Source organism: Myxine glutinosa, chromosome 7, assembly GCF_964187855.1.
Source record: "Myxine glutinosa chromosome 7, kmMyxGlut1.1, whole genome shotgun sequence".
NCBI lineage: Eukaryota > Metazoa > Chordata > Myxini > Myxiniformes > Myxinidae > Myxine > Myxine glutinosa.
This window is the reverse complement of record NC_136267.1, coordinates 19,037,445-19,102,598: the sequence shown is the minus strand read 5'-3', so window position 1 is coordinate 19,102,598 and position 65,154 is coordinate 19,037,445. Positions and strand designations below refer to the sequence as shown.

General features: G+C 42.1%; 2 protein-coding genes across 2 annotated transcripts; both read left to right on the top strand.

The window, feature by feature from the left end:
• Nucleotides 1-23,123: 23,123 nt before the first annotated feature.
• Nucleotides 23,124-25,957, top strand: LOC144893042 (THAP domain-containing protein 1-like). Its single transcript, XM_078782649.1, has 4 exons — nucleotides 23,124-23,301; nucleotides 25,036-25,135; nucleotides 25,577-25,746; nucleotides 25,923-25,957. Exons 1-4 carry the CDS (start codon nucleotides 23,124-23,126, stop codon nucleotides 25,955-25,957), a joined length of 483 nt encoding a protein of 160 aa, XP_078638775.1.
• A 4,242-nt stretch (nucleotides 25,958-30,199) lies between these two features.
• On the top strand, nucleotides 30,200-31,614 carry LOC144892784 (uncharacterized). Its single transcript, XM_078781116.1, has 3 exons — nucleotides 30,200-30,480; nucleotides 30,567-30,772; nucleotides 30,865-31,614. Exons 1-3 carry the CDS (start codon nucleotides 30,475-30,477, stop codon nucleotides 31,004-31,006), a joined length of 354 nt encoding a protein of 117 aa, XP_078637242.1. The 5' UTR covers nucleotides 30,200-30,474; the 3' UTR covers nucleotides 31,007-31,614.
• Nucleotides 31,615-65,154: the final 33,540 nt, after the last annotated feature.

Genomic DNA, 65,154 nt, shown 5'->3' with positions numbered 1-65,154 from the left:
AATATAGTCACGAATAAACGATCAGCAGGATGTTGTCCTGATGAGCCAAAAACAAGGGCGAAATGTTGATCCACATCTCTGCTTTCGGCTATTCGTGACCATAGGCTTTAAATCTCAGTCTGTAAAGACTTGAGTGCCACAAGGATGCCTCCTAGTTTGTAGGTGGTGTTGGCATAATTTATGCACATGACGTCAGCATCATCTCATACGGTCAGTGTGTTTCTTTAGTTGATTGATATATACCCTGCAAAAAAAAGAAACGCAAAAGTAGCAAAATCGTAAATATCTGACAGGGTGTTGCCGATATCCATACAAAATTAATACCAAAAATGAATTGGTCATTTCTGCATGGATTGGGATTGATTTGTGTGGATAGAATGAGGTACTGCAGAAATTTGGCGAAAAGATGGAACAATCGCAAAAACATAACCACCTGAGAGCCTGGTGCCGAAACACACCAACATGACACGCACTTGCAACATCACTTGTTGGGCTATAAAAACGTTGGGTTTTCATTTGCATGCCATCACAATCTTACAGCAAGTGAACAGCGAAAACATGCCACGACTCACGGATGAGATTCTTCGGCCACACGTCCTTCCCATTATGCAACAAGCGAACGTCATTTTCCAACAAGACAACACCCGACCTCACATGGCAAGACTGACAACAGCCTTTTTGAGGAATCACAACATCCAGGTCCTGCCATGGCCCTCCAGGTCTCCAGATTTAAACCTAATCGAACATTTATGGGATGCACTGGATCAACAACTGCGAGCACGTCAGCAACAACCACAGAACCTCCAACAGTTGGCACAAGCACTGCAGGCAGAGTGGGTGAACATTCACCAGGCCACAATTCGGGATCTGATTGCTTCCATGGGACGACGATGCCAGTCAGTTTTGGACTCGAATGGTGGCCATACAAGATATTGAGCACAGATGACCTTCACCTTGAAAATCTACTGTTCCATGTGTGCCATATGGAACCTGGGTCAATTAGAATGATGTGTGCCAATTTTGAACAATCGATTACAATCTGTTGATAATTTATATGATATATAAAATATACATCTAAAATCACTTTTGCGTTTCTTTTTTTGCAGTTTTGCGTTTCTTTTTTTGCAGGGTTTTTGCAGGGTATATATATATATATACAGTCACGTGAAAAAGTAAGTACACCGCATGTAAAGTTTTGACTTTTTCAACATATTTCAACATACAGCTATTTGATCTTCATTTCAACAATATTGATAGATAAAGGTGATATAATATAACAAATATCATGAAACATTTACATTTTGTAGTCCATTGTATAATTTAAATAAACATAAATGCAAATTTCGCATGTGGAAAAAGTATGTACACCCCTACATTTATCCCTACTTTAAATACCTAAAATTAGAATCAGGTGCACCAGCTCAGGTGCAAATGATTAGAACATCGTTAGAGAGGATCTTGGAGGAACCTGTCTTATTTAAACCTCAGACATTTAGTTTTTTTGCTCTTTGTTGTTGAAGTGTGTGGTGTCACCATGCCTAGATCAAAAGAGCTCTCTGAGGCCTTCAGAAAGAAGGTTATAGATGCCTACGAGTCTGGGAAGGGATTTAAAAAGATCTCCAAACAATTTGAAATCAATCATTCGACTGTCCGGAAGATCATCTACAAGTGGAGAAGATTCCAAACAACTGCCAACTTGTTCAGGCCAGGCCGCCCCAGCAAGTTCAGCCCGAGAGCAGACTGCAAGATGCTGAAAGAAGTCTCGAAGAACTCCAGAATGTCATCACGGGACCTACAGGTAGCTCTTGCCACTGTTGATGTCAAAGTGCACGAGTCTACCATTAGAAAGAGGCTGCACAAATTTGATCAACATGGGAGGTGTGCCAGGAGGAAACCTTTGCTGTCCAGAAAGAACATCAGGGCAAGACTAAAGTTTGCCAATGAACACCTAGGCAAAGACCAGCACTTCTGGAACAATGTGCTCTGAACAGATGAGTCAAAGGTTGAGCTATTTGGCCACAGTACCAGAAGACATGTTTGGCGAAAACCAAAGACAGCATTTGACAACATGAACCTGATACCAACTGTAAAGCATGGTGGTGGAAATATTATGGTTCGGGGCAGCTTTGCTGCATCAGGACCTGGGCAGCTCACCATCATTGAATCCACTATGAATTCTTCATTGTACCAGAGGGTGCTTGAGGATAATGTGAGGCCATCTGTCGGAGTGTTGAAGCTCAACCGAAGGTGGACCTTGCAACATGACAATGACCCTAAACATACCAGTAAATCCACCAAGGAATGGCTGAAAAGAAAGAAATGGAGGGTTCTGGAATGGCCAAGTCAAAGCCCGGATCTAAATCCCATCGAGATGTTGTGGGGGGATTTGAATCAAGCTGTGCATGCAAGAAACCCCTCAAACATCGCACAGCTGAAAGAATTCTGCATGGAGGAGTGGGCAAAAATTTCTCCCAGTCGATGTCAGAGACTGGTAGACAGTTATAAGAAACGCCTACTTGAGGTTGTTTCTGCCAAAGGGGGCAATACCACCTATTAGAGCCAAGGGTGTACTTACTTTTTCCACATGCGAAATTTGCATTTATGTTTATTTAAATTATACAATGGACTACAAAATGTAAATGTTTCATGATATTTGTTATATTATATCACCTTTATCTAACAATATTGTTGAAATGAAGATCAAATATCTGTATGTTGAAATATGTTGAAAAAGTCAAAACTTTACATGGGGTGTACTTACTCTTTCACGTGACTGTATATACATATATATATATATATATATATTTATATATATATATATATATATATATATATATATATATATATATATATATATATATATATATATATATATCCAGTATACGTATATATATCTTAATGACAAAGAAAAAAAAATTGGAAGTGATCGAGGTAACTGTTTGTCGCCTATACACTGCCTGGGTTCAAAAAATTTTTTACATCTGATTGAGAAAAAAATATGATTTCCCCATAGGTTTGGATTAATTTGAATTAACTTTCACGTAATAATGTTTTCTCTCCAAGGTGCGTTTCCGTGCATCAGGGTGGGACAGACAGTATTACTACAGCCTCTTATATATAGATAGATCATATGAGTATGATAGAAGGCCAAGATCCACTTCCATTGTAAATTACATCTCTGAACTGGATGAAAAACCTGGAGTTACCAACACCATAATTTTTCTGGAATCCAATACATCATCGAACGAAAAGCTCATTTTTTTGTCTTTCGTTTATACATTCAAAATTATCACTGTTTGTTTCCTATTGAATATTCTTGCCACTGAGATGTCGGTATCTCCCATTTGTTTCCCTTTCTGGCTGCACACACCCAGCCAACATCCTCTGCATCTATCTATAATTCCATTAATCTCTGTGTGTATGTGTGTATGTGTGTATGTGTGTATGTGTGTATGTGTGTATGTGTGTATGTGTGTATGTGTGTATGTGTGTATGTTTGTCTGTGACCGCTGTTTCTCGACAACCACGGGTCCGATATACTTTAAACTTGCCAGGTATATTGCTGGGGACCCGAGGATGTGCCTTTTCAAGGTTTCATATTAATCGGACAAGTACTTACCGAGCTATGGCGATTTAGCCGTTCGCCGTTCGCTTTGGCGTTGCGAATGGACCAAACCATTCCATGTAAATAGAGGGGGGGGGGGTTCTGTGGTCGTTGCGAATGGACCAAACCATTTCATGTAAATAGAGGGGGGGATTGTCACTGTACTCGCAAGCCGTTCGCCGTTCGCTTTGGCGTTGCGAATGGACCAAAACATTTCATGGACCAAACCATTTCATGTAAATAGAGGGGGGGGGGGATTGTCACCGTACTCGCACCCACGTACCCACGTACCCACGTACGGGCATTGCACCCACGTACGGGCATGCCCTAGTCTATCTATAATTCCAGTAATCTCTGTGTGTGTGTGTGTGTGTGTGTGTGTGTGTGTGTGTGTGTGTGTATGTGTGTATGTGTGTATGTCTGTGTGTTTGTCTGTGACCGCTGTTTCTCGACAATCACGGGTCCGATATACTTGAAACTTGCCAGGTATATTGCTGGGGACCCGAGGATGTGCCTTTTCAAGGTTTCATATTAATCGGACAAGTAGTTACCGAGCTATGGCGATTTCTTTACCAAACTCCGCAAGCCGTTCGCTTTGGACCAAACCATTTCATGTAAATAGAGGGGGGGGTTCTGTGGTCGTTGCGAATGGACCAAACCATTTCATGTAAATAGAGGGGGGGGTTCTGTGGTCGTTACTGCCACGTGGTTAAGTGGTTTCAAAGTTTTTTTTTGTTGTTGTTGTTTGCACGCATGCTTTTTTGCACGCACGTACGGGCACCCACGTACGGGCACGTCCTAGTGCTCCTAATGGCAGTAGATGTCAATTCAAACTCCTGGGCGATAAAGGAAACCAATACGTCACATCCTACTTGGAAGTGCCACCACGAGCAGTAAATACATCATGGCGATTGTTTGCTCGAAATGAATATCCATGGAGACTTTTCTGAGCGTTTTAAAAGCGCTTCATTGGAGAGCTCCAGACTCCACAGTGACATTCATGTCCTTACGAGCAGCGGAACAGACGTTCATTGTACGATCGGTGTTGGCCCAGCCAACAGCTCCAGGTGGCATCGTGCCCTGTACTCCCACGCAGGTGGTCTTAGATCCCAAGTTCTGGGATCATCAATTTCTTCATTTCCTATATACTGCCTCTAAACTTATGGTTTTTTTTTGTTGTTTTTTTGTTTTTTTTGTACACAAGATCGAGGCTCGTGTAAGAGCTACCATTAATGACAAAAAAAAAAAAGGACAAATAAGACGAAATAAAGGGAGCGGGAGACAAGATGTGGAGAGAGGGAGAAGCACACAAGTACAACATTTGAGAGCAGGGACATCGGGAGATCTGTGGGAGGTAGAGGGCTTGGGGGAAGGAGGCGCGGGAAGGGGGGTAGGGGTGGGAGAGGTAAAAAAACAAAAACACATGGACACTGCTAGGTCTTCCAGGAGAGAAGGCGGTATTTCAGAAAAGTGGATCTGGGGTGAATTAACAGGGGTAGAAAAGATCAAGGTTTTGGATGGGGGAAGATAAGAGATGGTGGTACACAGCTGTTTTAAAGACCTGGAGGGAAGAGAGGGATTGAAGAGAGTGAGGGAGTTTGTTCCAGAGGTGGGAGTGAAGACGAGTGAAGGTGAGCAGAGAGTCTTCATTTTGGCAGTTTCACCAGAAGAGTTTTGCTGGCAGATCTTGTGCGACCTGTAGGAGTATTTGGGGGACAGAGCACAGATAGAGCTGGGGGAGCTAGGCCGGATAGGAGTTGGTAGAAGACAGAAAGACCACCAACCTGCCTGCGGTGAGTGAGTGAGTGAGTGAGTGAAAGGCCCTCACAATCGGTTTCATCACGGGAGATTCCAATGATTCTGAAAGCTTTGGTTTCAACAGCATGAAGCTGAGCGAGGTGTGATGCAGGAGCACCAGCCCAGAGGGGAGAGCAGTATTCCAATGAGCTGCGGATGAAAGCCTTGTATGTGGTGAGGAGCTCAGGTGTGCCAAGGAAGGACTTCGCACGACGGAGGATGCCCAGTCGGCGACTGGCTTTGGAGGCCAGCTTGGAAATGTGTTCTTCCCAGGAAAGATCATGGCAGATTGTGAGACGCAAGAGATTGAGTGACAGAACTTCTTGGAGAGGATTGTTCAGAAAGTAGATGGGAGGGTTGTCCAGTTGGTCTTTTCGAAGAGACAAAGTGAGAGTGTGAGATTTGTCAGGATTGAAAGACATGTTCCACTTGTTTGACCAGTCTGTGAATTTGGCCAGGTCTACAGAGAGTGAGGAGGCTGCGGACTGCCGCATGTTAACACCTGTCGGTCCTTTACATATCATAAAGCTGGAGATGGTAAATAAATGCCAACATATTAACAAAACAGGTCATCTGTCATATTAAATAATAGAGAAGAGTGGGGAAAAGATTTCCCTGGAAGTAAAGGAGGCGGATGATCTAGAGACCCACCCTATTGTTGGGTATACTAAACGAATTTATCCTAAATCCCCATCTGTACCATCAGCAGGAGAACCGTCTTGCACAGACAACATAACATAACCAGGATTTTTCACGAAAATCTTTGTCTACCTCTTTGCTTTTACTTCAAAGCTCCATTTCCCACTGTTTTCTTCCATTCTCCCTCCCTTTATCATTGGACTCCCCATGCGTACTCCACCCATCGACCTCTATCCTGGTAAGCGGGCTCCGTGGTGTTCACACACCCGTTGCCTCGTTGTAATAAACGTTTATCCTCTCGAGCTGTAGGTCACTGTCTCCACGGTAAGTGCCTGTGGGGTCGATGCCGTGTTCATCACTGATAACCTCCCAAAACTGCAGCAAAAGGGGTGGAAGAGAAGGAGGGGGAGGAACAATGGATGCCGTTAGCTGCTGCGACATCACACAAAATGATATTCTGAGATGCCATTGTGGTGCTGTGCACACACGACTCGATTGTTAAAAAGGTAGGCTACAATGCGTGGATACAAACGAAAGCACTTTATTACAAGCTCGCATATCAGCACTGGGCGGGCTCGACCTTAGAGCCCGCATATATGTCCCGAGGCCACGCCTTGCCCCCGGGCATGGCCGAACGGCCGAAAGGCGGGGCATGTATCTCAGTTCCACGCCCGGACGCTCGCGCCACCCACTGTTGCACGGAATTATTGACCATTGTGCCTGCCACACGCGCCCCCCCAGAATTCCCGCGCACCTGAAGGGTGAGCCTGCGGGGAAGCCGGATGACCCGGCCGAAACGCCCCCTGGCGATGCGTGCAGGGCTGGGGGGTAGCAGGACGGTGGGGCTGGGGGGTGCCGGGGGCCTGACCGCCGGGGGGCGGCCTCGACACGGAGGCAGAGCTGCTTGCGGGGGGTGGTCCAGATCGAGGTGGGCCGGCTTGAGGCGGTCCACGGAGATACGATCCGGGGCACCGCCGATGTCCACAGTGAAATGTTTGTCCCCTGTCTCCAGCACACGAAAGGGCCCGTCATACGGGGGCCGCAGCCGTGTTCTTCCGTGTTCTCCTTTTCCTGCTCTTCCTTTTTATAAGGGGTGTGAGGTCCAATAGCACCAATCGTCTGCCCTGCCTTGACTGCAATCCTCTCCACTCCCCTCGGTCCTCAGCCAACTCTCTCCACTCTCCAACCATCCCCACCTTACTTACTTCCCTCTTCACACAATCCTCCCATCTCAACTGTGGTCTACCTCTTGTCCTCCTGCATTGTTCCCACAACCTTTCCTTTGTCTTTGCCATTCTCTCTTCCCCCATCTGTACCAGATGTGCAGCCCATCTCAGCCAGCATTTCACCGGTCTCCCCATCAAGCTCATCTGCCTACCAATCTCCTCCCTCAGTTCATCCATCCACCTTCTATCCACACTCTTCACTTCCCGCAAATCCTCCTGACCCAGTTGTTCTCGCAAACCTGAAGCCTCTGTTGCTGTCTCTTTGTCAGTGTCACCGTCTCCAGAACATAAAGGTAGGCCGGCGTTACACAAGACACCAAAACTTTCCCTTTCAATCTGCTTGAAATCTTTGTCTGCCTTTACAATGTCCACCCTCCTACACACATTCGCACCCACCTGAATCCTCCTCCTCACCTCTGCCTCCAACTTACTATTCTACCATCCCCGGTCACTAGGATTGATCTCGACTGGAATTTCTCTCTCTCTCTCTCTCTCGCTCTCTCGTTCTCTCGCTCTCTCTCCAACTCTGTCGTGGCCCTGACTTTGTGAAGGTGGGGGTACACCATCCTGGACGTGGGGGATCTCTGGGTCCGGGGCTATACAACTAAAACAACAACAACAACAACAATCATATTGTCCGTATACAATATCCTCCACAGTATATCCTTCATGTTTACTTTTCCCTATCCCAGCTTTACTTTCCTCCTATCACCATGATAAACAGGAGTTTTTTTTTTGTTTTTTTTTGTTTTTTTTTGTATACAAGATCGAGGCTCGTGAAAGAGCGAACATTAATCAGACAGAAAGACAAACCGACACATAAAACATATAACATCGGGAGCGGTAGACAAGATGGGGAGAGAGGGGGAAGGACACAAACACAACATTTGAGAGCAGGGACCGAGAGACATGGAGACATCGAGAGATCTGAGAGAGGGCGAGGGCTTTGGGGGGGGGGGCATGGGAAGGGGGCGGTGGGAGAGGTATAAAACATATGGACACTGCCAGGACTTCCAGGAAAGAAGTTGGAATTTCAAACAAGGTGGATCTGGGGTGAATTAGCGGGGGTAGAAAAGATCAAGGTTTTGGATGGGGGAAGATAAGAGATGGTGGTGAACAGCTGTTTTAAAGACCTGGAGGGAGGAGTGGGATTGAAGGGAGTGAGGGAGTTTGTTCCAGAGGCGGGAGAAAAGAGGAATGAAAGAGTGAAGGTGAGCAGAGAGCCGAGATTTCGGCAGTTTAACCATCAGAGGGTTGCTGGCAGATCTTGTGCGACCTGTAGGAATATTTGGGGGACAGAGCACAGAGAGAGCTGGGGGTGCAAGGCGGGAGAGGAGTCGGTAGAAGACAGAAAGACCACCTACCTGCCTGCGGTGAGTGAGTGAAAGGCCCTCAGAGATAGCTTCATCGCGGGAGATTCCAATAATTCTGAAAGCTTTGGTTTCAACAGCATGAAGCCGAGCTAGGTGTGAGGCAGGAGCACCGGCCCATAGGGGAGAACAGTATTCCATTGAGCTGCGGATGAAAGCCTTGTATGTGGTGAGGAGCTCAGGTGTGCCGAGGAAGGACTTCGCACGACGGAGGATGCCCAGTCGGCGACTGGCTTTGGAGGCCAGCTTGGAAATGTGGTTTTCCCAAGAAAGATCATGGCAGATAGTGAGACCCAAAATCTTGAGCGACAGAACTTCTTGGAGAGGATTGTTGAGAAAGTAGATGGGAGGGTTGTCCAGTCGATCTTTTCGGAGAGACATAGTAAGAGTGTGAGATTTGTCAGGATTGAAAGACATGTTCCACTTGTTTGACCAGTCTGTGATTTTGTCCAGGTCTTCAGAGAGTGAGGAGGCAGCAGACTGCCGATCTGAGGGAAGAGGAATGGAGCGGCAGAGAGTGGAGTCATCAGCAAAGAGATAGAGAGGATTTTCGAGAGAGTCAGAGAGATCATTGATGAAGATCAGAAAAAGCACGGGGCCCAGAACACTGCCTTGGGGAACTCCAGCCTGAACAGGAAGAGGAGATGAGAGAAACCCATTCAGGGCCACACGTTGACGACGACTAGAGAGGAAGTCCGCCAGCCATGCGTGGAGATTTCCATGGATACCAAAGGAGGAGAGTTTGGTGAGCAGAGCGGGGTGCCAGACCGTGTCGAAGGCACGTGATATGTCGAGGGAGACAGCTCTAATTTCCTGTTTGGCATTGAGGACCTCCATCCATTGTTGAGACAGCAGAAGCAGCATGTCCAGAGTAGAGTGACCTGGTCTGAAACCAAATTGATGATCAGAGATCAAGCCATTGGAGAAGAGGAAAGATTTCATATCCGAAGCAATGATGGATTCCATGACTTTGCTGATAATTGGGAGAAGGCTGATTGGTCTGTAGTTGCTAGGATCTGTTTTTGCACCTTTTTTGTGCAAAGCGGTGATGTTGGCTGATTTCCAAGCAGATGGCAGTTGACCTTGAGCAAAAGAGAGGGTGAAGAGAACAGAGAGAGGGTGAGATAGAGCAGCAGAGCAGGATTTTAGGACCCGTGGGCTGATGCCGTCGGGTCCAGTTGCAGAATCAGAGTCGAGGGTTGACAGAAACTTTTCCACCTTGTCAGGAGGAAAGGACACGGAGTCCAGGAGCAGCAGGGTACGACTGGGTATGGTGGGTACAGAGAGGGATGTGTTTGGGACACAAGATTTAGAGGCAAAACCAAGTCGTTGAGACCAAAACCAACCATTCAGCTTTTTCATGTGCGGAGTCAGCTGTGTAGCCGTTTGAGGTAAGGGAGGGGATGGAGGGGGAACAAACACCAGAAACGGATTTGACCAGACGCCACCAGGATTTGGAAGAGGGAGACAGATAAGAGAGTTCGGTCTTGAGAACGGAGAGATATTGTTTCCTGGCTCTCCTGAGGGTGGACACACACTTGTTTCGGGCTTTGTGAAAGGAAATGAGATTTCCTTCCGTTGGATTTGCTTTCCAGGAGACGAAGGCAAGTTGTTTCTGGGCAACAGCCTCACCACAAGATTCCGTGTACCATGGACGGGAGGAAGGGTATGACAACTGAAGACGAGATGGGATAAATCTGTGCATGAGAGAGAGCAATTTACTTTGGAAGAATTCCCAGGATGAGTTGATGTCAGAGGTGGTAGAGATGGGAGACCAGTCCAGATGATTGATGGCTGCTTGAAGACCGTGCCAGTTGGCCTGAGTGAAATGCCAGACTCGTCGACGCTGAGCAGGCTCCCTGAGGATGGTCAGAGAGATGTCCACTTTAACAAGGACATGATCAGATGATCCGATCGGAGCAGAAGAAGAGCAGCAGACATTTTCAGGGAAGTTAGTCATAACCAAGTCCAGAAGAGAAGATGTTCCGTTGACTGAGATCCGGGTCGGGAAATTGACAGATTGTGTCAGTCCCAGTGAGTCACAGAAGTCCTTTGCTGAGGAGCCATGGCTGGTGAGAGAGGTACCCACACCCAGCCAACTGGCATGATGACAGTTGAAATCACCACATATGAGGAAGAGAGAGTTGGGATGAGTAGATAGAAGTTGGTCCATATCATCAGACAGCGATATGTAGATGGAGTCATCACTGTTTGGTGGACGGTACAACACACATATGAACAAGAGGTGGGAGCGAAGGGGAAGCCGTAGCCAGAGGTATTCCTGGGGGTGAGGTGGAGAGAGTGCAGTGCAGGGCGAGTGAGGAAGAGAGTTTTTGATAAAGATAGCAACCCCGCCTCCAGGACGAGGCTCCATACCGTTAATGAAGAGGAAGGGGGAGTATCAGATACAGAACAGGGGGGAGGAGGGGTAGGGTAAGATGTGGAAGAGGTGGAAGAGATAGGGAGAGTTTCTGTTAAGCAACCCCGCCTGTTAATGAAAGAGGAAGTTCTGTTAATGAAAGAGGAAGAGAGTTTTTGACCCCCGCCTGTTAATGCCCAACCCAACCCCGCCTGTTAATGAAAGAGGAAGTTCTGTTAATGAAAGAGGAAGAGAGTTTTTGATAAAGATAGCAACCCCGCCTCCAGGACGAAGCTCAGGTCTATCATACCGGAGGAGGGAGTAGCCCGGGAGAGATACTATGGAATCAGAGACATCATAAAGGAGGAAAGTTTCTGTTAAGCAGATCACGTCTGGTTTGACAGAAGCAACCTGTATGGAGAGATCAGTTAAGTTTGAACGAAGGCCCCGGATGTTTGAGGTCCATACCGTTAATGAAGAGGAAGGGGGAGTATCAGATACAGAACAGGGGGGAGGAGGGGTAGGGTAAGATGTGGAAGAGGTGGAAGAGATAGGGAGAGCTGTTGAAGGTGTGTCAGAGATTTCAGAATAGCTCGGAGAAAGGGAAGGATGGGGCGGACAAAAGGTTTGATGGTGATTGGGTGAGCCACAATGAGGTGTTATTTGAGGAGGGGGAAGAGCGAGGCAGAAGGTTGGGGGAGATGGAGGTGAGAGTTTGAAGGGGGAAGAAGCGGGGAGGACGCTTTGAGGAGGGGGAGTGAGAGGGGGGAAATTGAGAAGCAATAAGGGTGGGGAGATTTGAAGGGGAGGGGTGAGGGGGGAGTTTGGGAGGGAAGGGACAAGGGGAGGGATTTGAAAGGGATGGGATATGGGGGAGATTTGGAGGGGAGGGGTGAGGCAGGAGTCTAGGAGGGGAGGGGCGAGGGGGCGTCTTGGCGGGGAGGGATGAGGGGGTAGTTTAGGAGGGAGGGGGCAAGGGGGGAGATTTGAAAGGGATGGGTGATGGGGAAGATTTGGAGGGGAGGGGTGATGGGGAAGATTTGGAGGGGAGGGGTTATGGGGAAGATTTGGAGGGGAGGGGTGAGATTGGATTTTTGAAAGTGTACGATTTATGGGAAACGAACCTTTATTGCAAAATGAGTTTCTTGTGACCTTCGAGTTAAAAATACGTTTAAGGACGCTGGATGGAGGATGGAGTGCAGGAGAGTTTAGGGAATGTAGAAAAAAGGCACTATAGGAGATGGAATTTTTTTTTGGGATGAATAGATTTGGTGAGCAAGTCGAAATCAGCCTTTTAAAGAAGAAGAAGAAAAAGGTGTTATAATATATGACGGAATACAGAACTTGAGGGGAAAGTGTAAACATTGAAGGTTAATAACAGTGAAAACTATCTGGGGAAATGGGGGAGAAACACGTGGTCGAAGAACGAACGAACGAATAAGAATGAATAAACGAATGAGAACAGAGAAGGATTTTTTTTTTTTTTTTTTTTTTTTTTTTTTTTTCCCCCGAGTTGAGATTTACACAAGGAAGTAGGCTATGGGTGAAAAGACTGGGAATACAGAGAACGAAAGTTATTGGATCACAAAACGACGGACCGCTGAGAGAAAAACAAATCCTCAAGGTTGTACAGTGCACACTGTACAAGGCCTCAAGACACGACACGGCAAACAGACGATCAATTTATGAAAGATAAACACCGAGAAACAACCAAAGTTGCACACAATAACTTCACACCCCGAAAGATAAATACAGTTTCGACAAAATACAATTGTGAACAGACTTAACTTCGAAAAACGTGGAGACCGTGTGGAGCTTCGAAAATCCCTCCCACCGTCTCCGAGATCTCGCGAGATCTCCGTGGTGGCCTGAGAGCGGTTCCCTGCCTCAAACCGATGTTCACATTGAACTCATCCGACATCCAAGGACCAACCAAAACTCTTCCCTTGTTCCCTTGTACATTAGTAACCCATTTGCACCACTTGCTGAATTGTTTGAGGTTTTAAGTGTGATCTCGACATTGACAACAGCTGTGCCGCTCAAGAGGATACAAATGTTTCTATTGATTATCCCGTTTTCTCCAACGATAATAATGTAATCCAGTATTAGCAGAGGTGACTATTTGTGGTGAGAAAACAGACAAGTCAGAGGGGTCCTCAGAAGACGTTTTTAATCCTTCCCCAGTGGAACAAAATTAAAGGGACGACGAGAAGGAAGCTCCATGTGACAATGTGCAGCAAAAGGGGATTGTAAACAATGGAGATCCCTTCTGATCCTTGGGAGACCTTTCCCTCTGGAAGAAGTGTTGATCAGGAGGAGAATGACAAAATGAAGTGATTGATTTTGATGAAACCTCATCTACCCTGTCAGTTAGTGGCTTTCATTCTCAAGAGTATGATGATGGAGAGACTGTAATTTCTCAAGGAGTTATAATAAAGCTCCTGGATGAAAGTTTCAGGAAAAGACATGTTAGAATTCGGGATCATTTCCTGAATCGACATGATTTTCCTAAAACTGTGAAAGGTATGATTCACGAACCTCAGCAAGTAGATATCTCAGAACCTCAGTTGCAGATCTGTCATTGGCAAAACCAAGATCAGTCATTGGCAAAGCGAAGAACAGTTATTGGCAAAACCAAGATCAGTCATGGGCAAAACCAAGATCTGTCATTGGCAAAACCAAGACCTGTCGATGGCAAAGCCAAGATCAGTCATTGGCAACACCAAGATCTGTCGTTGGTAAAACCAAGATCAGTCATTGGCAAAACCAAGATCAGTCATGTGCAAAACCAAGATCAGTCATTGGCAAAACCAAGATCTGTCATTGGCAAAACCAAGACCTGTCGATGGCAAAGCCAAGATCAGTCATGGGCAACACCAAGATCTGGTGTTGGCAAAGCCAAGATCAGTCATTGGCAACACCAAGATCAGTCATTGGCAAAACCAAGATCAGTCATTGGCAAAACCAAGATCAGTCATTGGCAAAACAAAGATCAGTCATTGGCAAAACCAAGATCAGTCATTGGCAAAACCAAGATCAGTCATTGGCAAAACCAAGATCTGTCATTGGCAAAACCAAGATGAGTCGTTGGCAAAGCCAAGATCAGTCATTGGCAACACCAAGATCTGTCGTTGGCAACACCAAGATCTGTCATTGGCAAAGCCAAGATCTGACATTGGCAAAACCAAGATCTGTCATTAGCAAAACCAAGATCAGTCATTGGCAAAACCAAGATCTGTCGTTGGCAAAACCAAGATCTGTCGTTGGCAAAACCAAGATCGGTCATTGGCAAAGCCAAGATCTGTCGTTGGCAAAACCAAGATCTGTCGTTGGCAAAGCCAAGATCTGTCGTTGGCAAAACCAAGATCAGTCGTTGGCAAAACCAAGATCAGTCGTTGGCAAAACCAAGATCTGTCATTGGCAAAACCAAGATTTGTCGTTGGCAAAGCCAAGATCTGTCGTTGGCAAAGCCAAGATCTGTCGTTGGCAAAACCAAGATCAGTCATTGGCAAAGCCAAGATCAGTCGTTGGCAAAGCCAAGATCAGTCGTTGGCAAAGCCACGATCAGTCATTGGCAAAGCCAAGATCAGTCGTTGGCAAAACCAAGATCAGTCATTGGCAAAACCAAGATCAGTCATTGGCAAAGCCAAGATCAGTCGTTGGCAAAACCAAGATCAGTCATTGGCAAAACCAAGATCAGTCATTGGCAAAGCCAAGATCTGTCGTTGGCAAAACCAAGATTTGTCATTGGCAAAACCAAGATTTGTCGTTGGCAAAGCCAAGATCTGTCGTTGGCAAAGCCAAGATCTGACGTTGGCAAAACCAAGATCTGTCGTTGGCAAAGCCAAGATCTGACATTGGCAAAACCAAGATCTGTAGTTGGCAAAACCAAGATCTGTCGTTGGCAAAGCCAATATCTGTCTTTGGCAAAACCAAGATCTGTCGTTGGCAAAGCCAAGATCTGTCGTTGGCAAAACCAAGACCTGTCGTTGGCAAAACCAAGATCTGTCATTGGCAAAACAAAGATCTGTCATTGGCAAAACCAAGATTTGTCGTTGGCAAAGCCAAGACCTGTCATTGGCAAAGCCAAGATCTGACGTTGGCAAAACCAAGATCGGTCATTGGCAAAGCCAAGATCAGTCATTGGCAAAGCCAGGATCTGTCGTTGGCAAAACCAAGATCTGTCATTGGCAAAGCCAAGATCTGTCGTTGGCAAAGCCAAGATCTGTCATTGGTAAAACCAAGATCTGTCGTTGGCAAAACCAAGAACTGTCGTTGGCAAAACCAAGAACTGTCGTTGGCAAAACCAAGATCTGTCGTTGGCAAACCAAGAGCTGTCGTTGGCAAAACCAAGAGCTGTCGTTGGCAAAACCAAGATCTGTCTTTGGCAAAAACAAGATCTGTCGTTGGCAAAACCAAGAGCTGTCGTTGGCAAAACCAAGAGCTGTCGTTGGCAAAACCAAGAGCTGTCGTTGGCAAAACCAAGAGCTGTCGTTGGCAAAACCAAGAGCTGTCGTTGGCAAAACTAAGATCTGTCGTTGGCAAAACCAAGATCTGTCGTTGGCAAAACCAAGATCTGTCATTGGCAAAGCCAAGATCTGTCATTGGCGAAGCCAAGATCTGTCGTTGGCAAAACCAAGATCTGTCATTGGCAAAGCCAAGATCTGTCGTTGGCAAAGCCAAGATCTGTCATTGGTAAAACCAAGATCTGTTGTTGGCAAAACCAAGATCTGTCATTGGCAAAACCAAGATCTGTCGTTGGCAAAACCAAGAGCTGTCGTTGGCAAAACCAAGATCTGTTGTTGGCAAAACCAAAATCTATCGTTGGCAAAACCAAGATCTGTCGTTGGCAAAACCAAGATCTGTCGTTGGCAAAACCAAGATCTGTCGTTGGCAAAACCAAGGTCTGTCGTTGGCAAAACCAAGATCTGTCGTTGGTAAAACCAAGATCTGTCATTGGTAAAACCAATATCTGTCATTGGCAAAACCAAGATCTGTCATTGGTAAAACCAAGATCAGTCGTTGGAAAAACGAAGATCTGTCGTTGGCAAAACGAAGATCTGTCGTTGGCAAAACGAAGATCTGTCGTTGGCAAAACAAAGATCTGTCGTTGGCAAAACCAAGATATGTCGTTGGTAAAACCAAGATATGTCGTTGGTAAAACCAAGATATGTCGTTGGTAAAACCAAGATCTGTCATTGGCCAAACGAAGATCTGTCGTTGGCAAAACAAAGATCTGTCGTTGGCAAAACGAAGATCTGTCGTTGGCAAAACCAAGATCAGTCGTTGGCAAAACCAAGATCAGTCGTTGGCAAATCCCACCGTTGCTTCACTGATGGGAATACCAGGAGAGCGGGAGCGAGGAGGTGATGGGAGCCAGGAGGGGGGAGGGGCACCACAATCACTGAGTTTGAAGTTATATTACTTGAAACCTCGTCATCATTTCTCGTCGGTAAATGACTATCTTGTGGCGGACACGAAAGCTCACTGGCGTGAGGGCATCATTCCACACACCAAGTGGGCGGCGGCCACGCCCGAGGGGTAGGCGTGGCCGCGGGATATACACCGGGCGCGCAGCCCGGGGCGCGCCAGTGCTACAGTGAGCTCTTTTAATAAAGACTCTTAAACTCACCGCGTTGTCCGCTTCCTTCTTGTTGTGCAAGCAAGCGCGCGTAGCACCGCGCTTCATTTGGTGACCCTCCGACGTTCTGTTCAGCCGTCGCTGACCACCCGAATACGCCATCGCAATGGCAAACAACGCGGTCCAAATGAAACTCCCCGAGTTCTGGGAGACGCAAGCCGAAGTCTGGTTCCTGCAGGCAGAAGCCCAGTTCCGACTTCGAGGCATCACGGTGGACGAGACCAGGTACTGCCACGTGGTCGCTTCCCTCGGGCCCGGCATGGCCGGCCGCGTCGTGTCGGTCCTGAGGAACCCACCGGCCGACGGCAGGTACGAGGCGATCAAGCGTCTCCTCCTCGCCACGTTTGGCCTCACGGTGGACGCACGGGCCGACCGCCTCCTGGACCTCCCCGAGCTCGGTGACACGCGACCCTCGGTCCGCATGGACCATATGCTGTCGTTGTTGGGCGACGAAACCCCGGACGCTCTTTTCCGGGCGTTATTTCGACGCCAGCTGCCAGCACGAGTCCGCCTCGCCTTGGCCGGTTCGGCGACGACAGAACCCCGGGCTCTCGCTGCCGAGGCCGACAGGTTCTTTGCGGCTTTGGACGCGCAGGCGACTTTTGGCGCGGCCGCCGCGCATCACGAGGCTGACCCTGATGCTGATGCACCACACCTCGGGGATCCCGAGGCTGACGCACGCCGCGTGGCCGCCGCCACATGCGCCACACCCACCACCACCGTGAAAACCGCGGCCTCCGCCTTCGCCGCAAACCTGGTGCCATTTCCACACCAGGTTTGGCCACAAGGCGAGGAATTGTTGCCCGCCGTGCTGCTTCGGCAAGTCGGGAAACTACAAAGCCGGCGCTCGGTAGCGGCCCTGAGCATCGGCCATTCCGGCAGCCTTCTTTTTATAACGGACACCTTGTCCGGGTGCCGTTTCCTATGTGATACGGGGGCACAGGTGAGCGTTATCCCTGCCTCTACGTCCGACAAGCACACCGCGGGCCAGGGCCCCGCATTGCTTGCCGCGAACGGAACACCCATACGCACATTCAGGAAGCGCTGCCTCTCCCTGCGGTTCGGAAGGCAATGCTTCACGTGGACGTTCGTAACCGCTAGTGTCCCCATGGCACTGCTCGGTAAGGACTTCCTCTGTGCACACGGGTTGTTGGTAGATGTGAAGAACAGACGTCTCGTCCAGGCGGAAACGTTCAGCTCGCTTGCTTGCGCGTTGAGCAGCTCCTTGAGTGGCTCACTTCGCGACTCACCGAGCGGCTCGCCAAGCAGCTTGTTGAGCGGTTCGGTCCCGGCGAGGTTAGTTTGTACGCTTCCGGCAGCGGACGACTTCACCCGCCTCCTCGCCAGCTTCCCGGCCCTTACGCGGCCCCCCTTCTCGGCGGGGGCCGTCAAGCACGGGGTGGAACACCGGGTCTATGCCCGGGCACGCCACCTCGAGCCGACGAAGCTCGCGGTGGCTAAAGCGGGGTTCGCTACGCTGGAGCGGCTCGGCATCGTGCGGCGCTCCGAGAGTGCTTGGGCGTCGCCGCTTCACATCGTGCCAAATCCCGGCAGGGGATGGCGACTCTGCGGGGACTACTGGCGCCTCAACGACGCCACCACCCCCAACTGCTACCCTGTCCCCCCCATCCAGGACTTCTCCGCCCGGTTGGCGGGCATGTCCTTCTTTTCGAAGGTGGACCTCATACGCGGCTACCATCAGGTCCCCGTCAGGCCGGAGGACATCCCGAAGACGGCGGTCATCACGCCGTTCGGACTGTTCGAATTTCTTCGGATGCCCTTAGGTTTGAAGAATGCTGCTCAGGCGTTCCAGCGACTCATGGACAGCATATTGCGCGACTTGGATTTTGTGAACGTATACCTGGATGACATCCTCGTCGCCAGCGCGTCCCGCGAAGAGCACCTTCACCATCTCCGCACGCTCTTCGAACGTCTGGGCCGGCACGGCCTGATCGTGAACCCCGCCAAGTGCCGGTTCGGTGTCGCTGAAATCGACTTTTTGGGGCACCACATAACCAGGCACGGGGCCGTCCCCCTACCGGCCAAGGTGGAGGCGGTGAAGGGGTTTCCGCGCTCCCGCACGATCAAGGGGCTCCAGGAGTTCCTGGGCATGGTGAACTCTTACCATCGGTTCCTGCCCCGCATCGCCCAGCTCCTGCGCCCCTTGCACGAGGCCCTCCTAGGGAAGCCGGGCAAAGGTGACGTTACCTGGACCGTGCAGATGGACGCGGCGTTCGCAGGCGCGAAGCTCGCCTTGGCTAACGCCACCATGCTCGCGCACCCGGTGCCCGATGCACTGATCGCCCTCACCACCGATGCCTCGGACTACGCGGTGGGCAAGGTGCACGAGCAATGGGTGCGTGGTGCTTGGCAACCGCTGGCATTCTTCAGCCGGCAGCTTCACCCACCCGAACGCCGCTATAGTACCTTCGACCGCGAGTTGCTCGGGCTTCACCTGGCGGTCAGGCACTTCCGCCATCTGCTCGGGGGCCGTGCGTTCACGGCCTTCGTCGACCCCAAGCCACTGGTCTTCGCGATGGGCAAGGTCGCCGAGCCGTGGTCGGCCCGGCAGCAGCGTCACCTCTCGGCCGTGTCCGAGTACACGACGGACATCCGGCACGTCGCGGGGAAGGACAACCCGGTGGCGGATTGCCTTTCCCGGTCCGTCGCCAACGCCGTCCACCTTGGCATCGACTATGCCCGGATGGCGCGGACCAGGCCACCGACCCCGGCGTCCAGGCCTTTCGGACCGCCGTCACGGGCCTCCGCGTCACCGAGGTGCCGTTCGACGGTGCGGCCCTCTTGTGTGACGTCTCCCTCGGGCGGCCTCGCCCCATCGTGCCCGCGGGCTGGCAACGCCAGGTTTTTGACGCCATCCACGGCCTGTCCCACCCGGGCACGAAGGCCTCCCAGAGGTTGGTCGCCGACAAGTTTGTCTGGCATGGCCTCCGCAAGGCCGTCCGCGGCTGGACCAGGACGTGCCTCGCGTGCCAGCGTGCGAAAGTGCACCGGGACACCCAGGCCCCATTGGCCCCGTTCACGGTGCCGGAACGAAGGTTCGACCACGTACACGTGGACCTGGTGGGACCTCTGCCCCCCTCGCGGGGTTTTACCCATGTCCTGACGATGGTGGACCGCACCACCCGGTGGCCGGAGGCCGTGCCTTTGGCGGCGACGACAGCGGCGGACGTCGCACAGGCGTTCATCGCCACCTGGGTCGCCCGGTTCGGCGCCCCCTCGGACATATCATCCGACCGCGGCCCCCAGTTCACCTCGGAGCTCTGGGGGGCGGTCGCGCGGGGGCTCGGGCTCCAGCTGCACCGAACCACGGCCTACCACCCCCAGGCCAACGGCCTGTGCGAGCGGTTTGACCGCTCGTTGAAGGCCGCGCTCCGGGCCACCCTCCGTGATGGCGGCTGGGTCGACAGGCTCCCCTGGGTCCTGCTGGGCCTCCGGACGGCGCCCAAGGACGACCTGCGCGCATCCGTGGTGGAGTTGGTCTTCGGACAACCGCTGCGGGTGCCGGGCAAGTTCCTCCCCGACCCCACGGCACCATGGTCCGCGGCGCAGGAGCGCTCCGCGCTGCAGGAGACGGCCCGGAGGTTCGCCCCGGTGCCGACGGCGCACCACAGGCACCCGCCTGCCCACGTCGCCCCGGAGCTTCGCACCGCGGAGTACGTCTTCGTCCGGCACGACGCCCACCGGACACCACTGCGGCCCCAGTACGATGGGCCTTTCCACGTGCTGGAGACCGGGGTGAAACATTTCACCTTGGACATCGGCGGTACTCCCGACCGCGTCTCGGTGGATCGCCTCAAACCGGCCCACCTCGACGTGGACCACCCACCGCCGGTGGCTCGGCCCCCGCGTCGGGGCCGCCCCCTTGCGGGCGGACACCCGGCACCGCCCAGGCCCGCCGGCACGCCCCCCCCCCCCCGGTCCTGCACCCATCCCGGGTGCAGCCGGAGGCATCCCAGCTGGCATCCCTGCATCCTGGACGCCGCCGGTCGCCAGAGGGCGCTTCGGCCGGGTCATCCGTTTGCCCCGCAAACTGGCCCTCCAGGTGCGCGGGAATTCTGGGGGGGCGCGTGTGGCGGACACGAAAGCTCACTGGCGTGAGGGCATCATTCCACGCACCAAGTGGGCGGCGGCCACGCCCGAGGGGTAGGCGTGGCCGCGGGATATACACCGGGCGCGCAGCCCGGAGCGCGCCAGTGCTACAGTGAGCTCTTTTAATAAAGACTCTTAAACTCACCGCGTTGTCCGCTTCCTTCTTGTTGTGCAAGCAAGTGCGCGTAGCACCGCGCTTCAATCTCAGTATTCTGGGGTGTTTTGTGTGACAGTAAATAAAGCGTTTTTAACCACGTTTTGGAAAAATAAATAATTTTGCGTCACCTCTAACTTGCCACTTGTGATGTCGAAATCTGTCCCGTGACTCTGAAGGACTAATTCATCTATCTGGCCAAAATATGTCACGGTCTAGACTCTAGATGTTTATATCCTCATCGCTATGTTATGAATCTGGGGTGTATTTAGTTACCAAGTTTCTTGTGGAGCTCTCACCAAATGGCGAAACACACGTAACTACATAAGCAAGCACTCTCATTTGAAACTGTTAAGGAATGGTCAGCTTGGCAAGCGGTAGCTATCCGCTTGGTAAGTGAACCCACACTGTACATCTCGACAGTATACTGTACAGAAAACCCTCAAATATCGTGTGTTCTGACATCGCGGGTTTCATTAATCGCCTTCAACCTATTGTGTTCTGGTTTTGTTATCGCTAGATTTAATTTCGACCAATCGCGGTGAACCTATTGGGTTATTGCGAGATTTCATTTCGACCAATCGCGGTGAACGTATTGTGTTATCGCGAGATTTCATTTCGACCAATCGCGGTTTTTCTCGAGGTGAAAATGCAGGATCTGTGAGCCGCCATTACAGTCAGTGATTGCAAGTGGAAACTTCCTCATTGATCTTTTATTCATTCTCAAACCTTCATTATCCTACAAATATCATTCGCAAACCTTCATTTTTACTCCCGCCAGGGAGTAATGCATTCACTCGTGTCCGTGTGTGCGTGTGTTGGTGTGTTTGTGAACAGGATATCTGGAAAAGTTCTGAACGGATTTGGATGAAAGTTGGTGGGATTATTGCCCTTGGGGAAAGGAAGAATTGATTAGTTTTTGGTGAAGCTCAGGATATTATTCCTGATCCAGGAATTTTTTGAAGGATTTTTTTACCATTGGAAGATAGGGTTCATTTTTTAAAACATTATCTTCTATATATTCTATATTTGACATTGTGATATGAAAATAGTTTTCATATTTGTTGTAAATGTAGTTTAAACTCGTGGTTATGCGTTAGAGCGGTGTATTTGTTTAGCAGCGTCGTCTTCAATGTTCATTTTTTTTCTTTCTAATAAAGACATATTCTGTCATTTTAAAACCACCAAAGTGTGTATTAGGTTTCCCCGTTTCATAAAATGTATCGTTTGATACGTATAATGCTTTAAAAAAAAATATTTTTTTTCTTTTAACCTCAGAAGAGATATCAACATTTAGCGACAGGGCTTACTTTCTTTTTCATTTATTGTTTTGGGGAGAGGGGATGTTAAACAAAACGTATTATTCCAACTAAACCCACGGCGGGAGTATGCGCTCTACCGAGTGGCGTTCTAGTCTATCTCTGTTTTTCAAACCCTTATTTTCAGACCCCCGGACTCGAACCCCCGTTCTCACGCTTCATTCTCAAAGCACGTGACCAATCCGAAGTCTCCAATTGGCTGGTTTGAGAAATTCAGAAGAGGGAGGATTCGTCCTCCTTTATGTAACATTAGTTGGGGATGCAGCATCATTTTCGGACAAGACCGAGACGCTGCGATAAACTCCCCACACCGCATCTCATGGAACTAATCGAGGTGAACGAAGGGATTTATGTGCGGGCAGGTTTTTAACACCGAGGAGACGGGATTATTGCCAACGCCACCAAAGATGAATGGAGGTTATGTTTTCATCCCTGTTTGTCCGTTTGTGAACAAAATATCTCAAAACGTTGTGCACGGATTCGGACCAAATTTGGCAGAGATGTAGCGTATTCACATGACAAGGACGAAACGATTACTGGATTAGATTTTGGTGAAGATCCGGATTCGGATCCGTCTACTAGAATTTTTTAAGTGATTCTTCACCATTGGGAGATAGGGCCAAAAACGATACATAGCGGGATATCTCAAAAAGTTATGGACGGATTTGGACAAAACTTGTTGGAGATGTTGGGTGTCTGAGGAGGACGATTCCATTCGATTCGATTTTAGTGAAGATCTGGATCCAGCTAGTAGAATTTTTAAGTGACCTTTACTATAGGGAAGTTGCATGTGACGTCATCGTCTTAGTCACGTGACCGCTTGGGTAGCAAAACATTGCTTCTGCCACCATACGTAATGGCGGCAATTAGAAACTCGTCTCACATATAAATTGCCCCCGACACGATGGTAAAGAGTTGTTGTGCTGTCGGATGTACAGCCCGATTTCGTAAGGGATCGGGCTTGTCATTCTACCGTTTTCCAGACGACACAACGCTAGAACGACTTTGGAAAGCGGCGCTGAGTAGGAAAGACTGGGAGCCGACCCCCCACAGCTACGTCTGCAGCCATCACTTCGTCACCGGTAATACAACCGTGTTGCATTTATTCTGCTTTAATTTCACAGGTGTGTGATATCTTCAGTATGATTAGTCCAGGAGCCAGTTTTCAAGAGAGGCCTAGAGAATGGGTTCCGTGCAACACCCACGACACAGTTGGTTTGTCATTTCAGGGTGCTTGGGATACATCTGTAGAACAAATCCAGCCCTGATGTACAGTTAAATTGTGGCAGCAACAATAAATGGCAGCCACTTTTCTATTATGGGGGTAGCGTAAAGCTCGAAATTGACGATTTCTTTTTGGTATTTTTGTTTTTTCAGCTCTTCCAATAGGGATTCTTCAACATTATAATTAAAAGGATAGTGGGAAGTATGAGGGGGATTTTCGTTATGCTGTTCAAGTACGATAAAAAAATGTTATTATTATTATACCTTGTATTATACCCAAAACACACAAAATCGCTGAAATATGTAGTTTTTGCTTTTCGACTGTAATTATGCAATATCATCTTTATGTTGTTCAAATGCGGTTATGGTTGTAATATGATATATCTTTATGATCTTTTCAAGAAACAAAATTGGACAATCCTTAAGTAAAGTCAGAAAAATATAGATTTCATTTCCCCTTAAATCATCAACCCCACTCCTGTTATGACCAAAAGTCCACAAGTACTCTCAGCAAAAATATCTCACCAGGTCAAATCTGGCTGCATATCATAACCAGTCATTCACTGAACATTACAATGTTAACCTATAACTGTTATTTGTTGTATTATTAAAATAAACACACATATTTTGCTACTGAATCATCCTCTAAGTGGTATAAAATCACGAAAATGTCATCATTAATCTTCCTCATCATCATCTTCTGAGTCGCTTGTGGTAGGTTCTTTGTTTGGGTTTTTGCATTGTTCACCTCCCATGCGAGTGCAGGCTTCTGCGCATGGCATGTTATTGTTCTTGCAGGCACATACGTGGCTGTGTTGACATGTAGACACTTTACACTTGCACACGGTCAGCTCAACTAGTCCAACTGGAGCAGGGTCTTTGGTCATGAGGGTGGGCCATCCATCTTCGATGCTCCATCCATTACCATCTGGCTTTGGTAGTGCTTGGTTGGGGAGCAATGACTTCTTCCAGATGAATGACTGATAGTTAGCTCATGAATGTGTTGCCTAATACTGTCAGATGTTGGTGGTAGGCATTCACTCTTCTGCCTTTTCTGGCAGAACATCCAATATCTGATTTTGTCCGCCGTGTCACCTGCTGCCTGAGCTGTTGTGTACAGGGAGCATATGAACCGTTCACAAGCATGGACAGTATCCTCTGTCGGTGGGATAATATCTCCCTGTAGCCTGTAGGAGCTAAAAGAAAAAATAAATAAATGAAATCCGTCAAAATCTCAGATTTGCGCCTCGGACATCACTCCCCTCATAGAAAAGTGGCTGCCATTTATTGTTGCTGCCACAATTCAACTGTACATCAGGGCTGGATTTGTTCTATAGATGTTCCCCAATCACCTGGAAGTGACAAACCAACTGTGTAGTGGGTGTTGCACGAAACCATTTTGAGCAGATTCTGGCTCCTGGACTAGATGAGGTATTTTGTAATTAACATACGTATATTCCGACAGAAAATTGCACCAATTTAAAACACATCCGACCTGCAAAGGTGCCATACCCACGCTGGGATTTCGGCGATGTCAACGTAAACAAAGGGTAAAGGGAGGTAACTACACTCGCATTTTGATTTATTTGCAGGCAGAAGAAGTTTTGATCCAACCCACCCAGATTATGTTCCAACTATATTCAGCAATTCTACTCCATTCGCACAGGAGAAAATAGCCAAAAGCATGGACAGGTGAGAAGTAGCCTTGAATTTTGTAAATATTGTGTAATTTTGTAGATCTAGGCCTAAATGAAATTGTTTTGACTCTAAACCTAAAATACATTATAATCTAATTTGAAGAGTCTGCATAGTCTGTTTTAATTTGCAATAATGGAAAATACAAGAGATTATTCTGTACCTGCATAGTCTACTTAAATATTCCTGGAAGCAACTTTGTAGAAATTTAGTATTGAGTTTAAAATTGTTCAAATTTATACAAGGTGACTAATTTGGATGCCAAACAAATAGACCTTTGAAATACACTTATTAATTAATTTATTATATCAAATCGCAAATGCCGACTTTCCCTCAGCAGTTTTTAGGGAGAGCCTTTATTTTAATTTCATAGATTAATTTCTTAACCACACTATATAGTATCTTTCGTACATGAATTTCATCTTATATTAATTATAGATACAATAACGTGCAAGAGCGACGTGGGAAGCGAGAGGAGTCCATGAAGAGGCGAGTAGCAGCCAGTGCTCTCATGGTACTCACTCACCTAGAGGATGATGTCGAAGAAGTTTATGATGAAACTTGCACATCTGTGGCATGCCAAACAGAATTGACCATGAAGGACATCAGTGAGTTGGAAACAAGATCTTCCTTTGACTTCAATTCATTGCGAAATGAAAATGAAGAGTATGTGAAAAGCATTAACAAATTGTCTGTAAGTGAGAAAAGCTTTCAGGTTGATGAGAAGAAGGTTTTGTTCTACACCGGTTTCCCTAATTTTGCGACTTTAATGTGCCTCTTGCAGATATTGTATCCATGTGTGAAAGATTTTCAATCTAGGATTTTGACAAATTTCCAGCAGCTGATGATTGTATTAATGAGACTGCGACTGAATTTAAAGGGTGAAGATCTTGCATACAGATTTGGCGTTAGTCCTTCTACTATATCTAGAATTTTCAGGAAGTGGATTCATGTTTTGTACATAAGTCTGAGACCCTTGATAAGATGGCTTACTCATGCTGAACTGAGGTGTACCCTGCCATTAGAGTTCCAGAGATGTTTCAGGAATTGTGTGTGCATTTTGGATTGTTCAGAGGTGTTTATTGAAAAATCGTCCGATTGTAAAGCTCGAGTGCAGACTTGGAACAGCCACAAACAACACAACACTGTTACGTTTCTTATAGCAATTACCCCCCAAGGTAGTATTTCTTACATTTCCAAAGGATGGGGTGGACGTGTCTCAGACAAATATATCACAGAAAACTGTGGAATCCTGAATAATTTTCTACCTGGGGACGTTATTCTAGCAGACCGAGGATTCACTATTGAAGATTCTGTTGGCATTTATTGTGCCGAATTGAAAATTCCAGCATTCACTAAGGGGAGAAAACAGCTATCACGACGAGAAGTTGATGAAACACGAGAAATTGCTCATGTTCGCATTCATGTTGAGAGCACGATCGGACAGTGGAAACAAAAGTACACCATGGTGGAAGGACCAATACCTATCTCTTTAGTATGTGGTGATGCACAAGATGATGTAAACATTGTTGACAAAATGGCTGTTGTGTGTGCTGCTTTATGCAATATGTGTCCATCTGTTGTACCCTTTGATTGATGAAATAATATATGCAGGATATTCTCTCTGGCACATCAAAACATAACACTGTTTAGAAAATATCAATTATTATTATTATTAATGTTCAACATATCAAACTTATTTCAGCATTAAACTGACCAGATACATATTTCATTATGTTCTGTCAAACCTTTTATGTAATATCAAGGTGGTCTGAAAATGTAGTATTTCATTTTGAAACTTTTTCTTTAGCAAGACTTGTTTAACATGAAAATTAATAAATATTATTGGTTCTATAATTATTGACACTATTCAGTTCTTGTTCTCTGTTTGAAAGGCAAAGATAAACAACACACAACACAACAACACAACACAACACAAATAAAACTGAGCAATTGTTTACTGATTTTTAGTCTCTGAATATATTTTCATATCATTTGAAAAATAAAAACAAAAATTACAACAGCAAGTAGTCTATCTACGGTTTTGACGGTTTTTCGAAGCTGTTCCACGATCTTCACGCACGCTCGAAGTTAAGTAATTGTCACATTTGTATTTTTGTCGAAACTGTATTTATCTTACATGTGTGTACCTTTTGCGTATCCCTCGGAAGATTTATCGGTGTTAATCTTTCATACCTGTAAAAAATAGCCGAGGATTTCGTGCCACGCGGCCTAGTGGTTGAAGCTTCCGACCTTGAGGCTTGGTTCTCTCCAGGCATCCAAAGCGGTTATTTTTTCATTCGTGTGTTTGTCAAATTTAAACTCGTTATTTTATCGTCCATGCGTTATTGTTTGTTTATAGTTAGTTTTGGTTTGAATTTCCTGTAACTCGTAATTAATTAATCGTGTTCTGCTCCACGTGTGCGGCCTTGTACCTCCGTCGGTGTTTGTTAACTTAAGTCCCCTACTTCGTGTTTTGCTTGGCTCTTAGTTTTTTCCCTTCTACCCCGAAGATAATACTCTTTGTCCAACGTTTTAAATCCCCACCCCCCCCCCCCCAAAAATAATAATAACCAAAAACATTTATTTTCCTTTCTCGACGTGTGCTGTTGTCTCATCCTGTACTTTCTGTCCAGGTGTGCTGTTCGCCCCGCCCCCATTATCTCCTTGCCATCCACCTTTTGCCCTGTTCATGTGACTCATGGTGGTCCCTCTCGGCTCTCCCCCCCCCCCCCCCCCCGTTGGTATTTTGTGCATATAAGATTGCTTACGGTTCTGTTTCAATATTATTTAAATATGTTTAACCTTTTCCCTTCAGTGTTTTATTCAGTGGTATATTACAACACGCTGTTTTTCTTCCTATTTAAAAGGCTTTTCTCAATTTCCTCTCCAACTCATTCCACGTCAAAAAAAAGAAATTCAATCTCTTATACGTCTCCCTCACTACATGGTCTAAATTCACATTCATTCCACCCCTCCTCCATCGTTCTGAATCGGATCGCTAACTTGAAAATCACAACAAACCCAATTTCCAATGTTCGACTGTTCGTCTTTCATTAATCATCCACTTTCTAAAGTCCCCTCTTGCCCCTCCCCTCCAAATCCCCCCCCTTGCACCTACACTCCTAAACTCCCCCCTTGCCCCTCCACTCCTGAACTCCCCCCTTGCCCTTCCCCTCATAAACTCCCCCCTTGCCTCTCCCCTCCAAATCCCACCCCCTTGACCCTACACTCCTAAACTCCCCCCATGCCCCTCCACTCCTAAACTCCCCCCTTGCCCCTCCCCTCCTAAACTCCCCCTTGCCACTCCCCTCCTAAACTTCCCCCTCACTCCTCCCCTTCAAAACTCCCCCCCCCAACCCCTCCCATTCAAATCACCCCCCATACCATTCCTCTCCAATTCTCCCTCCTCCCCCCTCCTCCTCAAAGCTGCCTCCTCCCCACTTCGTCTCCCTTCTATCTCATACCTCCACCCCCCCCCAACCTTCTACTTTCCTCTGCCCCCCCTCAAACAACCCCTCACTGTGCCTCATCCCTTCACCATCAAACCTTTCATCCTCCTCATCCTTCCCTTTCTTGGAACTCTTCTGTAATCTCTGACACACTATCAACTGCTCTCCCTACCTCCCCCTCTCATCCTTCATCTTACCCTACTCCTCCCCTCCCCTGTCCTGTACCCGATGCTCCCCCTCTCTCTTCATTAACGGTATGAGTAGGTGATAAATGTTGCTTCTGGGACACCTCCGTTTAACATGGGAAATCCCTATCTAATGTCATTTACCCCCCTGTCTTTTTCAAAAACCATAAACACCTCTATTTCTCCCTCTATGAACCTATAATCCTTCTCACCTTATGAACCTATAATCCTTCTCGCCTTATGAACCTATAATCCTTCTCACCTTATGAACCTATAATCCTTCTCACCTTATGAACCTATGATTTTCTTCCTTTATGAACCTATAATCCTTCTAGCCTTATGAACCTATGATCCTTCTCACCTTATGAACCTATGATTTTCTTCCTTTATGAACCTATAATCCTTCTAGCCTTATGAACCTATGATCCTTCTCACTTACATGTAAATTTTCCTCTCACCATCACTTTTCTTCATTTCCCCTTAACACCTCTATTCCTGACCCCCTTGGTCTTATGGGCCTTTTACTCTTACTATCAATGATCATTGTTGTTCATTGATCATTGATTATGTTCGGGTCCTGTGCCACACACTTTTTGTTAAGCTCCGCGCCACTTTTTGCTAAGCTCCGCCCACTTTTTGTTAAGCCCCGCCCACTTACTGTTATGCCCCGCCTGCTTTTGGTAGGCCCCGCCCACTTTTTACTAAAGCCCACCCACTTTATAAACTCTCCAGCATTACATTATTTTTAGTTAAGACATTACATCATTTTCTGTTGAAACATTACATCATTTTCTGTTGAAACATTACATCATTTTCTGTTGAAACATTACATCATTTTCTGTTGAGACATTACATCATTTCCAGTTAAGACATGCCCAGACTTGCCCACACTTGCCCAAGGGAATTTCCACAGGAAATGACACACCCAGTCTTTCTTATAAAAGGCACTAACCACACAGGCCTTTTCAAACACACTTTCTGCTTCACTTGAGAATGGACTACTATGCTGAAAAGGAGTTGGATAACTTTGACATTCCTTGGAGTCCTACTACCTGTGTGGAGCTCAACCTTCAGATTGATGAACTGGACTCGAACCTCTTATCAATGGAGGTAAGTTTATTTATTTATTTATTTATTTATTTAATTTTTTTTTTTTTTTTTTTTTTAGATAAGACTCGTGTAAGAGTCAGCAAAGTTTCTTTTCATATTCATAGAGCTTGATTTATATAAATAATAATATTGTATTAAAGTAATACGTTATTTTCTCTCACAGGAAATTGTATCTGAGATACAAAATGAAAATACCACTTTTGCCACAACCTGGGGTGAAATGATGATTGATTTGTTTGAAGACCTTTTGAACAACCAAGACCCACAGAACGAGTTCTACCTTGATGACCCAGCCAAAGAGTTATACCTTGGAGACTCACTAAATTTGGGAAAAACAAATTATGAGGTCTGCCTAGATGGTTCTAACTGTGGAGCCTACCTTGGAGACTCACTAAATTTGGGAAAAACAAATTATGAGGTCTGCCTAGATGGTTCTAACTGTGGAGCCTACCTTGGAGACTCACTAAATTTCATAAAATTAGGAAAATAGTTTTACCTTGGAGACTTTGAAAACTGGTTTCGTTTTGGAGACTCTACCTGTGTGGAGCTAAACCTTCACCTTGATAAACTCGATTCAAATTTCTCATCAATGAAGGTAATATTTTATTTTAATATACATATAATAATTGTGTATTAAATGTAAAAAATAATTAATTAATACGTTGTTATTTTCTCTCACAGGAAATTGTATCTGAGATTCAAAATGAAAATAACACTTTTGCCACAACCTGGGGTGAAATGATCGATTTGTTTAAAGACCTTTTGAGCAACCATGACCAAGAGAACGAGTTTTACCTTGATAATCCAACGAAAGAGTTTTACCTTGGAGGCTCTTTGGATTCTAAAGCAATGAACAATGTTCTTTCTTTAATGACGTTTGATTTAAGGTAAGTTCAGTTGATTAATAATCAATTAAAGTATATGTTATTTCATTCAATATTAGATAAGTAATATATTTATTTTTTTACATGTATTTCAGCAATATCAAGAAAGTTCGGGGAAGAAGATGCTGGAAAATACTTTCTTCCCATTTCTACTTTTTCCAACTTGAAAGCCTTGAAAGACAGAATTGGAGGAAGAGGAAAAATATATATATTGAAATACGTATTAAAAAACATTAAAAAAAAATATTGAAATACGTATTTAAAAAAAGAAAAGGAAAAAAAGATTATGCTAGGGTTAGGGTTGGGATTTTGAATGTGAGGGTTAGGGATGGGGTTGGGTTAATGGGTTAGGGATGGGTTGGGTTAGGGTTGGGATTTTGAATGTGAGGGTTAGGGATGGGTTGGGTAAGGGATGGGGATGGGTTAGGGATTGGGTTGGGTTAGGGTTCTGGATGTGAGGTGAATTTTTGAATGAATGTCAAACCTCACAGACTCATTTATCTTATATTATCATTGAATTGTTTAAAAAAAGTTGGGAAAAGATAAATAGAATTGGAAGGTCATACAAAGAGATGGAGTTAAGAACTTTTTTTAATGGTTGATGTAATGGATTCAGTTGTTTTGACTAACAAATTTGGTGTTTTAATGTGGGGGTTGGGTTAGGGTTTGTACATTATTATGACCCACTCACACACACACAAAAGTTAAGCCCCAACTAAAAAGTTGTGGGATTCTGTGTTTGGGGTTCACAGACTTAAAAACGTATCCCCATGATACACACAAAAGTTAAGCCCCAACTAAAAAGTTGTGGGATTCTGTGTTTGGGGTTCACAGATTTAAAAACGTATCCCCATTATACACACACAAAAGTTAAGCCCCAACTAAAAAGTTGTGGGATTCTGTGTTTGGGGTTCACAGATTTAAAAACGTATCCCCATTATACACACACAAAAGTTAAGCCCCAACTAAAAAGTTGTGGGATTCTGTGTTTGGGGTTCACAGATTTAAAAACGTATCCCCATTATACACACACAAAAGTTAAGCCCCAACTAAAAAGTTGTGGGATTCTGTGTTTGGGGTTCACAGATTTAAAAACGTATCCCCATTATACACACACAAAAGTTAAGCCCCAACTAAAAAGTTGTGGGATTCTGTGTTTGGGGTTCACAGATTTAAAAACGTATCCCCATTACATTTTATTTATTTCTTTATTATTTTCAAGGGTATTATCTGCTTACTTGTGTTTTTTGTAATTCTTGCGAGTAAAATGAACCCAAGATTTCTTCTCCATTTAAATCATATAATTTGTAGGTCCAAGGGACTGTATCCATTACACCAATGATTTTAAATAATTCACGAGTCCATTTTTGTGTATAACCTTTCTCAAAATGACTTTTCCATTTGTATATTCTTACAATATCACCAACTTTAAACTTGGGCTTTCTCAAATTAATCTCCTTTTCATATTCTAATTTTGTAAATGTTTCTGATGGTTTTGATTTTGTTGATGAATGAACTGTATTATTGTAATTATCTACAATATCCTGAATTAAATACACCCATTTTTGAGAACCGAGTTGTGTGAATTTTTTATATAATTTCTCTTTTAAAGTACGATTAAAACGCTCAATAACAACTGCCTTTCCTTCATTAAAGGTGCTGTATAATTTAATACCCTTCCCCTTAAGAAATTTCATGAATATTTTGTTATAGAACTCTGTTCCCTCATCAGTCCATAACTTCTTTGGTTTCCTTTTATCCCGATCAAATATTAGCTTAAAGGCTAACATTAAAGTATCACCCCTTTTATTTTTTAAAGGGACAACCCAGGCAAATCTACTCCTCAAATCAATAACGGTTAAAGCATACCTGTATCCCCTGTCATTATTCAATTCAATTAAATCAGCGGACCATATGTGGTCGGTGTATTTAGAATAAACCTTCCTTCTTTTAAACTTTGTGATTATAGGTTTGTGTAATTCTTCAGCCAAAAGCTCCTCAGTCTTGATGACATCATTAGAGCCTAATAGTTTTTTGAGGAATAACCAAGACCAAGTTTCAATTTAGCATTTATCAAATTTCTCACAATAAACCTATCAACTTTCTCTCTCAATGTTGGATTTTGTATCAAAGACAAATTGTACAACATTTCGCTGTCGGCTTTATGTTTTTCAATCAACGTAGTGGTTTTCACATAAGCAATATCATGCTTCATACACACTTCGTCAACCCTATTTGTAGGTTTAGACCAAGGTTTAGGATTGTCAGCCTCATCTAATCTTTTATCCAAGTTTGTTCCTGGACCACAGAAAGAATACCCTGGAAGGTGTAATTCCCCTGGAATTCCAGTTGTTGTAAATTTACTTCCTGACAGAAACTTTTGTATGTCTCCTCCTCTTTTAGGAGAGATGAATTGGCACTTTTTAGAGCCACATACTTGACATATTCCTTTTTGATAAACTCTATTATTTTTAGCTTTAACATAAGAGATATTTTTAGATTTAGTTTTCTTTTTACATTTGAGACAATAACTCATATTTATTTATCAGAAAAATTCCGACAGAGTATCAAAACCTTTTTGGTTTTCAACATATACATTTCAATCTTTATTTTTAAAACATAAAGAATCCTAAGGAATGCCTTCACTCTCTCCTCCATTTATTTACAAATAAAAACTAACTAAAGTCAATGACACCAACATCATCAATCACATAATCTTTTCCTTCTTCTTCTTCTTCTTCTTCACCACTTTCTCGTTTAAATCTCCTCCCTGAAATTGAAGACATTGACGTTGTTATTTTTGAAACCATTATCTTCATAAGAGTTGTTAATTCTTTAATTTCCTCTTCGGTGCGTTGAGATTGATTTATTTGCTCTAATACACTCAATCTTTTACGAATCTCACTGATTTCCATCTTTTTATATTTTTCCTCCCTCTCTCTTTGCTCCCTTTCCTCCCTCTCCTCCTTCTCCTTTTTTTCCCTCTCCTCCTTCTTCTTTTTCTCTCTTTCCTCCTTCTCCCTTTTCTCTCCTTCCTCCTTCTCCTTTTTCTCCCTCTCCTCCTCCTTCTCCTCCCTCTCCCTTTCCTCCTTCTCCTTTTTCTCTCTTTTCTCCTTCTCTTCTTCAACTCCTTCCTCATCCCTTGCTACCCTTGAGTTTAAACCCCAAAGAATATTATACATATACTCATCTGGATTTTGAGATATTCTTGTATCTATAATTATTTTTCTCATAATAGGATACCAATAAGATTTGTTGACGATTTCTAAAAGAGTTTTATATTTCATAACTTTGAGAAGTTCATTTTTATTTAATACTTTAAACAAGTCTCTATTTGTGGGTTTAACAATATCAGTATAAGGCCAGTTTTTTATGACAAAATTCCCATGTATATACTCCAAATCATAAGGTATGTAATACCGAGCACCCTTTTCTTGTAGGTATCCTTGAATACAAAAATTATAATTCTCTTGTAGTCTTCTTCCTGTCATTTATGTATCAGAAATATATGTGAGATTAATATTATGACAGGTAATACCACCCCATCTTCCCACTACCAAATCGGTTTGTATTCCTCGGCTTTCTATCCTTATCTCATTACCTTCCTTCTTTGTCATGCGAACCATCGCTATACTATCATATATTTTTCTTTTCTTAAAATCACGTATTTGTTGTTTACTAATTGTACTTCCACATAAATCCTTATCTTCACCAAGTGGATAATATTCTTCTTTACGAGACTGATTTAAATCATGTAGGTCTTCTATGTTTATTGAAAAAGACCAATTATACCCTAAATCAGGCATATCATACCCCCATTTATTAATTCGCATATTAACTATATGTCCTTCTTTATAAAATTCAATTGTAAGCAGGTAGTTAAATTCAATGAGGAAAGGTGTATGGTCAGTATAACCAGGTGTTGTGGTTGTAAATTTTACTTGTTTAACAAAATGTGCTGTTTTATTTAAATATATATATTGTGATAAATCACTGAATCTAATTAAGTCATTCGCATCTGTAGGGTTTGGATAATTGATTAATTTATAAGTATTCTTCATATTAATATTTTTACTTATACTATATTTTTGTCGTTCAGCCTGTGCCTTTGTATAATAATTTGAGAAATCAATATCCTGAGAGGATTTTCCAAAGATAGAACCATCTTTTCCGACATAAGTCATTTATATTAGATTTAAAATGACATCATAAAAATTTTCATTATTGTTGAGTTGAAATAATACATATAAACATAATTGACCACAACATTTAGAATTAATTTCTTGAACTTGAAATGTTTGATAAACACCATTCTGTAAGAATTGTATTACTTCAACAGGCGGTGGCATACCATAACTATCAAAATAATATTTATCCTGACTATTATGAATACAAACCCAATGAGAACCATCCTGTGTGTCTAAATTCATAATAATATTCTTTGTATTCTTATTTATATGTATTAATTCATCTCTCATACAAATAACCACATTATCAATTTTTAGTGTTTTACAATACTTAGCTAGTTCTATATTTGACGTTGTATTCTTTCCAAATTGTTTAAACCATTTATCCATTTATTTATGAGAAAGATACAATCCATTACCCCGTTTAGTTAGTTTAACACCCGCTTGAGCGATAGAGGAAAGCATATCTCCAACCAACAATCTAGCTTTATCAGGTAGACTTTCAAGTTTTTGAGCAAAATCTACAATTACACCACTTCCACTAATTTGTTTCTCCAACTCCTTGTTATGTCTTTCCAATTCTTTTTGAGCTTTTAGTTGTGCCTTCCTTTCGTTAGCAGTTTTTACCGCTGCTGAAATACCACCAGTCAATGCTCCCGCCGCACTTAAACCAGCAAATAAAGGAATTAGAAACGGGAGAAATCCTCCTCTTGACTCGTCTATTGAATATTTCTTTAACATAGGTTTTGTCATTTTAATTTTAAGTGATCCAGCATCATTTAGTGTTTTCACCTGCTCTCTTGTGAGTAAAACATCAATTCTTACTGCTCCTTTTCTTTGAAATGTATTAACATTAATAATACAAGGCTTTTGATTTTGAATACAAGATGTTAATTTATCAAGATTGATTTGATTAACATATACCCCTACCATTTATTTATGAGAAAAAACCTATGTGATATTAATCATAACACCATTATCTGTATTAATCTGTAATTCTGTTTCCTCCAAAAGCAAACAATAGACATCAACTTCTTCATTCTCTCCTCTTTCAATGTATAGAGAAGTATCCACTCTATTCGACTTTATAGTTTCCTTTTGAGAACTCAGGTCAATTGCGTAGATTGTATAAAGTTTTTGAAATGCAACCATATCCAAAATAGGATCATTATTACCGTTGCTTTCACACACCTTTTGGTAAGACTTGTAGGCTTCCGCATAATCATTTTTTTCCCAATCAATTTCCAATCTATCTCGCGGGTAAAATGTGCCATCAAGAGAAACCCGAAGTTGTTTCACCTTAGCATTATCACTCAGCGCATTATTCTTATCAGTACCTTCATCTCCATCTGGTTTCTTAAAAATGAGCCATAGGTATCGTGGTTTTCCTTCCAGAACACCTAAATTCCAAGTGTAGGTAGTGTGTTCCAGTTTAACGCGTTGACATCTTCTTTTAAGGTATGATACATTTAGTGGTTTCTTTGAGTTAAGTCTTCTATTTAACATCTCTTCCGTTTTAAGATTAGGAGTATATTCACTAATATACCAACACATATCATTACTAACAAATTTATTATTTTCACCAAAAGCATTTTCAACCCCAAAAAGCAACCTATTTACATTATCATTCCTTTGTAGTTGAAATCTAATTTTAAGACCATACAAAACTTTGTCATAATCACAAAATCCAAATATACCTTTGAGAGGTACTGCTACGGTAAAACTATTCTCTGCTTTTGCGTCATCATTATACATTGCCTTCCTTTGACTATAACCAGGGTCTGCGTTTGTACCCGTTGACATATCAGGAATAAAACCTTCAACAGCTCCCTTACCCATTCTATCACTAAACGAATATAGTGTAAATTTCATCATTTCAGATGTAGCAGAGACATAATCAACCGCTTCAACCTCTTGTGTTCCAATATACAGGCGGACACTGTCAAACATTTTCCAGAAGAAATCATTTACGAGTGTAGCATTAGTATTATTCGCAGCCTTAGTGAATTTAAATTTACACAGCAAGAAACTATCAGCTATATTCAAGTAAGTTTGTTGATTATTTATTTCAAAACTTTTTGTTCCGTTTGAATTCCAGTCTGTTCCTGTTATAGCATTTACCTTAAAATAGTCTTCCTTTTTGGTGGAGTTTGAAATGATAATCGTATCATCCAAATCATAGATACTATCAATCGCTTCCATACTTGTATTTATATAGCATTAAAATTGTTGAAACCCTGACCCAAGTATTTTAATGATTTTTTGTCGTTCTTGTGAAGATAGTTGAGTTTTACCTTTTTTAATTTCTTTGATTGCTTGTAATTTATGAGACTCCTTTTGAGCATCTTTTATACTCTTTATAGCACCCGCAACTGAGCCCACGGCTGAAGCAGTTGAACCAATTAGGTCTTTATGTTTAAGGATGGTTGAACCAATACCCATTAGAGTATCAATTATCCCATCTCCTTTATTTCTAAATTGATGTCCCACACCCCGTTGTATCTTTGGTTTATAGTATCCTCTACCAAGAAACATACCTTCACCCTTATAGTATGGTGAAAGGAACATCCCATCCCCTGTAATTATTTTATATTTTCCCAACTCGTGTTTTCTCACAATAACCATTATTTATTTATTGAAAAACTTCACGTAGGTGAATTCTGATGGATATAATTTCATCATTAAAGGATATCATACGATTATCTTGGTCGGTTATCCTAAAATTTACTCTGTATATGGTTTTTCCTGACACAGGTAAATAGACAAGATTTTTTGGTTCCATATTAAATTTATAACCAATCGGGGTTGAGTATGCTCTGAATGAAAATATTGTATTTGTTCTTATTCCATCGTTATAAGCACCATCAATCAAATCACAATGAATTAATACTGAATTTATACCGGAGGATATTTGAATGACATTATCACTGTTAGACGTCCCGTTAGTTTCAATCTTTTTTGAAGAGAAACCCAATAGCTCTCTGAACGAATTTTCAATCGTGAAATCAACTTTATAATTATTTTTAAGTTTAATAGTTGATTTTGAAGTGTGTTTTTGAATATCTATTACAATATTTTTTGGTTCATCACCTTGTTCTTTCATAAGGCGAGAGACTTCTGAAGATATTTGAGAAATCTCGTAAGCTCCGGGTGAAACGGCTATAGTTTTATATCCACTTCCTGGATTATAACTAAACTTGTTGTTTTTCTCTGTGATATTAAACAAGGTATTATAAGTTTCCATCGACAATAAAGATGCCTCATATTCTTTTGTGGGGTCAAGTTGTAGTGGGTAAGGGAATGAAGCTGTGTAATCACTCGTGGTGAAATTAAAACTAAGAATTGTGCTTCTCATCTTATTTAATATCTAATAAAATATCTTTGTATTGACATTTATTAATTATTTTCATATTCATCAACTGATCTAAAATGGCAGATGCTTCATTAAAACAATTGTTGTTTCCAGCCTTCTTACTACCTAACAACAATAATAACCTATTAACTAATTGTGATGGGTCATTTGGAAGAAAACTAACACCCGAACCAAGCTTACTTAAAGCATCAATAATATGTTTCTCATTCTCATTCTTCTTACTTTTACCAGCAACAGAAACTCCATAATCAAGTGCGTTTAGCAACTCAATATACTCTCTATCTTCCTCTCTTTCCATATCAAGCGGTTCATCAAAATAAGGTGAATTAGCATGTCCATCTTTTGTTCGAAGAAACATTAATCTTGGGGTTAATTCAACATTTGGTTGGTCAGAACTTAAGAACACCAATTTATCATTAAATATCAATAACTTTTCTTTCACAAGATGGAACTGTGCTGGTTCTTCTGTTGGAATGAGACCTGCTCTGGTTTTTGAACCCTTCAAATATTCATTGTTTTGAAGAGCTTCTACAATATAATTGGAAAGTTTATTTACCTTCTCAAGATGCCGAAATAATCCTTCATCATCATATTCTAATTCTCCAAGTTCTTGCTCTGTCATTTGACTAAAATCTTTGAGCATTTGAAATTTTTTCGGAGTAAATTCTACCATGGGAACTGTAGGTGAAATCGTTTGTTGAGTTTTTAAAAGTGGTTTAAAATTTTTCTCTTGTTTTCTTTCAAAGGCTTCTTCACCAGTTAGTTTCTGTCTCCTTTTCTTCTTTATGTCTTCCTGTTGCTTTACAACTTTTGAAACCAACTCTTGATGTTCTTTAAACTTTCTTACTCTTTCTTTGGTATTCATTTTCTGTATTTATTTTGTTGAAAAATATCATTTAGTATCTCATCTTGTTTCACAACAATATATTTATATTTTCCAATCGTGTGTTTCATATAATTTTCAAATTCCTTCTTACTACATAATGTAGAACAATTATCTCTCCAAAAATTATTTGTAACTATTGAATTTAACTTAAATAAAATAAAAGTATTAGCATTGTTTCTTATTGAGCACCGAGGGAGTTGAAAATATGACTGACGAAGATAAATACAATTACAAGAAGAATGTCTCCCTCTTGTATAGTAGCTATCCATTACTGTTTGGTTTCTCTCATTAACACAATCATCAAAGATAACGAGGTTCTTTTTTGATTTATCTAAATCTTGGGGTGAAGGTATATCATCCGTATTATCACTGAGAATACAAGTTTTGGGTTTTGGTTTCGGTTTTGATTTCTGTGTATCACAAAATAATTGTATTATATCTTCAATATTATAATCATTTAGTTTGTTTTGAAGTTTAAATAAACCTATAATGTCTTCCTTTTTAAGACCCGCATTAAAACCCTGTGAGAGTAGTTGATACTCGGGTTGAAAACTTGACTTTGTAAAAATTATTAAATTATCATAATCTAAAAAATTAGGGCTGAGGAGCATCTTTAAGAGCAAACAGGTTTTTCCACATCCGCTTGAACCGACTATTAGACATCTCAATGAATTTGGAAGATTTTTATGGTTATTAAATTTTATCTTATTTTCCCAAACGGGTAAAAAATCATTCATTTATATATTTGGAAAACAAGTCATCTAACTTTTTTTGAGTTTTTTGAGAAACTCTATATTTTATCCTGAGTTCAGGTTTAATTTCAAAATAATCCATTATTTTGTTTATATAGTATCTTGTATTAACATTTCCATTAAAATTATTTTGAATAATAAATATCATTAAACCCTTATACATTTCCTCAATACAAATAGTCTCTTCCCCTTGTAAGAAATGGTGTATTATCACCATAATACTTAACATTCATCTCTCTTATTAATCTTGTAAAGTAATTCATTTTTGGTTCTAATTTAAAAGAGTTATATATTTTTCTATATTTTTTATTATCATTAATTAAAATTAAATCACAGAAAATACATTGTTTATATGAACCCTCATTATTAAGCCCTATTCTACCACAACGGTGGCAGATTTCTAAATTATCATATGGAGAGTCTAGAAATTCTAAATATCCTTCAGAATTTATCATATTTATAAAGTAAAATTATACTTAAAACAAAGTGCCTTTTTTAGAGGCTTTTTTAAAGATGAAACTGTGCTTAAAGTAAAACACCTTTGAGCTTTTCAACTCGTTTTATGTATATAACTTTACTTAAACTAAACGCAAGTTTATTAGCTAATAAATACAATGTTTCAAAACACAAAAGACAAATTTCAATCAATCTCTACTTCGGTGGAAGATATAGAAAAATATGTCAAAGATGTTAAATTGAACAAAGATAAATATGGAAATTTTTGGATTAAACCCATAATGGAGAATAACATGTGTCCTTTTATTAAATTTACGGGACAAGCTATGTTGATTAATAACTCTATTAAAGTAAATTTGACAAAAGTTTCTCCACTACTACTAACAATTTACTCAAAGCTTGAAAAGGTCATTGATAAAGAAGCTTTGAAAATGAATGATAAGACCATCAACGATTCTAGAGGAAACATTTGTATATTCTTTAATAGACCCAAAGATGTGGGTGAAATTATTAATATGAATATTAGTGGTGAACTATCATTCCGTACTCTGATTATTAGAGATTATTTGAAAATAACATTTAATGTAAAAAATATTGTGGTTATTAGTTCTAATGAAAGAAAATATATAGATATTGATGGAAGTTTAATGGTATGTAAATGAGTGATGTTAACAGTCAATACTCTGAGAGTTATTATACTGAGAGTCTAGGATCTGAAGATAGTTATGATACTAATAGTTTGTGTTCAAATGATAGTTATGAGAGTAGCTTTATTGATGACTCAGATAGTGAAATTGAAATTGATGAACTAGAGTATCTAAACTTTCTGGCTAATACATAGACGCTTTACTTTAAGTAAAGTTATATACATAAAACGAGTTGAAAAGCTCAAAGGTGTTTTACTTTAAGTAAAGTTATATACATAAAACGAGTTGAAAAGCTCAAAGGTGTTTTACTTTAAGTAAAGTTATATACATAAAACGAGTTGAAAAGCTCAAAGATGTTTTACTTTAAGCACAGTTTCATCTTTTAAAAAGCCTCTAAAAAGGCACTTTGTTTTAAGTATAATTTTACTATATAAATAAATATGATCAAAGCAACGTATTGCGACGTTTGTGAACAAGAATATAAACAATACAAAAGACACCTTAAAACTAACAAACACACATTTAATCTACTTCACCTACTATCTCCTATTCAGAAGGAAACAAAACACTGTTCTGCATGTAATAAAAATATCCTCAAGAAAGGCTTCGAAATACATCTTAAAACAATTCTACATTTATCAAATTTTATCAGAACTAAAAACTCTGATGGCGCATTCAAAGGACATATTAAAATAAGAGTCTTTAACTTCAAACCTCCTGAACCAGAGTCTATAGTTGATGCTGTAGAAATAGTTAAATCTGCTGTTCAAACGTTGATTGAAAAAACACTAAAAGAAATGAAACCACTTAAATTTTATATGGGAGTAAAATTAGAAATGACAAAGGACGAAGGAGTTATAGATACACCATACATGAGAACTGAGCCACACTTTATATCTTCATATCAAGATTTTAAAACATCAGGAGTCTATGATGAACTTATTAAACAAGAGCAAGATGTGGACAATTCAATCGTAGGAAGTGGATTCAATATAGGAAAAATTATTTACATAGACATTCATATTCTTAAATCAGATCCTCTAAAAGCTTCTTCCTACATTGATTTACCCAGTGTTATCAAAAATAGAAAAGCAGTTATCAATATCAAAAATAAAGACAATAAATGTTTTCTCTGGTCTATTCTAGCACACTTACATCCTCCACATTTTCATGATGAAAGAGTATCTCATTATTAAAAAATATGAGAATACATTAAATACGAAAGATCTAAAGTTTCCTATGGCTTTAAATGATATTCCTAAATTTGAAAAGATAAATAATTTATCAGTTAATGTTTATGGTCTAACAGAAACAAATAGCATTCAGGTTTTAAAGCTTTCTGACAATTGTAAACAAACTCATATTAATCTTCTATATTTTAATTCAGAGGAAAATTCACATTTTACATACATCAAAGATATTGCTAAATTAATAAAACCACAAGTATGTAAAAGAACAAATAAAATATATATTTGTTTGCATTGTCTTAACTTCATCCATACACAAGAAAGATTAGATAAACATTCAAATTATTGTGGTGAACATAAATCAACGGTAATCAATATGCCTAAAGAAGGCTCAAAGATCACATTCAAAGATGAAAATAAAAAGATCAAACATCCATTTGTTATATATGCTGATTTTGAAAGTATTCTAGAAAAAATAGATACTGCTTCTCCAGATCCAAAAGAATCATACACAAATAAATATCAAAAACATACTCCTTGCGGTTTTTGTTATTATATCAAATCATCCGTTGGTGATAAATATAACAAGTTAGAGGAGTATAGAGGCTCAAATACCCCAGAGGAGTTTGTGAAACGACTAGAAAAAGACTGTGTCCGATTAACCAAGATAATGAGAGAAACCAATAAACCAATGTCCTTGATGAGTGAACAGAAAAGGGAATTTAGAAAAAACAATGTTTGTCATATTTGTGAGGAAAAAATTGGTGAAGGTTGTAGGGGAAATGGTGGGGGAGACTCATGACTCCAATGACCGGACACAGGTTTTACAAAAGGTCATGACTTTATTATTTAACTGGTTGTTCACTTTCATTCCAATACCAAATAACTACCGTTTAACTCAATGGACCAGGTCACTCTATCCGCATGGTCCTTCTCGTTCGGCCGATGTTCCTCCGCCATTCCCGTCGGGCAGAGGTTCTGATGATGGGCGCTCGTTCGCTCCGTCGAGCAGGAGTTATCGTGGCAAGTGCTCCTTTGGCTCAAAGTCCCTTCTGTTTATATCGGCACACTTCAGTTAATCCTCTGTCCGCTGAAATCGTAATCCCTTCTCCGCTGACATTACTGGTCGCCTCCCTGGCACCAGCTAGCCCCCCTCCTGCTGCGAGTTCCATTTACCAAACAATAGGGGGGTGCTCCAGCCTGGGGCTGTGACCAGGTGTTTCAAGAGATTACCATGTTCGTGCACATTCTGCTTCGTTACCAGATTTAATCAATGAGTTACCAGTGCCAATCAATAAGTTACACTGAGTTACACTTCCACAATTCCCTCATCTTTTTGTTTTTGTTTATATTAACCATTAATCTAAACATCAAAATAAGTAAACAGTCAATCACTACAAGTAAACATCATTACAAGTATAAGTAAATAATCAATCACTGCAAGTAAACATCATTACAAGTATAAGTAAATAATCATAACTTTGGTAATCAAATTCCCTTAGGCATACACCGTCATCCTGCAAGAATCACAAAACATTTCGTTGGTCATTGACTCCTTCCATATTGTTCAATCTATTGCATTTGCATCACAAATATATTTTCAAAACAACACTTCACCATCACCAAGATACAACAATTTCACTTCATTTTCAAGTTTTGTAAAGCATCTGCACCATCTGGCAAAAACGTTTGCCTCCACACAAATGTTGACTTTGTTTGAAAGGAAGGGCTGATCACTTGTGTTTGAATCCAGGTATGAAACATTTTCTCCTAATGTCTTCATAGCTCCTGCACTACTTCGTGTAGGATTTCGCTGTTGTGGTAACATTGCGGAGTCATAGACTGACCCTGCTCTCCTTGTAGCATTCTTGCCACTTTTTGCTGTAAACCATTGTAATTCCTGAACAAGGCCTTCACCCAGTTGTAGTCGACTTGCCTCCTCCCTCATTGTGAGTGGGCAGCAAGTATTGGTGTGACGTTGATTGGCCAGCAAGATGTGGAACAGGGATGCCGGATGCATCCACAATGATGTTGGGACCATGGTGTTCAGGTCATCCATGGTCCATACCAGGAGTGGCCCGCAGAATCGCGCACAGCTGTTGTGAAAAGGCACAGCCATTGGTTTGCAGCTCCATGCTGGCTCCCCGGAAGTTGGTGAAGTAATAACATATGTCCCCGCATTTCACAGAGGTTGCGGGTAAAATGTCGTTGTCCTGCAACTTCTGATGTGATGAATGTTCGAAGCCTTCGAACAAGAGTAAGTGATCGCCTTTCTTTCATATGTTGCAGTGTGATCCAGGCAAATGGTCACATAAATTTCCTTGGTGAAGGTAAGCATTCATCTCCAAGTTACATGGGAGAATGTCTTCATCATTCTTTGAGAAAGAGGGTGTATGCCATGATTAACTTCATTTTTAGCCACAAATTTTCTTTCTCGAACTTCTTCCCAATTCCGTTAGCACTTCCTTCAAAATGTGATCTCGTCTTATCCTTATGCTCAGTCACATCTGAATCTGCTTTCCGCACACCCTGAATCAGATAGGGTACATCTTACCATGAAATCAGCATAATCATGTATATCTTCCGACAGTTTCACATTCAACAATTTGTTGTTTTTCCTTAACACAAAAAGTTATATTCATTTATATGCGTCACACAAATAATATTCAATCAGGTATGTATTTTATTACTAAACTAAGAATAGCATCCACAATTGCTTTCAGGTTAATATAGTTCAAAAATTAACTCATGCAGGTATTTTAGCACTACTCTAAGAAAATAAATTGTATATGATTACAATCACAAACGGGAATACCTAATTCCCAACAACAATTTTCCCAAACCAACAAATTAAGCATAATGTATTATTACCATAATTCCTCTCCACTTTTTATCTTTTCCCTCTTTTTTTTTCTCCTAACAGTGTGTCACTCGTGGTGATATGAGTTCACTGATATTGTAATTGACACAACTCATAACATTGTCGTTATGCCATTATCTTAATTCTACTGTATTCATTTGCAACATCACTTGATTTAATCTTTTAATCTCAGTATTTATTCCGCCATAAAAGTCTTCCTTTTCTGGTTCCACATTTCTTTCCTCATGTGTCACTTCATGCGTTATCATCGTGTAGTTGGTTACCTTATTCAAATACACCGTCACTAAGGCTTTCAAGCAAGCCACCACTAAAAAATTGCCAATATAACTACTAAACCAACAAACAAGTCTGCTACTCCTTGTATATATTCATACCTATGACATAATTATATGTTGATGACATTCAACATTATATACCAAACTAACAAGCTTCCTAAAAGGTAAATAAAGAAAATCCCTTAATATGTAACATAAATCAGATTATTTGTCTTACCCTGATCCCCCTATCTCCCGGGGTTGAACTCAATCCCCTGATCATGAGTGTAGTTGTGATACATTTTTTACTCATGTTGTATTAATATCAGCAGGTAATTGTATGTCATGTAGGCAAATAAATGTCACTATCCCAAGTAGGAATATCACATGTTGAAAATGTAATGTTTATCAATGCAAGGGGTGTTAAAATGTAATTCAAATGACTGTAAATCACGACTATCATTTATCTGCCACTGAATGTTCTGCTGGGCTGCTAGGTGCAGCCTCATTTTCTGTGGGATCGTCCACCTTAGCCCCATGTGCTTGCTTGCAATGAGAGGCATGAATCCAACTTTCTATTTTGGGTCCATATTCGTTTCTATTCTTATCAATCTCCTATGGTTTATCATTTTGTTCCAAGATACCGCAACCAAAGGTTTTAACCAAAGCTCTACCAAACTATTTCCAATTTGAACAAAAATGCCAGTGAAACAATGATTCGAAGAATTAACTTCAAGGGGTCAATAAATTTATTCTATAGCCAGATCTAATTTTCCCATCCAATAGTTTGCCTTGCCACATGTCATATTATAACACTTTAATAAACCTTCGAAAAATGTTTCCCATCTCAACAAATTTCCTTTTTTTCAAATAGCCATGTGTAACTTACGTATTTAACTACAATTTCCTCTCAATTTGTTTGGCCTAACTGGCCGCAAAAGTGGCTGCCAGCATGCAGTACCGTTTTTTATCTACCAAGGAAGTGTTCGTCCACACAAGACCTCTACCAAAATGTTGTTTGTAAAAACAAATCTGGGATTTCTGATTACATGGATGCACACTCTCAGGACATTTTCAGGCTGCTGTTAACAATCCACTACGATAAATTAATTCCTTTACCCACAATCAAATAATTAGTACAAATTGAGGATATTATCCCTATCACATTTTTTTATAGATTCATGATGTTGGATCTAATTTTTTCCAATAATTTTCCACTGCTGTAAGGAAGAACAATAGCTCTCATAAGTCTTAGTAATATCGTACTTAATTTACCCAGCATCGAATAATTTATTTACTATCCTTTCTCATCTGTTAACCAGTGACTTTGTTTGAACTCCAGAACTGAAATACTCATAATAGTTCAAACCAGCAAAATTTTCTTTACTATTTTCCCATATCATCTATGCCTAAAACACATCCATACATACAGCACAATTTATATGCTGATAAAATTCAAGTTTATATATATAAAAAATCCATGAGCAGAGTACTCTGGGAAGTCAGTATAAGACCTCTCCAAAATTTGGCTAATTTTGTACTCCCACATTTTTATGAAGCTCATATCCATAAATAGCTTTGATTCTCATATAAATTCGATCACAATGGAATCCCAAGATTACTCCCAATTTTTACTATTAATGAATAGCTGCTCATAACTCAGCAAATCAAATCTTTATTCTCCATCTCCCTTGACAAAAGTGATAATTTTTATAATCAAATTATATTTCTATTTTTTTATTTTACGAATTCTCTCGATATGCGATCCCATCCCCATGGAACTATCTATTTTCCAGACAAGGCACACTGTCGGTGTCAACAATCTTGTAAGATTGATACACAAAAACAAAAAAACACTGACACACAAAATACCCACACACACATGCATTATGCGTATTTGTTTGCGTTGGAACCCTTATTTACAGATCCGGATGGGTGTCAACTTTATTTCAATTTCTCAAAATTTGTCCTTCAATTTTATAAGCGCTAATACACAAATGGACCAAAAAGTTTATTCTTAGAAAACCCCTATGACGTCACATTGACATTACCCTTTCAGTTCTCACAATAATTTATCCAAATTTGACTACCCACCCATTTGTATGTCAGTCGACCACTGACCTATCATTCGTGTGGAACAATAATCCGAAATTCCCACCTGGTCATGATGTGACTCTTGTCACTTGGTTTGCCAAAAAAATTGCAAAGCAATTGTTCCAAACTTTGTAAATTTAAAATTTTGTGCCCAACATAAAAGATCCAATTTCGGCATTTGATCAATTAATTATCAATTTGCTTACAAGCAAAAGAAAAATGAATAATTCTTGCTCCGACAACTTTTCAGACCCAAGAATCATCGACAGTTATTCATGTTTGTCCAGTAATCTAATTTGTTGAGGCCAATCGTCATTTGGGATTTGTCGCAATGAAGGCCTAATCATTGTCTGAGGTATCGGTCAGCACTGGTACCCTTGATCTTGGTTTACCCTATGAACTTGTCTTCCTTTTGGTATACGGACATCCTCTTTTCCAATGTCCCATCCGTCCACACTTGAAACACCGGTTTCTGTCGTTGCCTGGTCTGTGCACCTGTGCACTTGTATTGCTGGGCTGCATCTCTACATCCCTGAGTTGCCACTGCAATCTCTCGTTATCTCCTGAAACACAAAAAAATTCTCTGTACCGTCCTTTTTGGGGAGACAACTGGAAATCAGATGGGACAACTGTCACTTTCATTCCTAATTTCGAGGGCAGTTGTGCATTTGTCTCCTCCACTGTATCCTGTATCCTTTTTATTTTAAGTTCTAGATCCGTTATCCGTTCTTGCTGTTCCCGTTGTCTGGATTCACCATCCCAAAGATGGAATGCAAGCCAGTCTACCGTTAGATTCTGTCTCTTCCTGGCTTTCAATCTTTGTTCCAATCTTTCCAATCGACTTTGCTCAAATGTACCATCTCTTGGAAACTCCTCATCATGTCCCTTTGTCCACAAATACCAATTCTCGACCTGCCTTATAGCTTCGGCACCATAACGGTGGTACACATGATGTGTACAAGTACCTTTTTGTGGAATCTCTGGTTGTCCTTGTGTGTTCTTGCAGGCTCCATTTCCCATTCTGCCTTTTATCAAAGTAGCGTTGGATGTGTTGTAGTTTGTTCCTCTAAAGCTTCACTCGTACCTCCAGGAAGGATCTCTCCACCTGTTCAAACGGTGATTTCCAGAGAATCTCCCTCACCTGTGGCTTTTGCACAATCCAATCTCACAGATCAGTATTTGCAGATGAGCCGGAGGGTCAGTATGAAATGGGTGAATCCTCAGGTGTCCGCTCTGTTGACGGGGAAATCACACAATGGTAACCGCACATATATATCTGTATATAAACTCACCACCTTGCTCAATTTTCCAAGGTTGTCTTCACATTGATAATATCTCACAAAGATATCAAAGCTTCTTTCTTGAGACCGCATTTTCATCAATCAAACAATCAATATATTCAATTCAATTTATTCAGTTCAATTTATTCAGTTAAATTTATTCAATTAAATTCAATCAATTAGATTCAATCAATCAACAATTCAATCAATTATTCAATTTCAATTAATTCATCAATATTCATCAATAAATCAAATTAATCATTTTGGATGACTCCTTGCATAAGCCCTTTCCCCAATGATGTCAGGACAGGTCCATCCATTGACTGAGATCGAATCTCATCGGTCGTCACCTCTGGTTCGTACCTCATGTCAATTGATGAATCACCGTCCTGTCCTAGGGTCATATCTGACATATTTCCCCATTTTGCCTGGTCTCCACAAATTTTCTTTGCAACCACTAAAGGCAACTCATCCTTCATTCGTGAGACAGCCAAAATGGATGGCAGATATTAAAGTTCATTGGGAAAAATATCTCATCATTTTTTTTTTTTTTAATAGTACCCAAATCTCTTGGCAATATAAATTTCGTAAAACTCCTGAAATAAGACTGTAAAATTCCTTCAATCATGCTAAATTTTGAAACTCCATCGCTTGTAACACCCAATTTATCCCATAGGGCTTGAAAGTTCTTTCCCAAGTTCATGCAATCATTCTGCATTTGAACCCTATGATATCATTCATAATAATCATCATGATTTTATAGTCATGGTCCTATCATAATCATCTATTTAAAACGAACATTTCCTTTATCACCACAGCTATGTGGTATAATCAACAATATAATTTTGTGATCCAATAACTTTCGTTCTCTGTATTCCCAGGCTTTTCACCCATAGCCTACTTCCTTGTGTAAATCTCAACTCAAAAAAAAATAATAAAAAAAATAAAATCATTTACTTCTCTGTTCTCATTCGTTTATTCATTCTTATTCGTTCGTTCGTTCTTCGACCACGTGTTTCTCCCCCATTTCCCCAGATAGTTTTCACTCATTAACCTTCAATGTTTACACTTTCCCCTCAAGTTATGTATTCCGTCATATTTTATAACACCTTTTTCTTCTTCTTCTTTAAAAGGCTGCTTTCGACTTGCTCACCAAATCAATTCATCCCAAAAAAAATATCCATCTCCTATAGTGCCTTTTTTCTACATTCCCTAAACTCTCCTGCACTCCATCCTCCATCCAGCGTCCTTAAACGTATTTTTAACTCGAAGGTCACAAGAAACTCATTTTGCAATAAATGTTCGTTTCCCATAAATCGTACACTTTCAAAAATCCAATCTCACCCCTCCCCTCCAAATCTTCCCCATAACCCCTCCCCTCCAAATCTTCCCCATCACCCCTCCCCTCCAAATCTTCCCCATCACCCATCCCTTTCAAATCTCCCCCCTTGCCCCCTCCCTCCTAAACTACCTCCTCACCCCTCCCCGCCAAGACGCCCCATCGCCCCTCCCCTCCTAGACTCCTGCCTCACCCCTCCCCTCCAAATCTCCCCCATATCCCATCCCTTTCAAATCCCTCCCCTTGTCCCTTCCCTCCCAAACTCCCCCCTCACCCCTCCCCTTCAAATCTCCCCACCCTCATTGCTTCTCAATTTCCCCCCTCTCACTCCCCCTCCTCAAAGCGTCCTCCCCGCTTCTTCCTCCTTCAAACTCTCACCTCCATCTCCCCCAACCTTCTGCCTCGCTCTTCCCCCTCCTCAAATAACACCTCATTGTGGCTCACCCAATCACCATCAAACCTTTTGTCCGCCCCATCCTTCCCTTTCTCCGAGCTATTCTGAAATCTCTGACACACCTTCAACAGCTCTCCCTATCTCTTCCACCTCTTCCACATCTTACCCTACCCCTCCTCCCCCCTGTTCTGTATCTGATGCTCCCCCTTCCTCTTCATTAACGGTATGGACCTCAAACATCCGGGGCCTTCGTTCAAACTTAACTGATCTCTCCATACAGGTTGCTTCTGTCAAACCAGACGTGATCTGCTTAACAGAAACTTTCCTCATTTATGATGTCTCTGATTCCATAGTATCTCTCCCGGGCTACTCCCTCCTCCGGTATGATAGACCTGAGCCTCGTCCTGGAGGCGGGGTTGCTATCTTTATCAAAAACTCTCTTCCTCACTCGCCCTGCACTGCACTCTCTCCACCTCACCCCCAGGAATACCTCTGGCTACGGCTTCCCCTTCGCTCCCACCTCTTGTTCATATGTGTGTTGTACCGTCCACCAAACAGTGATGACTCCATCTACATCTCGCTGTCTGATGATATGGACCAACTTCTATCTACTCATCCCAACTCTCTCTTCCTCATATGTGGTGATTTCAATTGTCACCATGCCAGTTGGCTGGGTGTGGGTACCTCTCTCACCAGCCATGGCTCTTCAGCAAAGGACTTCTGCGACTCACTGGGACTGACACAATCTGTCAATTTCCCGACCCGGATCTCAGTCAACGGAACATCTTCTCTTCTGGACTTGGTTATGACTAACTTCCCTGAAAATGTCTGCTGCTCTTCTTCTGCTCCGATCGGATCATCTGATCATGTCCTTGTTAAAGTGGCCATCTCTCTGACCATCCTCAGGGAGCCTGCTCAGCGTCGACGAGTCTGGCATTTCACTCAGGCCAACTGGCACGGTCTTCAAGCAGCCATCAATCATCTGGACTGGTCTCCCATCTCTACCACCTCTGACATCAACTCATCCTGGGAATTCTTCCAAAGTAAATTGCTCTCTCTCATGCACAGATTTATCCCATCTCGTCTTCAGTTGTCATACCCTTCCTCCCGTCCATGGTACACGGAATCTTGTGGTGAGGCTGTTGCCCAGAAACAACTTGCCTTCGTCTCCTGGAAATCAAATCCAACGGAAGGAAATCTCATTTCCTTTCACAAAGCCCGAAACAAGTGTGTGTCCACCCTCAGGAGAGCCAGGAAACAATATCTCTCCGTTCTCAAGACCGAACTCTCTTATCTGTCTCCCTCTTCCAAATCCTGGTGGCGTCTGGTCAAATCCGTTTCTGGTGTTTGTTCCCCCTCCATCCCCTCCCTTACCTCAAACGGCTACACAGCTGACTCCGCACGTGAAAAAGCTGAATGCCTCAACTCTGTGTTTGCCTCTAAATCTTGTGTCCCAAACCCATCCCTCTCTGTACCCACCATACCCAGTCGTACCCTGCTGCTCCTGGACTCCGTGTCCTTTCCTCCTGAAAAGGTGGAAAAGTTTCTGTCAACCCTCGACTCTGATTCTGCAACTGGACCCGACGGCATCAGCCCACGGGTCCTAAAATCCTGCTCTGCTGCTCTATCTCACCCTCTCTCTGTTCTCTTCACCCTCTCTTTTGCTCAAGGTCAACTGCCATCTGCTTGGAAATCAGCCAACATCACCGCTTTGCACAAAAAAGGTGCAAAAACAGATCCTAGCAACTACAGACCAATCAGCCTTCTCCCAATTATCAGCAAAGTCATGGAATCCATCATTGCTTCGGATATGAAATCTTTCCTCTTCTCCAATGGCTTGATCTCTGATCATCAATTTGGTTTCAGACCAGGTCACTCTACACTGGACATGCTGCTTCTGCTGTCTCAACAATGGATGGAGGTCCTCAATGCCAAACAGGAAATTAGAGCTGTCTCCCTCGACATATCACGTGCCTTCGACACGGTCTGGCACCCCGCTCTGCTCACCAAACTCTCCTCCTTTGGTATCCATGGAAATCTCCACGCATGGCTGGCGGACTTCCTCTCTAGTCATCGTCAACGTGTGGCACTGAATGGGTTTCTCTCATCTCCTCTTCCTGTTCAGGCTGGAGTTCCCCAAGGCAGTGTTCTGGGCCCCGTGCTTTTTCTGGTCTTCATCAATGATCTCTCTGACTCTCTCGAAAATCCTCTCTATCTCTTTGCTGATGACTCCACTCTCTGCCGCTCCATTCCTCTTCCCTCAGATCGGCAGTCTGCTGCCTCCTCACTCTCTGAAGACCTGGACAAAATCACAGACTGGTCAAACAAGTGGAACATGTCTTTCAATCCTGACAAATCTCACACTCTTACTATGTCTCTCCGAAAAGATCGACTGGACAACCCTCCCATCTACTTTCTCAACAATCCTCTCCAAGAAGTTCTGTCGCTCAAGATTTTGGGTCTCACTATCTGCCATGATCTTTCTTGGGAAAACCACATTTCCAAGCTGGCCTCCAAAGCCAGTCGCCGACTGGGCATCCTCCGTCGTGCGAAGTCCTTCCTCGGCACACCTGAGCTCCTCACCACATACAAGGCTTTCATCCGCAGCTCAATGGAATACTGTTCTCCCCTATGGGCCGGTGCTCCTGCCTCACACCTAGCTCGGCTTCACGCTGTTGAAACCAAAGCTTTCAGAATTATTGGAATCTCCCGCGATGAAGCTATCTCTGAGGGCCTTTCACTCACTCACCGCAGGCAGGTAGGTGGTCTTTCTGTCTTCTACCGACTCCTCTCCGGCCTTGCACCCCCAGCTCTCTCTGTGCTCTGTCCCCCAAATATTCCTACAGGTCGCACAAGATCTGCCAGCAACCCTCTGATGGTTAAACTGCCGAAATCTCGGCTCTCTGCTCACCTTCACTCTTTCATTCCTCTTTTCTCCCGCCTCTGGAACAAACTCCCTCACTCCCTTCAATCCCACTCCTCCCTCCAGGTCTTTAAAACAGCTGTTCACCACCATCTCTTATCTTCCCCCATCCAAAACCTTGATCTTTTCTACCCCCGCTAATTCACCCCAGATCCACCTTGTTTGAAATTCCAACTTCTTTCCTGGAAGTCCTGGCAGTGTCCATATGTTTTATACCTCTCCCACCGCCCCCTTCCCATGCCCCCCCCCCCCCAAGCCCTCGCCCTCTCTCAGATCTCTCGATGTCTCCATGTCTCTCGGTCCCTGCTCTCAAATGTTGTGTTTGTGTCCTTCCCCCTCTCTCCCCATCTTGTCTACCGCTCCCGATGTTATATGTTTTATGTGTCGGTTTGTCTTTCTGTGTGATTAATGTTCGCTCTTTCACGAGCCTCGATCTTGTATACAAAAATAAAAAATAAAAAATAAAATATAGAATAAAACTGTACATAGCAACAGGCTACCTCATGGCCACTTAGTATACCTATTGACAATAAGTCATAACAATATCGAATAATCATTGAACAATTAAAATCGCTTCCACTGCTCCAGCCGCAGCATTCGTCATTTTGTCTGCTCATCCGCGTGACCAAAACGAAATAAAGGGAGCTCAACCATTACACAGCGCTTTTAATGGCGCATGCCATAGGAACTCAACGCAATTTCGACTCGGCCAGAAAACGAGCCAATTTTGCAGGATGTTAACTGGAATTAGTCGTGAAAATATATCCAAAATACACAAAAATACACACTCACAAAAATAAACAACAAAACCCAAACAAACCCAAGGTCGACCATATTACACAATTAAATTACACCTTAAATTATTCATTAAATTACTCATTAAATTACTCATTAAATTCCTCATTAAATTACATCATTTCAGCATCGTATTGATTGCTGAAATGTTCATGGGTTTGAACACACCTTGAAAGAGGTATGCTTTGCGGTTTTGCCCACCTACCACGTTTAATTAAATTACATCATTTCAGTATCGTATTGATTGCTGAAATGTTCATGGGTTTGAACACACCTTAAAAGAGGTATGCTTTGCGGTTTTGCCCACCTACCACGTTTAATTAAATTACATCATTTCAGCATCGTATTGATTGCTGAAATGTTCATGGGTTTGAACACACCTTAAAAGAGGTATGCTTTGCGGTTTTGCCCACCTACCACGTTGAATTAAATTACATCATTTCAATTTAAAAAAACATCGCTTCTACTGCTCCAGCCGCAGCATTCGTCACTTTGTCTGCTCATCCGCATGACCAAAACGAAATAAAGGGAGCTCAACCATTACACAGCGCTTTTAATGGCGCATGCCATAGGAACTCAACGCAATTTCGACTCGGCCAGAAAACGAGCAAATTTTGCAGGATGTTAACTGGAATTAGTCGTGAAAATATATCCAAAATACACAAAAATACACACCCACAAAAAATAAACAACATTTATTCCGTTCAACAGAACAAACATTTCCTATATCATCACATGCATGTCTTCAAAATTATATGACCAAGAGAAAAAGTAAAATTAATTAAAAACTGCGGGCAGTGATGATCCGGGGACCATACCGCTCCATCCTGATTGGACGAGTGCGTGCTAGAGTCGTTAACAACGACAGTCCAGATCCGATTGTTCAAAATTTCAACTCAATCGATCGAAAAATGAACGCAGGGATGCATTTTAAAGGTGCAGTGGCACTAACTGAGTTGCCACGAATATGGCCACGAAATTGCCAATATGGCCATCACAAAATATTTTCCTTAATCAATTGGCTCATAGCATAACCAATCTGCAAGTATTTCATCCAAAGATGTATCTCTGAGGACTTTTAATTAAATAAGTCATTTATAAATCAACGAGTTAATTTATTAAATGATTAATCAATAAATCAAAATTTTCCTTGACAGCCACATCACTCGGTCAGTGTCATGTCCAAATATCAGCTTCCTTACTCAAAAGGTGCCTGAGTTAATGTAATGTAATTACTGTAATAAGATTACTGCAATTACTGTAATGATTACTGTAATTACTGTAATTACCGGAACTGTAATTACTGTAATTACCTCAGGTAATTACTGTAATGTAATTACTGTAATTTAATAAGAAATGTAATTAATTAAATAAGTACTTCATTAATCGCTAATAATTAAATAACTCGTGAATTCTTATCCGATTTACTTAACATTTGAGTGTCCCCAAAACGTTGGAGCAAAACGTTGCCACAACGAAAGTGAAACGTTGTAGCGACACTGTGGAAACGTCAGCAAAACACAACATTTGAATGTTCCCAAAACGTTGGAGCAAAACGTTGCAACAACGAAAGTGAAACGTTGTAGCGACGTTGTGGAAACGTCAGCAAAACACAACATTTGAATGTTCCCAAAACGTTGGAGCAAAACGTTGCAACAACGAAAGTGAAACATTGTAGCGACGTTGTGGAAACGTTAGCAAAACCCAACATTTAAATGTTCCCAAAACGTTGGAGCAAAACGTTGCAACAACGAAAGTGAAACGTTGTAGCGACGTTGTGGAAACGTTAGCAAAACCCAACATTTAAATGTTCCCAAAACGTTGGAGCAAAACGTTGCAACAACGAAAGTGAAACGTTGTAGCGACGTTGTGGAAACGTTAGCAAAACCCAACATTTAAATGTTCCCAAAACGTTGGAGCAAAACGTTGCAACAACGAAAGTGAAACGTTGTAGCGACGTTGTGGAAACGTTAGCAAAACCCAACATTTAAATGTTCCCAAAACGTTCCAACAACAAATGATCACAAGTAATTATCACATTGCAATGACCTCTTAACATTCCTAAACCAATAAGCTAGTCTGGCGATGCCAAATACCCCACACCCCTGTCATCCCAGAAGTCACTGTTTGCCACAACCATTATATGGAAGTCTTTTGCTGTCAAAACTCAATTTCTCTGCTGTCAAAGGCCCAAAACCCGGCCTCTGTGACTTCTCCGCCAATTGTCACTTTCTCTTGACAAAAACAAACATCTTCTATATTTATCCCATTAAAATCCCATTAAAATCCCATTAAAATCCCATTAAAATCCCCTATCTTGTCACCCTTTGCATTGTTGAAAGCAATTAATTCCATAACTCAATATTACCTCAATATATATATATAAAAATCCGATCCCATTAAAATCCCATATCTTGTCACCCTTTGCATTGTTGAAAGCAATTAATTCCATAACTCAATATTACCTCAATTTATATATACTAGGGCATGCCCGTACTATATATATGCCCGTACTATATATATATCTAAAATTATATCCCCCCCCTCTATTTACATGAAATGGTTTGGTCCATTCGCAACGCCAAAGCGAACGGCGAACGGCTTGCGAGTACGGTGACAATCCCCCCCCTCTATTTACATGAAATGGTTTGGTCCATTCGCAACGACCACAGAACCCCCCCCCTCTATTTACATGAAATGGTTTGGTCCATTCGCAACGCCAAAGCGAACGGCGAACGGCTAAATCGCCATAGCTCGGTAACTACTTGTCCGATTAATTTCAAACCTTGAAAAGGCACATCCTCGGGTCCCCAGCAATATACCTGGCAAGTTTCAAGTATATCGGACCGGTAGTTGTCGAGAAACAGCGGTCACAGACAAACATACATACATACATACAAACATACAAACATACAAACATACACACAGAGATTACTGGAATTATAGATAGATAAAAATCCGATCCCATTAAAATCCCATTAAAATCCCATATCTTGTCACCCTTTGCATTGTTGAAAGCAATTAATTCCATAACTCAATATTACCTCAATATATATATATATAAATCCGATCCCATTAAAATCCCATTAAAATCCCATATCTTGTCACCCTTTGCATTGTTGAAAGCAATTAATTCCATAACTCAATATTACCTCAATATATATATATAAAAATCCGATCCCATTAAAATCCCATTAAAATCCCATATCTTGTCACCCTTTGCATTGTTGAAAGCAATTAATTCCATAACTCAATATTACCTCAATATATATATATATAAATCCGATCCCATTAAAATCCCATTAAAATCCCATATCTTGTCACCCTTTGCATTGTTGAAAGCAATTAATTCCATAACTCAATATTACCTCAATTTATATATATAAAAATCCGATCCCATTAAAATCCCATTAAAATCCCATATCTTGTCACCCTTTGCATTGTTGAAAGCAATTAATTCCATAACTCAATATTACCTCAATTTATATATATATAAATCCGATCCCATTAAAATCCCATTAAAATCCCATATCTTGTCACCCTTTGCATTGTTGAAAGCAATTAATTCCATAACTCAATATTACCTCAATATATATATATAAAAATCCGATCCCATTAAAATCCCATTAAAATCCCATATCTTGTCACCCTTTGCATTGTTGAAAGCAATTAATTCCATAACTCAATATTACCTCAATATATATATATATAAATCCGATCCCATTAAAATCCCATTAAAATCCCATATCTTGTCACCCTTTGCATTGTTGAAAGCAATTAATTCCATAACTCAATATTACCTCAATATATATATATAAAAATCCGATCCCATTAAAATCCCATTAAAATCCCATATCTTGTCACCCTTTGCATTGTTGAAAGCAATTAATTCCATAACTCAATATTACCTCAATTTATATATATAAAAATCCGATCCCATTAAAATCCCATTAAAATCCCATATCTCCCGGCTCCCTGTCGCACGCCGAGCAAGTCGCGTGCTTTGAGCAAGTGCAAAAAAAAATATCTGTATATAAAATTCCATTGCCCGCTGCCTTAATCGCACACCCTGAGCGGGCAGCTCAGGGGTACGTTTACAAGTGCTAAGCAAATGTGCGTGTGCAAACAGGTGTACGCGCCCAGACGCGCAAACAAGCCTACAGACGCGCGTTTCTCAGTGACGCGTGTCAGATGAACTGGCGCATTTATTTACACAGCGAAAAAACCCGTATTTACAGATCGCTAGAGAAAAAAAAACACGAATAATAGATAAAACCGTTTGTCAATGTTCCATCCTTGGATTACCTATGGACAATCACAAGTCCCACACACCAAATCCTACCATCTTCAGAATTCATATTTCATAATGGACAGATCCCCAAGACGCCATGCTTACCTTGGCGACGTCCACTCGAAATTCCAGCGGTGCCTCCAGATTGTAGGGGAAATGGTGGGGGAGACTCATGACTCCAATGACCGGACACAGGTTTTACAAAAGGTCATGACTTTATTATTTAACTGGTTGTTCACTTTCATTCCAATACCAAATAACTACCGTTTAACTCAATGGACCAGGTCACTCTATCCGCATGGTCCTTCTCGTTCGGCCGATGTTCCTCCGCCATTCCCGTCGGGCAGAGGTTCTGATGATGGGCGCTCGTTCGCTCCGTCGAGCAGGAGTTATCGTGGCAAGTGCTCCTTTGGCTCAAAGTCCCTTCTGTTTATATCGGCACACTTCAGTTAATCCTCTGTCCGCTGAAATCGTAATCCCTTCTCCGCTGACGTTACTGGTCGCCTCCCTGGCACCAGCTAGCCCCCCTCCTGCTGCGAGTTCCATTTACCAAACAATAGGGGGGTGCTCCAGCCTGGGGCTGTGACCAGGTGTTTCAAGAGTTTACCATGTTCGTGCACATTCTGCTTCGTTACCAGATTTAATCAATGAGTTACCAGTGCCAATCAATAAGTTACACTGAGTTACACTTCCACAAGGTCTAAAGGTTAGAGATCATTGTCATCTCACTGGTAAATATAGAGGTCCGGCTCATCAAAGTTGTAATATTAATTATAAACTCCCCTCTTTCATTCCTGTCTTTCTTCATAACAACGCTCATTATGATACGCATCTATTTATTAATGAACTTTCAAAGACATCTGGACACATTTCAGCAATTCCTAACACGGATCAGAAATACATTTCATTCACAAAAACAATTCACACATCTCCTATTACTCATATCAGATTTCTTGATACATTTAAATTCATGGCAAGTCCATTGGCTAACTTGGTTCAAAGTCTAAAAGAGTTTCCATGTCTTTCAGAGTATTTTTCAGATAAAGATTTTCTAACACAAAAGGGAATTTACCCTTATGACTATATGGACTCATTTGAGAGATTCAATGAAACACAACTTCCTTTAAAAGAAAATTTCTATAACAAATTAAACAACAGTCATATATCTGATAAAGATTATGTACACGCACAAAATGTTTGGGAAAAATATAACATCAAGAATCTTGGCGAGTATCACGATTTGTATCTCAAAACTGATGTGCTTTTATTGGCCGATGTATTTGAAGCCTTTAGATCTGTTTGTCACACTGGATATGGATTGGATCCTGCTCACTACTACACAGCACCTGGATTGGCTTGGAGCGCGATGTTGAAAATGACAAAACAAGATTTGGATTTGATAACCGATGTCGATATGCTTTTGATGATTGAAAAGGCAAAAAGAGGTGGAATTTCACAAGTATGCTCGAGCAGATACGCAAAAGTAAATAACAAATATCTTCCAAATTATGATTCAACGAAAGAGAGTTCTTACTTGATGTACTATGACGCAAACAACCTGTATGGCTGGGCAATGTCTCAAGCTCTTCCTTATGGGAAACTAAGATGGCTAAAGGAAAAAGACTACACAAAGGTTTTACAAGATGTATGTATCTCTACACAAAAAGAATTGGATGATTCAAAGGTTGGTTATTATTTTGAGGTCGATTTAAAATATCCTGAAGAACTTCATATCAAACATGAAGATCTTCCATTTGCTTGTGAGAAAGAAAGTCCAAAGAAAGAATGGTTGAGTGATTATCAACGATCGTTTGATATAGGTGAATCAACAGAAAAATTACTTACTACATTATATAACAAGAAAAATTATGTACTACACCAAAGAAATTTGCGACAATATTTATCAAAAGGTCTAAGAGTAGAGAAGATCCACAGGGTTCTAAAGTTCAATCAAAGTCATTGGTTAAAGGGGTACATTGATTTTAATACACAAAGAAGAACAGAGTCAAAAACAGATTTTGAGAAAGACTTTTATAAATTGATGAATAATGCGGTCTTTGGTAAGACCATGGAGAATGTGAGGAAAAGACAAAATATCAGACTAGCAACATCTTGGGAACAAGCATCAAAATTAATTAATAGACCGAGTTTTACTAGAGCTGAGGTCTTTACTGAGAACTTTTGTGCGATCCATTTGGTTAAAGAGAGTATTGAAATGGACAAACCTATTTACATTGGAACATCAATTCTTGACTTGTCAAAGTCATTAATGTATGATTACTTTTATATTAATCTAAAATCAAAGGATAAGGATAATGTGTCATTGTTGTATATGGATACTGATAGTTTTATTTTGAAAATTAATACTGATGATGTTTATTCAGACATGAAAAAGGACATTAATATCTATGATACAAGTAATTACAGTCCAGAGAGTGAGTTGTTCTCTTCTAAAAATAAAAAGGTGATTGGAAAGTTCAAGGATGAATTGGGAGGAAATGTTATGAGTGAATTTGTGGGATTGAGGTCGAAGGCTTATGCTTATAAATACATTGTGAATAACGTTGAAAAGACTGATAAGAAGTTAAAAGGTATAAAGAAAAATGTCATTAAAGAAACAATAAACTTTAAGGATTATTATAACTGTTTAACAACAAAGAAAGAAGAGTTTAGAAAGATTAATGGAATAAGAAGTTATAAACATCAATTATATTCAGAAGAGGTGAATAAGAAAGCATTGGGGGCTTTTGATGATAAGAGGTTTATTTTAGAAAATGGAATTGATAGTCTCCCTTATGGTTATATGAGTATATAAGTGATAAGATATATAAGTGATAAGATATATAAGTGATAAGATATATATAAGTGATAAGATATATATATATATATATATATATATATATATATATATATATAAGTGATAAGTTAAAAAAGGGGGTTAGGGATTTTAACGGGCTACCGCCGCCTTTTTTACTATTATATAAATGATAGAACCAAGTATCAACCAGACTAAAGAGTGGAGGTGTAATCAACCTTGGTATATAAATGGAAAACATAACGAATGTGAAAAATATCAGATTCAAGAGGTTGAGAGAATCACTGGTCAGAAGGTTCTCAAGACGGATAAACGTATTCATTTGTTAAGTGGGGTAATGGAGGGCAGGAAGAAAAATATATTAGAGTGGAGTGAGAACTTTAATGGTTATCAATCGGATAATAAATATTATAATTTTAAAATGGTATGTGGGAGAGGAGGAGGTCAAACAAGAACCCTCCGTGAAACATACCACTTTATACTTTCACAACAAAAGGTTAAGGAACCTGTATACTTTATAAATATACTTGATGGGGATGAGTTCTATAGGAGAATGGAACTCTTTAAAAAGTTAGAAAGAGATAATATATTTATAGGCTCATTAGTAGAGTGGTCTAAGGAACTACATTAAGGGGGTAGTGGGGGGAATAGGGTAAAAATTACATGTAAGTGAGAAGGATCATAGGTTCATAAGGCTAGAAGGATTATAGGTTCATAAAGGAAGAAAATCATAGGTTCATAAGGCGAGAAGGATTATAGGTTCATAAGGTGAGAAGGATTATAGGTTCATAGAGGGAGAAATAGAGGTGTTTATGGTTTTTGAAAAAGACAGGGGGGTAAATGACATTAGATAGGGATTTCCCATGTTAAACGGAGGTGTCCCAGAAGCAACATTTATCACCTACTGGTATGGACCTCAAACATCCGGGGCCTTCGCTCAAACCTGACTGATCTCTCCATACAGGTTGCTTCTGACAATCCAGACTTGATCTGCTTAACAGAGACTTTCCTCCTTCAAGATGTCTCTGATTCCTTAATATCTCTTCCTGGTTACTCCCTCCTCCTGTATGATAGACCTGAGCCTCGTCCTGGTGGTGGGGTGGCTATCTTTATCAAAAACTCTCTTCCTCACTCTCCTTGCACTGCCCTCTCTCCTCCTCACCCCCAGGAGTACCTCTGGCTACGGCGTCCTCTCCGCTCCCACCTTTTGTTCATATGTGTTCTGTACCGTCCCCCAAACAGTGATGACTCCATTTACATTTCACTGTCTGACAACATGGACCAACTTCTATCCACTCATCCCAACTCTCTCTTCCTCATATGTGGTGACTTCAACTGTCATCATGCCACCTGGTTGGGTGTGGGTTCCTCTCTCACCAGTCATGGCACCTCAGCAAAGGACTTCTGTGACTCACTGGGATTGACACAATCTGTCAATTTCCTGACCCGGATCTCAGCCAATGGAGTATCTTCTCTTCGAGACTTGGTTATGACAAACTTCCCTGCTAATGTCTGCTGCTCTTCTTCTGCTCCAATCGGTTCTTCTGATCATGTGCTTGTCAAAGTGGACATCTCTGGCCATTCTCAGAGAGCCTCCTCAGCGTCGACGAGTCTGGCATTTCACTCAGGCCGACTGGGACGGTCTTCAAGCAGCCATCAATCGTCTGGATTGGTCTCCCATCTCCACTGCCTCTGACATAAATTCTTCCTGGGAATTCTTCCAAAGCAAACTGCTCTCTCTCATGCACAGATTTATCCCATCTCGTCTTCAGTTGTCTTACCCTTCCTCCCATCCATGGTACACTGAATCTTGTGGTGAGGCAGTTGCCCTGAAACAACTTGCCTTTGCCTCTTGGAAGGCTAATCCAACTGAAGGCAATCTCAGTTCCTTCCACCAAGCTCGGAACAAGTGTGTGTCTACCCTCAGGAGTGCCAGGAAGCACTATCTCTCCTCACTCAAGAATGAACTCTCAAACCTGTCTCCTTCCTTGTCCCAAATCTTGTGTCCCAAACCCATATCTCTCTCTGTTCACACCTTTCCCAGTCGAACCCAACTGCTCCTGGACTCTGTGTCCTTCTCTCCTGACAAGGTGGAGGAGTTTTTGTCTAACCTCGACTCTGATTCTGCAACTGGACCAGACGGCATCAGCCCATGGGTCCTAAAGTCCTGCTCTGCTGCTCTATCTCACCCTCTCTCTGTTCTTTTCACCCTATCTTTTGCTCAAGGTCATCTGCCAGCATCCTGGAAATCAGCAAACATTACCGCTTTACACAAAAAGGTGCAAAAACAGATCCTTGCAACTACAGACCAATCAACCTGCTCCCAATTATCAGCAAAGTCATGGAATCCATCATTGCTTCGGATATGAAATCTTTCCTCTTCTCCAATGGCTTGATCTCTGATCATCAATTTGGTTTCAGACCAGGTCACTCTACTCTGGACATGCTGCTTCTGCTGTCTCAACAATGGATGGAGGTCCTCAATGCCAAACAGGAAATCAGAGCTGTCTCCCTTGACATATCACGTGCCTTCGATACGGTCTGGCACCCAGCTCTGCTCACCAAACTCTCCTCCTATGGTATCCATGGAAATCTCCATGCATGGCTTGCGGACTTCCTCTCTGGTCGTAGTCAACGTGTGGCCCTGAATGGATTTCTCTCATCTCCCCTTCCTGTTCAGGCTGGAGTTCCCCAAGGCAGTGTGCTGGGCCCTGTGCTTTTTTTGGTCTTTATCAATGATCTCTCCGACTCTCTGGAAAATCCTCTCTATCTCTTTGCTGATGACTCCACTCTCTGCCGCTCCATTCCTCTTCCCTCAGATCGGCAGTCTGCAGCCTTCTCACTCTCTGAAGACCTGGACAAAATCACAGACTGGTCAAGCAAGTGGAAAATGTCTTTCAATCCTGACAAATCTCACACTCTTACTATGTCTCTCCAAAAAGATCGACTGGACAACCCTCCCATCTACTTTCTCAACAATCCTCTCCAAGAAGTTCTGTCGCTGAAGCTTTTGGGTCTCACTATCTGCCATGATCTTTCTTCTGAAAACCACATTTCCAAGCTGGCCTCCAAAGCCAGTCGCCGACTGGGCATCCTCCGTCGTGCGAAGTCCTTCCTAGGCACACCTGAGCTCCTCACCACATACAAGGCTTTCATCCACAGCTCAATGGAATACTGTTCTCCCCTATGGGCTGGTGCTCCTGCCTCACACCTAGCTCGGCTTCACGCTGTTGAAACCAAAGCTTTCAGAATCATTGGAATCTCCTGCGATGAAGCTATCTCTGAGGGCCTTTCACTCACTCACCGCAGGCAGGTAGGTGGTCTTTCTGTCTTCTACCGACTCCTCTCCGGCCTTGCTCCCCCAGCTCTCTCTGTGCTCTGTCCCCCAAATATTCCTACAGGTCGCACAAGATCTGCCAGCAACCCTCTGATGGTTAAACTGCCGAAATCTCGGCTCTCTGCTCACCTTCACTCTTTCATTCCTCTTTTCTCCCGCCTCTGGAACAAACTCCCACACTCCCTTCAATCCCACTCCTCCCTCCAGGTCTTTAAAACAGCTGTTCACCACCATCTCTTATCTTCCCCCATCCAAAACCTTGATCTTTTCTACCCCCACTAATTCACCCCAGATCCACCTTGTTTGAAATTCCAACTTCTTTCCTGGAAGTCCTGGCAGTGTCCATATGTTTTATACCTCTCCCACCCCCCATTCCCATGCCTCCCCCCCAAAGCCCTCTCCCTCCCACAGATCTCTCGATGTCTCCATGTCTCTCGGTCCCTGCTCTCAAATGTTGTGTTTGTTTCCTTCCCCCTCTCTCCCCATCTTGTCTA

Excerpts from the sequence above, each read along its gene's own strand:
- LOC144893042 (XM_078782649.1), top strand. The coding sequence starts at position 23,124 with ATGGTAAAGAGTTGTTGTGCTGTCGGATGTACAGCCCGATTTCGTAAG. Across the intron at positions 25,136-25,576 it reads ATAGCCAAAAGCATGGACAG|ATACAATAACGTGCAAGAGC; the intron begins GTGAGAAGTAGC and ends TATTAATTATAG. Across the intron at positions 25,747-25,922 it reads ATTGACCATGAAGGACATCA|ATATTGTATCCATGTGTGAA; the intron begins GTGAGTTGGAAA and ends TGCCTCTTGCAG.
- LOC144892784 (XM_078781116.1), top strand. Across the intron at positions 30,773-30,864 it reads TTAATGACGTTTGATTTAAG|CAATATCAAGAAAGTTCGGG; the intron begins GTAAGTTCAGTT and ends CATGTATTTCAG.